The following is a 72,089-nucleotide window of genomic DNA, read 5'->3' as shown; positions in this document are numbered from 1 at the left end:
GGGAATGTTAGGTAGTTAGAATAGAAAACAGGAGTCCAAACTGGCGATGACTAAAAGACAAGGAAGGGAAAAGTCCGTGAAAATAGAACAAAGGAAGGTCTGAGGACCGGAGTGAGGACTTCAGGTGACACGCCGAGGGGGCTTTAATAACCGTCACTCCAAATCTTTGTTGTGACGAGACAGAACTGAGGAGCGTACACTCTCGTGACAAACCCAACCACGCTGAGAAACGGGTACTATTATTCTTCCCCTCACACAGATGGGGAAACTGAGGCCCAGAGAAATTAAGCAACTTGTCCAAGGTCACTCATAGAGTAAGTGGCAGAGTCCAGACCCAGATTCAGGCCAGCAGGACTGAAGTCTGCTCTTAACTGGAAGCTTCATCACCTCCTAGGTGTTGTATTTTCCTGGCTGCAGTAAGGAAAATGAGAAGGAAGAAAGGAGCAAGGAAGGAAGGAAGAAGAAGAAGGGAGGGAGGGAAGAGGGGAAAGAGGGGGGTTGTATGGGAACATTCTGAGAAATGGTTCTGCAGATACATTCCAACAGGCGAGAGATGCAGTTATACCAGATGCAGGAACAAAGCTCGAGTACCAACCAGTCCGGAAAGATGAGCCAGTGGGCACCCAAGCTCCCAAAGCATATACCGCAAACTTGGATATTTTTACCTCTGGCTTATCCCCCCACCCTCCCACCTCCCTTCCAAGTATTAGTAACACAACATTCTTCTGATAATTTTTCCTTTTAAAGGAGATACTACTCTTACTAAAAGGTCAACCAGCTAAAAATATTTTGCTCCAATTTTCCATGAGATTTTCAGCATGATTTCGTTGCCTCAAGTTTTGCCTGGGAGAAACAACTGGAATATTTTCCACCCACGGAGAGCCCTTTTCCAGGCCCTGGCGCCAAAGTTTCTCTTCTCCTTGTTCTTTCCCTGTTTTACCCCCTTTGGTCTTATCAGTAATGTTCAGAAGAACCAAAAGAAAGGGTTTGTTTTTAAAGAGTGAAACATTGCTTTGACATTTAAAGACAAAGGGCCCACATTCCTTTTTAGCAAATCCCTTTACAAAAGCAAGGACTTCCCTTGTAGCTCAGCTGGTAAACAATCCTGCTGGAGAAGGGATGGGCACCCCCTCCAGTACCCTTGGGCTTCCCTGATGGCTTAGACGTAACCTGCAATGTGGGAGACCTGGGTTCGATCCCTGGGTCTGGAAGATCCCGTGGAGAAGGAAATGGTGACCCACTCCAGTATTCTGGCCTGGAGAGCTCCACGGATAGAGGAGCCTGGCAGGCTACAATCTGTGGGGTCACAACCAGTCGAACAAGACTAAGCGACTTTCACTTCACTTAAAAAAGCAAAGGCAGGGTGCAGTTGCATGCGAGTAATTGAAATGAGAGTTTTCCTTGGGGCGGGGCCTCTGGGTGCCACGGAGCACCTAGCCGTGGACAGCTCAGCAGCTGTGCCCCAGGTAGAGAGCTTGGAGAGGTGCGGGCCCCCACAATTTGCAGGCAGAGCGTTCTCATGAAAACTTTCATAAGCTGAAATGGAGCAAAGGAGCAAGACCTAGAGACTCAGCTTGTAAACGGATGCACAAAATAAATCAATGCTATTTTTGCCTTTTGCCTTTATTCTTAAAAGCAGAAATCCTCTTCAAATTTCTTTCAGTTTGTGAAAACAGGTACGGGCATATCTCAGGGACACTGTGGGTTTGGTGTCAGACCATCACAACAAAGCAAGTCCCATGGTATTTTTCATTTCCCAGTGCATGTAAAAGTAACAATTAAAAAAAAGTAATACAAACTTTTACTGTAGTCTATGATGTGTACAATACCATTATGTCTAAAAACAACATACGAACCTTAATTTTAAAATACTTTCTTGACCATCATCTTATCCTTCAGTGAATCACAGTAGTGACAACAAAGATCACTGATCACAGATCACTATGACGAATGTAATAAAGATGAGAAAGTTTGGAATAGTGTGAGAATTAGCGAAATATGACACAGAGACACGAAGTGAGCAGATGCTGTTGGAAAAATGCTGACAATGGACTTGAGTCCCCACTGTGGTCCTCCCTGCTGGGGTCCCAAAGAGTCAGACACATACACACACTACTTCTATAGCAGTGCTTCCCTATGAACAGAGTCAGCCAAAGGCTCTTTGCCAAGCATTATGAATAATTTGTCATTCACACATTCTTTCATAAACCGAGGGCATTGACAAGGGGTTGCAGGTAGGGGGACCTGGCTGGGATGCTCTCACCAGGCAACCTGAGGCCATGGCCTCTGAGGGGAGGTGGGGTCCCAGCCGTGTCTGCAGCTAACCCTCACACTGCTGCTGCTGCTGCTGAGTCGCTTCAGTTGTGTCTGGCTCTTTGAACCCCATGGGCTGTAGCCCACCAGGCTCCTCTGTCCATGGAATGCTCCAGGCAAGAATCCTGGAGTGGGTTGCCATGCCCTCCCCCAGGGAATCTTCTCAACCCAGGGGTCAAGCCTGCGCCTCTTCTGTCCCCTGTATTGTCAGGCAGGTTCTTTACCACTGGCGCCACCTGGGAAGCCCAACCCTTGCACACGAGATGTCAGCTTCTCCTCAGATCTAGTTACACTTTGAACCTGCTACGACTTCCTAAGCAAGGAGGGTTTTTGCTTTTGGTGGATTTTTGTGTGTGTGTGTTTTTTTTTTTTTTTTTCATTTAAAAATTTTCAGTTTAAACATGAAAAGTAATCTGCCTTTTTTGGTTTCAACTTTTTGATGCTTTGAGAGTATCTTTCAGGCCCAAAGCAGGCCTCATGGGAAATTCTTAGAAGACTCAGCAACTTAGGAGACGAGGAGCAAAGAGTAGAAAGCAGAGATGCCCAGGGGAGGGTGAAGGTAGAAGATGAGTTCTGTTGATTTTTTGACGATTTCCCTCCACAACATGTCCGCCCAATAGGAGCTTTCTCTAAGCATGATACTCTCCTCAGGGCTTTTAGAATTGGGTGAAGTTCATCCCAGACATACCAGTGCTTTACAAGCAAAAAGAAAAAAAGCCACAGAGGCTGAGATAGAGGGGAAGGTGTTTGCTGGAAGTTCCAGCCCTTTCCAGGAACAGAATCAGGACGGGAACCTCCATGCCTTAACTCTCAGCTCCCAGCAGAGCTCAGCAGAGCAGAGCACTCTGACTTAGAAGCTGTTAACTTATCCAAGGACCTTTTTTTGGAGTTCTTTAGTCTATTTGTTTTGCTTTAACTTAAAAAAGATGTTATTGCAGTATAATCGATTTACCAGCGTTGCACTAGTTTCTGCTGTACAGCCAAGTGAATCAGTTATACATATACGTACATCCCCCACCTTTTTAGATTCATTTCCTATGTAGGCCATTATAGAGCATGGGAGAGTTCCCTGTGGTGTACAGCAGGCCCCTATTAGTTATTTCCTTTATATATGGTAGTCTGTATACATCAATCCCAATCTCTCAATTTATCATTCTCCTCCCCTTGCCTCCTTGGTAACCATAAGCTTGTTTACTCCATCTGTGACTTTATTTCTGCTTTGTATTAAGGTTATAGTTTTTTTTTTTTTTTTAGGTTCTACATATAAGCAATATCATATGGTATTTGTCTTTCTCTGTCTGACTTACTTCTCTTAGTATGATCATCTCTATCCATGGTCTATCCATGTTGCTAAAAATGGCATTATTTCATCCTTTTTTGCAGCTAATGTTCCACTGTATATCGGTGTACCACACCTTTTTTATCCATTCCTCTGCTGCTGGACGTTTAGGCTGTTTCCCTGTCCTGGCTGTTGTAGACCGTGCTGCGATGAGCACGGGGGGACACATGTATCTTTTCAAATTATGGCTTTTTCCAGAGATAGGCCCAGGAGTAGGACCGCTGGGTCACATGGCAGTTCTGTGTTTGGCTTTTCAAGGAACCTCCATACCATCCTTCACAGCGGCCGCACCAAGTGACTTTCCCACCCGAAGTGTAGAACAGCTCTCTTTTCTCCACACCCTCTCCAGCATTTATTGTTTGCAGACGTTTTGATGATGGCCATTCTGAGCAGTATGAAGTGACGCTTCTCTGCAGTTTTGATTTCCTTTTCTCTAATGGTTAGCTGAGCATCTTTTCACGTGCTTTTGGTCATCTGGATGCCAAGGACATTTCTAAAGATTGCAGTGTAGTTGATTTATAATATTGTGTTAGTTTCAGATGTATAACATAGTGATTCAGCTATTTTTTTCAGATAATATTCCTGTCATTGTGTAATAATAATGTATAATAATTAATAGTATACATTATTACAAGATGTTGAACACAGTGCCCTGTGCTAAACAGTAAATCTATTTTATGTACAGCCGTTTTATCTGTCAATCCCAGGGTGTTTTCATAGGTTCATCTCATTTGAATCCTGAGGTCCCGGAGACTTGTTCACACAGGGATTTTTGTATAGAAATAACCTCGCGGTTGTATTTGGGAATTTGCAAATAAGCCATTTAGCTGGCGTTTTATAGCTGCTGGGAAAGAGCTCCTGTTACTTTTCTTTCTGTGATAATGAGGGAACACAGTGAGCCAGGGAAAGCGAACGTCAGCTCACAACAGGAAACTCAGGGAACTCTCAGGGTTCCTGCACTTAAGGGCATGCCTGGTGGGGAGGCAGCCTCCCAGCACCGTGTGAGGATTGCAAATACACCCTATACCCGAGTCACCTGACTCAGCTTGTTTCATGATAATATCAGCTGGAGCCTTCTCAGTCTAAAGGTTAAATTCAAAACATGAATAAATTATACATCCAGATACATACAGTTGGCCCTCTATGTCCTCAGGCTCTGCATCCTGAGATCCAACCAACAGTGGATCAAACAAATTCCAGGAAGTTCCAGATAGCAAAACTTGAATTTGCTGCACATGGACAACTATATACCACAACTTACATAGCATTTTCATTGTATTAGGTATTGTGAGCAATCTGGAGACGATTTAAAATATACAGAAGGATGTGCATAGGTTATATGCAAATGCTGTGCCGTTTTATGGGCTTCCCTGGAAGCTCAGTGGTAAAGAACACGCCTGCCAATGCAGGAGACCTGAGCTTGATCCCTGGTTCAGGAAGATCCCCTGGAGAAGGAAATGGCAACCCACTCCAGTACTCTTGCCTGGAAAATCCCACGCACAGAGGAGCCTGGAGGGCTACAGTCCATGGGGCTGTAGTCTGGCACAACTAAACGACTGAGCAGAAGCATGCCATTTTCTATGAGGGACTTCTTTCTCAGATTTTGGTATCCATGGGAGTTCTGGAGCCAGACCCCAAGGGTCCAGGGGACAACTGTATCTAATACATGACCATATATATATGTCTTCAACTTTTTATTTGAAATAATTTCAAAGTTACAGAAAAGTTGTTAAAATAATACAAAGAACCCTTATATTGTCTCTACCCAGATAAACCTGATTTTAACATTGATCCACGTGTGCTTTATCATTCACTCTCCCTTTATATATAATTATTAATATAATGTATAAATATTAATATAATACATAATGTTAGTATTGCTGTGCTTAGTCGCTCCGTCATGTCCAACTCTTTGTAACCCCATGGGCTGTAGCCCGCCAGGCTCCTTTGTCCTTGGGATTCTTCAGGCAAGAATTACTGAAGAAATTCTTCAGGAGCCTGTTGCCATGCCCTCCCCCAGGGTATCTTCCCAACCCAGGGATCGAACCCAGGTCTTCCTCATTGCAGGCGGATTCTTTACTGTCTGAGCTACCAGGGAAGCCCAACATTAATATTAATATGAGTCAGTTACAAACATTGTTCCTCTTTACCCCTGAACATACCAGTGTTTGCCTGAGAACAAAGATATCTTCTCACATGAACACAGTATAGTTCTCACATTCAAGAAATGTAACACTAATGTGATACTGTGATCTAATCTACAGTTCATAAATTACGGCTATAAGGCATTCCAAAAGTCTTAGTGCACCTATTTAATGTTTTAATAAAACAAAGGAAAATGTTTTACTCACTGCAGATATCATTCGTGACAACCTTCCCACCAATTTACATTAAAAACAAATTATTAGCTCCATAAAATATTTACTGATCTATCTATTTCCAGCTTGTTTATCACCTAGCACTGAAAGCATCTGAATAACTCTATAAATCCGGGAAGCCCTCCTGATAATCCTGTTGGTATCAGGTTGATTGGAAAGATGTGATATATTATTACAAATGCAATTAATGGTAGGAAATTTTAAATGGTAAAATATAAGCTTTAACGTTTTAGCCAGATTTGGGCTTCTGAGGCATACAAAAATGTAAACATGGACGAGGAATGTTCTTTATGAAAATTACCCGTGTCCCTATAAGATGAGGAAATGCACAGTGAAGAGCCGCACAAGAAGCCAACAGCAAGAGTCAGTAACCCAAGTACAGAAGCCCCCGTTCCAGTGTTCATCCTTCTTAAAGGAAGGGAGAGGGCTGTTTCCCACTGGAAATATGTGTGTGTGTGTGTGTAATCATTTCATAATCATGTAACATGGAATGGCATCAATAGCACCTACTTACCCTCAGACCCACAATCTTACCTCCCTTTCTTCTATGTCATTGCAGAGATGTCTTACCAGGTCAAGGCTCCCCCAGGAACCCATCAAGCTCTCTTTCCCACCCTTCCTCCCCCAGCTTGCCCTCCTTCTCCTCTGGCTTTTTCCCCAAGGCCTGGAGCCTACTCAACTCTTGCCCAGAGAGCCAAGTCCAAGTTCCCCTTGCTTGGAGCAGGTTGAGATGGTGGGTGTTATGCCTGCGGGGGAGGCCGAACTGGGAGGTACGGGGTCAGAGACAAGGAGCCAAATGGACACGTGAGTAAAGAGCTACCACGTGAGTAGAAAGTAAGGCCTTCAGTCCAGAAGGAGAGAGCCTGGGTTGATGGGAAGAAGTTAAAATTAACTTGATAAAATCCCAATGTGCAGAGATAGGGTAAGGAGCGAAACAATACATCAAAGGACTAAATACATCTCTGGCAGGTAATAACTATTCACTAAGTATCTCACGGTATAAAATAAACTCTCACGCATACGAGTTGGCTTGAACTAATTTGCAGTGCCTTGAATCCAGGTCGTGTCCTGATAAGAGATGTTACAGAGAATTCCCATCAGGTGTTCCTTCCCTCCATTAACCAGCTTTAAAAGAATAAAGGGAGAGGCCACAAAGGGAATTTGAGTTTTCCAGTTCTAGACAAACTTGCCGGGTCCGGGTCAACAGGTTTCACCTCCCTCTGACCGTCTTCTTTGCTTGGGAGGCAGCTGGGCAGATTGGGTTTCAAGAAGTCTCACTCCCAGAGCCAGTCCAGGTGGCTGCTTCTGTCTGTTGACAGCAGACGCGAGTGCTAATGGGGAGAATGAGAGATAAGGGCCTCAACAGCAACCAAAATAACACAACAACTCAGGTTAGGAAAGAAAAATACCGGTAGCAGCAAGGTTCTCTCTGTCACGGGCAGGAAGCAGCCGACCAGGGAGCACGCCTGTCGTGTTGCTGGAAAATGCAGGTCAGAATGATCTCCACGTGCACAACTTTATGAAGCATGTCTGCAAGCCGGGATTTATTCCAAAACCACCGTCCCAGTGTAGGAGATGTAAGAGACACGGGTTCAATCCCTGGGTCAGGGAGATCCCGCGGAGGCGGGCACGGCAACCCACTCCAGTCCTCCTGCCTGGAGAATGCCCAGAGGAGCCTGGCAGGCTACAGTCCATGGGGTCGCAAAGCGTCGGACACGACCGAAGTGACTTAGTCCGCAGTACACACTGTTGAAGTCTCACAACACCCTGAGGTCGCTTCTTAAATCATTTCATACACGAGGAAACTGGGGCTCTGAGAGATTAAGAAACTTTCTCAGGCTTCTACATGGCCATAATAGGTGGGAACCGATGAAGGATTCCAACTCAGAAGCCCCTGTTCTTTCCCGCCGACACCGAGGAGGCGGACACGCGGATGCTCTACCAGCACCAACAGGGCTGCCCACTTGCGAAGCTCGCTTCCCGAGGAGAGCACCTTTCCTTCTGACACAGTCTCAGTGGTTTGCCTCTGCCTGTGGGAGAAAGTCAAGTTCACGAGCCTGGCTCAGGGCGCTGATGCCTGGCCTGTGGTTACCTTTCCGTCTCGCCTTCCAGGGGCTCCTCCTCGAGCCTCACCTGTCCGTGACTCACCTCCCACGTCCCAGTCCCCGCCTGGCTTTCCCTCGTTGTCCCGCCTGAACTGGCCCTGTCCGCCGTTTTCCTCTTCACTGCGGGCACCGCTTCTGTCTTTAGAAACACCCTTCAGGGTCCAACCTATCGCCAAGTAGTCTGTGAAGCTGCCTTGACTTTCCCAGCCCCCAGGGTCTCTTCCTTGGGGGAAATACTGAGACATTTAGCCTGCACCCCTCACTGGACACTTGTCAGATGCAACCTTGGATTTCCCAAGAAGGGTCCCACTTAATATGACCAACATTAAGCCAGGGTCATATGTAGCAAATGTTATCCAGGAAGCTTGGGCCCAGGAAACGCCTAAAGGACATGTAAGTGAGGAAGAACCTGGCAGAGGCCTGTCATACATGAAAACGCAGGGCTGGGAAGGTTCCAGAGTCCCAGGGCCGAGCAAAGGATGGGGACCTCACATCAACAGACACTGGAGGCGAGAGGAACACTGGAGATTAAAACTCAGGTACGAAAACCCTGCTTCAGACTGAGTGTAACTGAGCCAGAGATCTGCCTGGGGACACCAGGTAGAACGTCTAAAAATGCTTGGGAATGCTTTCTAGAAGCCCACAGAGTCAGCCAGCGAGATTTCCCTTACTGCGATAGACGTTTTTCAGAGAATTCATGGCAGTGAAACAAAGCCAAATAGGGTTTCCTGACTCAAAACGTTTGTCTTTAAATATGTCTGTGTGAAGGAAATGGCAGCCCACTCCAGTGTTCTTGCCTGGAGAATCCCAGGGACGGAGGAGCCTGGTGGGCTGCTGTCTATGGAGTCGCACAGAGTCGGACACGACTGAAGCGACTTAGCAGCAGCAGCAGCAAGACGGGGGCACAGGAAGTAAGTCTGATCAGACTTACTTGTCCAACTGATTCTTTTCCTCAAAAGCCCCTCCGGGTGAGGGCTCGTCAGCACATACTTAACACAGGCTGTTTACATTTAGTCTGACCCATGTTTCCTTGTGGCTTAAAAAAGAGAGAAGCTGAGGAAACTGTAAAGAGAGTGGGCCTTATTTTACCAAATTTATCAGCGTATAAAAAGCCAGCATATTTATTTGTCAGTTTTAGACAAAAGGATGAACCCAGACTGGATTAGTAACAGCCAAGATAACCATCAAATTTTTCAAGGTCTACATCATAAAACTGGAACCTCACCAAATGATCTGGTATATTTCTCAGGTTGATATTTGATATGTTCCAATATTAAAGACACTGCATGCATATTTAAGAGAAACAAATTTATCTTTAGCTAGATTGTCCTCATTTCAGTTTATGGAAAAAGCCCAGCTCTAGTGACAGAATCCTGAAGAGCTTGAAGGGCTAATTTTGTTAACTTTGGGGACCTTTCTTTCGGAAAAAAATCTTGTCCACTTGATCCATCTTAATTCTCCATCTACTCTGCGTGGAAAGAAACCCTCTGACTCTTGACCATGTCTGCCCCCTTCTGGAGATGGTGAGTGAAGACAAGGTTTATATTGGAGAAAGAAATGCTTTAAAATACAGAGATATGTGCAAAGTGGGGCTTCCCTGGTGGCTCAGTGGCAAAAAATCTGCCTGTAAGGCAGGATACGTGGGTTCAATCCCTGGGTCGGGAAGATCCCCTGGAGAAGGAAGTGGCAACCCACTCCAGTATTCTTGCCTGGGAGATCCCATGGACAGAGTACAGTCCATGGGGTCACAAAGAGTCAGACAGGACAGAGCAACTAACAACGAAACCCTAAGGCTCATCAACAACAACAAATTCTTTCAGGGTTACCTCTCAGTTGCTTATCTCTGCCTCTTGTCCTTCCATAATGTTGAGCTGGTCTTTTATTTATGGGCACTGTTGTCATCTAAATTTCTGTTCAAGCTTTTCACGGTTTCCCCAGCGCATTTTCAAACACCACAAACAGATCTCTAAGGTCTCCGGTGGACGTGCTTTTTCACTTGATCCCGATTCTGAGGTTAACCTGCACACTGTTCATTTTTTCCATCTCAGCCAACAGACCCGCTGCGGACACCCTGCAGGTCCCCACTTGCGAACATCAGACCCTGCCTCCTGTTCCGGTGATACCAAAACTACCCTTGCTTCTCTTGGTCTGTTTTGGTTTCAGAATATTCACGTTTTGCCTCGACGTGGCAACTTTCCCTGTCCAGATCATTGGTGGTGGGCATAAACCAGTTGAGGTGACACAAGGGTCTCTCAAGATCAAGAGGTTTGAACAATGAAAGGGATAATCTGCTTAGTTAAATGAAAACTTGGGAAATGATGAAATGCGGGGGCACCTCTGCTGATAACGAGCGTCTGTCGACATTGTAGTGTATACGCTGACGACTGAAGATATCTGATATAAGTAGGATATTTCTGATAGAAGAAAACAGGTTAATGCCCCAGGAAGAACTTGTGTGAACACACTGGGGTCTTTCTGCATCCTTTCTCAAAAAGTCTGAAGCCAAAGCCTTGTGGCAGGAGAGTGAGCCAGTCCTGGGTTACCCAGAAAGTGGTCAGTTTCCACCAGGATCCCTTCAGGCTCCCGAGCTGCTATGGCTACTTCAAGTCTGCTCTTGTATTGACATTTGTCCAAATAGCTGCCCAGGTCTCCTGAAAGACCTGTGATTTACCAGGTAAATGGCTTTTTTTTTTTTTTAAAGCACTTTTCTCTTTCCCCCAAATAAGAACAAACTGTGAGAGTAAAATGAGAGATGTGAAAATGATTTGGAAGCTGAATACCAACATTATTAGAAGGAGTACCTTATCAATAAGATGGGCCTGGTATCAGTTCAGTTCAGCTCAGTTCAGTCGCTCAGTCGTGTCCGACTCTTTACGACCCCATGAATCACAGCACGCCAGGCCTCCCTGACCATCACCAACTCCCAGAGTTCACTCAGACTCACGTCCATCGAGTCAGTGATGCCATCCAGCCATCTCATCCTCGGTCGTCCCCTTCTCCTCCTGCCCCCAATCCCTCCCAGCATCTGAGTCTTTTCCAATGAGTCAACTCTTCACATGAGGTGGCCAAAGTACTGGAGTTTCAGCTTTAGCATCATTCCTTCCAAAGAAATCCCAGGGCTGATCTCCTTCGGAATGGACTGGTTGGGTCTCCTTGCAGTCCAAGGGACTCTCAAGAGTCTTCTCCAACACCACAGTTCAAAAACATCAATTCTTCGGTGCTCAGCCTTCTTCACAGTCCAACTCTCACATCCATACATAGCTCCTCCAAATACTTGTTAAAAAGTACAACAGAAGTTATACTTTGTATTTGAAATGTTCATCTCTTCTCACTTACCTGGCAAAAAGTCTCCAGTTTAGGCAAGCTCCAAATACATTTATAGATGCACTAAAGCTTAAAACTGTAGCAGGTATGGCGAATGTCAAGTTCAAGGTGTCCAACTGGTCCAGGTTTTAAAATGTCCGAGAATAACAGACCTAAACTGATGGTGTCCCATTGAAAGTTGCATTTAAGGGAAGACAAAAGAAGCTAACTCATTTTTATGTTTACTACAGAAGATGTGGTCATAGATTAAGTCTAACAGGAGGCTTCCTGTGCACAAGAAGTCAGAACTAGGGAGAAGTCCCAGGTCTGATACCCTCCCACTCTGTCAACACACACAGGGCCTTCAACAGTCTGAAGTCTCTCAAAACTGGTGTTTTCTCAGCTCTACAATGTCTCCGACCCAGGTTTGATCCCTGGTCGAGGAGCTAAGACCCCACGTGCCTAGAGGCCAAAAAACCAAAGCAAAGACATAAAACAGAAGCAATATTGTAACAAATTCAATAAAGACTTTTAAAATGGCTCATATATATATATATATATATTTTAATCTTAAAACAACAACAACAAAGACATTACAAGTATCTTCTTGTAAGACATCCTAGAGTCCTACCCATGGATACTAATTCCCACTAAAAAAGAAAAAGCAAAAGGGACAGGAGCACTGTCATTTTATGAAAATCTGTGTGGTCCTCTCTCTTGTCTCTTAAGTTCTGTCCTGATTTCCTTGATGACCTGGCGTGCACGTGTGTCTCCGAGGCCACTACAGACCACGCTGTGTCCTGAGACTTGTGCTTTTCAGGTTGGACTCTCTGGAGCTGAAGAGACCAACACCATCTCTGCAGAACAACAAGCAAAGCCAAGAAGCCCGCCTGCAGCAGGATCACGGTGGTCAATGACTGCACGCAGCCGACAAGCAAGTCAAGAGCATCTTGCAGGGGTTTTATGCTGACTGCTTTGGCTTCCTTATCTTGTACATATTTGGTTTTGAGAACGCAAGGAATTTGCTAGCTGAGCAAGTTTATCCACTGTTTTCTAAGCAGGCTGTTTCCCACTGAGGTCTGTTTCTAAAAAATTCTCTCGGCAAACTTTGCTGCCAATGCAGTGCACAGTTCAGTGGGACGGTTTAAACCTGAGACAAGTCCTCTCTAAAATCCTGACGCGCACGGTATGGAAACAGACTCTGAAACGGAGGTACCTGGACTTACTATCAAAACTCACAGCAAAGTCTAGGAGGACATCAACCTTCCTTGCACACAGGATTCACTAGAGGAGGAAGCCCACGGGACAGGGTGTTTGCTGAGAGCCCCCTGCAACAGGAGATATTATCTCATTCACTGGTGAGGTAACTGAAGATCACAGAAGTGAACCAACCTGGTCAAGTTAAAATCCTAAATGGCAAAACAGGAATTCAAAACCAAGTTTTACAGTATGAGACTGGTTGTGATACACAGGTATATTCCTTTCATCCCAACAGGTTGACCAACTCTGCAATTAAAAATCACTAAAGTATAGCCTTTTAAAGACCATTATGCAATGAGCTGGAGCACGAATTTATGAAAAATAGAAAAATCAAGGTCCAGATTAATGACCTCCCAAAATCATAAAATTAATGTGATTTTCCAGTTTGTAAGTGAGCCCTGAACACTGTATCTTAACCTTCTTTGGAAAATTAGTGATAACCTGGGAAACTCTTGGTTTTTCTTATATTTCATTTCCTCACATGTATCTTTATCAGAAAAACATACATTAATATATCTCATGGAGATGAATCCAGAAGTATAGGCTGATTTAATTAGGGTTGGTTCACAGATAAGAATGGCCGAAAGCCAGGATAAAATGAAATAGAACTCTTACACCATCTAGTGATAAAACTCTCTCTTTGCAGGAAAACCAACTAACGTATTTCCATTTTACAAATCAATCCCCAGAACTCTGAGCCTGAAGAAGATTCATAAAATTGGCCAAAAGAAAAATGATAACAATGAATTGTTGTTTAGTTACTAAGTATGTCCGGCTCTTTTGCAGCTCATGGACTGTATCCAGCCAGGCTCCTCTGTCCATGGGATTCTCCAGGCAAGAATACTGGAGTGGGTTGCCATTTCCTTCTCCAGGGGATTTTCTGGACCTAGGGATCAAGCCAGCATCTCCTGCATTGACAAGTGGATTCTTTACCGCTTGAGCCATCAGGGAAGCCCCAAGAACGAAGAACATAGAAAATTAAAAGTAGATAAACAGGAATACCCTTTCTTGAGACGCGCCTCGCTACTAGAGTTCCTGGGTTTCCTCGTCCCCAGAGCGGCCCTTCAGTTGATGGCTTCCGGGTGGCCTGGGGCGAGGGCGGCGCCCGCTCGAGACCCCGTTGCCATGGCCGCAGTTCCCGAGGTGTGGCAGCAGCAGGAGGAGGACCGCAGTAAGCTGAGATCTGTGTCAGTGGACCCGAATGTTGATCCCTCGCTTCAGATTGACATGCCTGATGCACTCAGTGAGAGAGATAAAGTCAAATTTACAGTGCACACCAAGACCACACTGCCCACGTTTCAGAGCCCAGAGTTTTCTGTTACAAGGCAACATGAAGACTTTGTGTGGCTACATGACACTCTTATTGAAACTACAGACTCTGCTGGGCTTATTATCCCACCGGCGCCAACCAAGCCCGACTTCGATGGCACTCGAGAGAAGATGCAGAAGCTGGGAGAGGGTGAAGGGTCAATGACAAAAGAAGAATTTGCCAAGATGAAGCAAGAGCTAGAAGTGGAGTACCTTGCAGTCTTCAAGAAGACGGTGTCTTCGCACGAAGTCTTTCTCCAGCGGCTCTCTTCCCACCCTGTTCTCAGTAAGGACCGCAACTTGCACGTGTTCTTGGAATATGATCAAGATCTAAGTGTCAGGCGAAAAAATACTAAGATGTTTGGTGGCTTTTTAAAAAGTGTGGTGAAAAGTGCTGATGAAGTTCTTTTTTCAGGAGTTAAAGAGGTAGATGATTTTTTTGAGCAAGAGAAGACTTTCCTCATCAACTATTACAACAGGATCAAGGATTCCTGCGCAAAGGCTGACAGGATGACCAGATCTCACAAAAATGTCGCAGATGATTATATCCACACCACAGCCTGCTTGCATAGCCTGGCTTTAGAGGAGCCTACAGTCATCAAGAAGTTGAAGGTCGCTGAGCTGTTTGAAAAACTTAGGAAAGTGGAGAGTCGAGTCTCCTCAGATGAAGACTTGAAGCTGACAGAACTCCTGCGATGCTACATGCTCAATATAGAGGCTGCCAAGGATCTCTCATACCGGCGTACCAAAGCCCTCATCAACTATGAGAATTCAAATAAAGCGCTGGATAAGGCCCGGTTAAAGAGCAAAGATGTCAAGCTGGCCAAGACACACCAGCAGGAACGCTGCCAGAAGTGTGAACAACTCTCTGAATCTGCAAAAGAAGAGCTAATCAGTTTCAAACGGAAGAGAGTGGCAGCGTTCAGGAAGAATCTAACTGAAATGTCTGAACTGGAAATAAAGCATGCCAGGAAAAATGTGTCCCTCCTGCAAAGCTGCATCGACCTGTTCAACTGAGTGAAGGACTGAATGTGAAGAAAGCCACCATCACTTGCACTCAAATCATTACCACAGAAGATTGATTTGATTTACCTTGACTTCAGTTTAAAATTATGTGAATACATATTTTGATTTCTAAAGATCTTAACACTTAACCATGTTGGTTTAAAAATATTTCTATTGCATGCTCCTTGGACATAACTAATCTTGATGCAGTTAATACCTCAGTGGGTAGAATCTTAAGTACTGGGTTCTCCTCTAATTTGTAGTAATGAAGAAGGGGTGCGGAATCACGTGCCTTCTGGAGCGAGTGTAATCAGCAGGGGCCCCGCACATGTCATCTCAAGTTTCATGTGCCCGCGTCCCTGTAGTTTAGGGTAGGTACCTGTTAATGGCAGATGAGTCAGCTACTCGTTGCAGGTAACAGACATTCCATCCCTTTGTCAACTGAGTTTCCCCTTTCTTACTCACAGATCGGTAGTCACCTTCAGCTGTTTGTACTATAACAAGAGCAAGGAAAATACCATATCTTTATATATACCCTTTGCAACTCCATTTTTGTAGCTGGGATACAAATATTTGTGGGGAGAGGCTTATCTTGAGGGTATAAGAACAACTAATGTGAACCCCTCCCTTCCTGGTGGGGGCACAGTATGTGTGTGCTTGGACTTTTTATAAAGCATCCAATAAAATAATCCATGCTCTCCTAAAAATAAATAAATAAATAAAAGTAGATAAACAGGAATAATAAAATGGGACAGATTATTCTGTTAAGATTCTGCTAGAAGCTGGATATAAACTCCAGTTCTACTCCTCAAATCTGCCATAGGTCCTGTTTACCTTTTTCTTTACGCCCTAAACCTTTAGGTACTATTTTAGGAATTAGCAAATGTTCAACTTCAAAGGTGGCCCCAGGGGTAAAGAATCCGCCTACCAATGTAGGAGACGCAAGAGGTGCAGGTTCGGTCCCTGGTCAGGACGATCGCCTGGAGGAGGAAATGGCAGCCCACTCCAGCACTTTTGCCTGGAGAATCCCATGGACAGAGGAGCCTGGCGGGCTACAGTCCATGGAGTCGCAGAGAGTCGGGTACGACTGAGCATACACACAACTTTAAAACACAGATGACCTAAGTGTCCACTTGATAAGTCTGAGATATTCCTCCTCCCCAAGAACTCATTCTCCATCGGAAAACAAGCTACAGGACTTCCCTGGTGCTCCAGTGGCTAAGATCCTGCCTGCCAATGAGGGGAACACGCGCTGACCCCTGGTCCGGGAAGGTGCCACAAGCCACAGGGCAACTGAGCCCGTGCCACTACCACTGAGCAGGCCTGATGCCACTACCGCTCACACTCCGTCTGCACAAGAGAAGCCGCCGCAGTGAGAGGCCCGCGCGCCGCAATGTAGTGGCCCCGACTCATCAAAGCACCGAGGACCCGGCACAGCCAAAAATATAAACTTTTTTTAAAAAGGAAGAAAGAAAACAAGCTCCATCTAAGAATGAGGATCTTTCTTCCAGATTACTTTCCCCTCTGGTCTTGTTCTAAATGGGTGGCAACAGATACGAAATCCAATGCTTTCTTTCGATGCTCAGTGAATTATCAAGATACCCAAAGACAGATTTCCTTTTACAAAAATACTATAAAAATATTACTTCAAGAGTCCAAAAGAATAAAATCAAAAGGGAAAATTTTAATCTCAAGATTTTTATTTTAAGGACTTTTTCAGACTCATGGTCAGGAAGGAAAATATATTTAATAATTTTATAAATATGGTTGAATGAAGAAGTTACCTAGAAATAAGAAAATACATTTTAATGAAGCGATACATTAAATGTCAGTATATGAGGGGGAAAAAAAAGTTTACTTACACTTTCTTTGCACAATTTTTAAAGTTAATCAAGTTTTCACACTAGCAGTGTTTGTTAACAATTACAGTGACTGGCTTTATCGGCCCCAATCTCTTCTTAGGCTGCAGATTAGTGGAACCTAACTGGGTAAGTTGGAGAAGTCAATGGCACCCCACTCCAGTACTCTTGCCTGGAAAATCCCCACGGATGGAGGAGCCTGGTAGGCTGCAGTCCACGGGTTCACGAAAAGTTGGACACGACTGAGCGACTTCCCTTTCACTTTTCACTTTCATGCACTGGAGAAGGAAATGGCAACCCACTCCAACGTTCTTGCCTGGAGAATCCCAGGAACGGGGGAGCCTGGTGGGCTGCCGTCTATCGGGTCGCACAGTCGGACACGACTGAAGGGACTTAGCAGCAGCAGCAGCAGCAACTGGGTAACTAGTACCATGCCTTAGGAATCCCTAACAAAAATTCAGACTATGCCTAGATTTGCCAATACAAATCCTGAGGACGATTTTTCAAATCCCCGTAATGCCATCTGGTCTTTGTCTTATCTCAATACAGGGCTTCCCTGGTAGCTCAGTTGGTAAAGAATATGCCTGCAATGCAGGAGACCCCGGTTCGACCCCTGTGTCGGGAAGACCCCTGGAGCAGGGAATGGCTACCCACCCCAGTGTTCTGGCCTGGAGAATTCCATGGTCTGTATAGTCCAAGGGGCTGCAAAGAGTCGGACACAACTGAGAGACTGACCGATCTCATTATGAGCTCCCTGATACTTCGCAGAAACCAGCACAGCACGGTGGGGGGGAAATATAGGTAATAAAGTAAGAAAAGCCCACCTCAGTATTATCAGCTGTGTGACCTTGAGAAGCTGCCCACCCTCTCTGAACCTCAAATGAGTCACTCATAAAGTGAAGGATTACCTTCAGAATTCTTAGTAATCCCCTTAGCCTGAAAGGCTATGTAAGTGTTAAAGAATGCCTATTGAAAGTGAAGTTGCTCAGTCGTGTCCGACTCTTTGCAACCCCGTGGACTGTAGCCCACCAGGATGCTGTGTCCATGGGATTAGCCAGGCAAGAATACTGGAGTGGGTTGCCATTTCCTTCTCCAGGGGATCTTCCCGACCCAGGGATCAAACTTAGATCTCCTGTATCGCAGGCAGACGCTTTAACCTCTGAGCCACCAGGGAAGCCTCTAACAGACTAAGTACTCAGTAAAGGGTAGTCATTTATTAACAAAAGTGACAATGGGCTCTTTAAAACAGTGATTCTTAGAAGTAGATGCTTATGTGGCCTGGCACTGTCCTCCGTAAAACTGTGAAGTAGGCCGGGTTTGTCTCTTACATGTGATTAACTTGTCAGTGCTGTCTTCCAAATCCAGTGTAAAACTGGCCCAGAAAACCTGACCACAGGGTAAGAGGAGACACTTAGCCTTGTGTCAGGTTTGAGTCTGCAAGGAATGAGTTGAAAATGTATGTCATAAAGAGTCACACGCACCCCATAAAGCTTTTAAAGACAGGTTTATTTATATATAAGTGCATGAAATTGAATACAGAAACTTTATTAAAATACTGTATATTACAAATTGTAACCCAATAAATTCTGTGTAATGACATTTAAGTGCTGGACTCGCTTTTAACAGTTGTTCTGTGTGTATCAGTAAAGAGCTCACCCTGTATATTACAAAGAGGAGAGACACATACGGACCTCAGAAACGGTCCTGAGATTAGACAGTGTATGATGTTAATTGTGCATCTTTTCTTTAAAGCAATGAATTGGAACCTAGACCTTGTCTTTGCAGACCACCGTTCTGTAAATCAAAAATAACTTGCATATATTTATTGCTGCCCTTTGAAGAAAATGAGTGGTGAAAAATAATTTAAAAATAAAGATCAACATTTCTATGCTTACCACAATTAAACCTGATGCTTACTACAATTAAAAATTCACCGCAAAGTTTGTGTTCTCCGGGAAAGTAGACTATATACACCATGAGATTTGTACATGAGTTGGAAATAAAAAATTGCTTATATAAAATTAAAAATCAATAGTATACAATATTTACAGCTTGTTAGGTATTATAAATAAACATACTTTTTAAATAACCCTTCAAAATTAAACGGTATTATGTAAACATGCAGTACACATACTCATACAGTGTAGGTTACAGTCTTAACAGAAGGGGGAAAACCGTGTTCACATAATGCAGGTTACTTCATCACATACCCCTTTGTTCTGTGCATTATCCCTCCGAGGTCTCTTCTTCCTGTCTTTAAGTTTCACAGTACGTTAAGTATTTCTAGAGTAAAAAACAAAAAGTCCCTGATGGTAAACATATTCCTAAAAGTGACATGAAGTGTCTGCCCTTGAACTACAATACGAAGCTGACACTGTTCACGCTAGCATCTCTAGTTCACAACAAAACCAAATTTTAACATTCCACATTTAACTGTCTTGACTACATTTTCTCCCATTTCAAACTTACTTGGAAAGAGGAAAAGAAAAAAAAACACCACACATCATGATAATGTAATGAAAGCAGTTGTCATCTGTCAAGGATGAAATAACTGACTTTTTACTAAACCACAAGGAGTTAATTCAATTACATCCTTCCTCAGCTCTGAATTCCCAGCAACAGGCATACCAATCCTGAATTCTGCTAAATTCACTTTGCGAAAGTATCTTAACTTCCAAGGCACTAAGGCATCATTTAGCTTTTAAGAACTGCACTGTGGTTTACTAAATGATTCATCAGTGGTCTGAGTGTTAACACAGTTTGTAAGTAAGTTTGTAATACCTATCAGGCAAACTATATTTTTGCTATGTAAATAAGAACATTTTAGCTGATTGAGATACAGTTAATCCCCTTGTTCTAGAATGACTAGAGCCAGGAGTTAATACTTCATGGTAGAATCCTATAAATTTTAACCTAATTAAATGACTAAAATGAAAAATACTGTGGAATTGTATACTGGTCATCTAAATATGCAGAGCTCATGTGTATGTGTGTTTGGGAGACAGCCAGAACTTTTAAAATTCCTCCAGTGTAAATGCACGTGATGTCACAAACACTAAGCAAGTGTCAACAATCAGACTATCAACTCATCCAATATTGAAAGGAAATAATTTTTGATTATAAGTCAAACAGGTGCCTCTCTTTTGCCTTCTATGGAGAAAACTTTAAAATGTCCCTACCCAAAGATACTTAGTGATGATGTATAAATATGGTAAAGACAAAGGAAACTTCTCACCGCCAACAGTACTATCAAGTTACCATTCATTTATACAGGGCTACAAAAAAGTGATGAGCTTTAGAAATTACCAATATGCAATGTGTTCAGAAGAAAGAGTGTCACAGTTATGGTGATTATACGTTACAGCTCCTCTTCCTATGTATTTATGTTACACTGCTTCCCAGTTTCAGTCACACACTTAAATGCAGTCCTCAAAAGAGGACAGTCACGTCACCACTGAGCGGAGATATATATTGGTACAGGACACAATCCTAAAAAAAAAAAGAAAACACGTAGGAGGTCCATGCTCTCGACTTGCTTATAGTATTTAATTTTCAGCAAGATTACAGCTGCATAACCGTAAGGTGTTGAGAATATTAACATTCTCTTCCTAACCAGTACTTCTATCAACAAAATGTACATATGTTTAAACTATCCCATATGACATTTGTATAGAAGAGGGAGGAATTAAAAAAAAAAAAAAACAAACTGCTAAATTAGTTCTCAAAAATCAAGACAGGGTTATTATGATACCTCAACATACGTGCAATGAACGTAAAGAACGTGAAAACAAGGCCCCTGAGCTCAGGGGAGGAGATGGTTACAGCTCAGTGCACTGAGAAATTCAGGTGTTGCCAATAATCTAATAATGTATTAACCGGTTTATCTCCACATTTACGGAAAATACTGAATATATTAAGCGTTACTTTCTCTAAACAAATTCATAAATAAATTTTTAGACAACAGCTTCAGCAACCTCCTTAAAAACACTGTGTTGCCTACACTGAACAGAGATCTTTGAGTGAGTGGGGCAAACCGACCACCACACGCACAAAACTGCAGAGCGATTTCAAATGCTTTGTGCTAAGTTTAGTCTCACATATAAAGAAACACATTTTGCCAACATGCAGTAAATATACTCACACGGTGTCATCTGTAGTCTTAACAGAAGGGGAACCTGTGTTCACATAATGCAGGGTGTTTTGTCAAATGTGTCTGTTTTTGTGCATTACCCTTCCGACCTTTCTTCCCATCTTTAAACTTCCCCCTGCTATAAATATGACTACATGTTTGAAAATTTTTATCATTTTTTAATCAATTAATGTCCTTTTTATGCTGTAGAGTCTTCCTCCACAATGTTATAAAAAGGACAGGAAAAGGGAAATTGCTAGTCAATTTCAACCACTGAGATTCTCAGCCTTGAAACCATTTACCCAATCACCCAAGTGTTGCCAAACTTCTCTGCAATCTAGGTCACTAGAATTTTTTCAGTAACTTTCTACATTCTTCACATCTTAAAAACAAATAGCAACTCTTTGAAAAATTCTAAGACTTTTGGAGAGGAACGTTTGTTACAAGAGTCAAGTGGCTTGAGAATATTTCAGAAAGTCCTCAACATTTTATTTCTTGAATTATAAAATGGACATAAATTTAAAATAAAAGTATTACCTTTTAACTTAAAAACAAACAAACAAGTAGGGCTTAAGCACCTTTGCTCCAGTTCTGTTCTCCCACAGGCTGGGGTAGCAGGAGAGAGGTGGATGTGAGGGCAGGGGGGTAACCTCCCCACCCCTAAAATGGGCAGAGTAAGCTGCATGCAGTGGAGATTCAATGGGTATTACACAGGCCGGAGAAAATAAGGGGTAAGTCCTGGCCACTTCTCACTTTTCCTGCTGTAACTAGTAATACACACAGCCTGATACTGATTCCTGCTTGCCCTGGCCATTTCTATCACCACCAGCCCCCAGAAGCGCTCTTGGAAAAATATCTGCTGATTTAAAAAAAAAAAAAAAAGAGGTTGAAAGTAGGTAAAGAAAGCAACAAAAAATTTTTTTAAGTTTCCTTCTTAAAATACATGTAGGGAAAATGTAGAAATGAAAGACAATAAATGAATCTTACAAAACAATGTATTTACTTGGTATTGCAAAGTTTAATTTAAAAAATTAAAATGACTATCTATTGATCGCTTCCTATTAAATACTGTGTATTTTCTTAGTATCTACAGGGCACTGATTCCAGGACCCCCGTGGGTACCAACTTTGAGGATGCTCAAGGTCCTTACGGAAAATGGTGCAGTACTTGCATTTAACCCACACCGACCCTCCCAAATACTTTAAGTCATCTCTTGATTACTTATACTACCTTACACAATGTAAATGCTGTGTAAATGGTGTAAACACTATGAAAATGTTCTGTGAACTGTTGCCTGTTGGGGGGATTTTGCTTTTTAGAGCTTTCTGGATTTTCTTTCCAAATATTTCCATCCAAGGTTGGCTGAATCCCTGAATGTGGAACCACAGATATGAAGGGTAAACTATACATTTCCATCATAAGCAAAAGGTCAACAAGTGAGAGGTCCTGGATTCAAACCTGTGTCACTGGTGTGGATTCCAGTATTCTTGTTGCTATGCCACAGCAGTGGGATCTCAGTCTCTAAAATTCCATTTGGTGAATGAGAAAAGTCAGAACTGGGGGAGGCGGCGGGCTGGGGGAAAAGGACTTAAACTCTTAACTAGAAGCAGGATGTTCTCCCAACTGTTTTAGGATTTAAATCATCTCAGTAGCTCTTGGTGGACTCAAGCGCAGGGATCCCATTTGGGGGGCATCCTTGTGCTTACTACAGAAAATACTAGGCTCAGCACTTTGTATATATTAGATCCACCAAAAATGCTTACAAAATTGAATTAGTTGGTATGTAAGTGCCAGCCTGGGCACATTGACTTGGCAGCTCCATTCTCCCGATCTTTATTACAGGTTCTCTAAAGATGTTTTCCAAGAACATTTTTTTAAACTTGTTCTTGTTCCTTATACCACAAATAGGATATACAGGATAGCTCATTTCTTTATTTCTCACTCAAAGTACAAACAAAATCTTCACATTTGGGGAGGATGGTGGAAACACACGCTGCAAATACCAAGAAAGCACGCTGGGTCACAAACTGTAAAGCTGTTGGGTAAACACGAAGATCTAAAGGAAGAGTAATTGACTTGTGTGAACACAGTATATGGACAAAACTTAGGACTCACGTTATTCCAGACAACCAGTGGAATTGTCCAGGGGGGATTGCTGGCACCTTCTTCATTTAAAGGTTTTAAGCATCACCTGTAGCTCAGATGAGGCCCCCTAACTCTGATCTATGGACATTTCTAACCAGTGTGTTAAGTAATTAATGATTAGTTTGGGCAGACAGGAGTCTCTTTCTCGAGGAACTAATTTCACTGTCAGCCATATTTTATTAGCATTTCTTAAGATAAAGATGTATAAACTGCTGAGGCTCTCAGCCCCCTTCCCTCTTGCATTTACCACACACAAAAAAAGTTTACTGCTAAATCACACACAAATTTTAAGAATAACCCAAATATATCAATATGGGCTTTTGTTATACCACAAACAAGGATATCTAGCACTAGGAAAGTAAGAAAAACTTCCCCCAATTCAAAAATCTCAAACTTCCTCAAATCTGTTTAAAAGATCATTCAGCTGAGCAAATACATTAAATTCTCCATTACATCAAAGTGTTCACTGAACAAAAGCTTTCCAATTGGACTCTATTCATATACAGCAGCTTTACATATATGTGTGTGTGTGTGTGTATATAATAACATATATATGTGTAGATATATATCATTAAATGTTTTCTTTGCCTCTATAAGAAAACCACTGACCTTTAAAAAAAAAAAATCTCAGAAACAGCTATTAAAACATTTCATCCACTCACACTATCAGCTGCATTTCACAACATCAGAAGAGTAACAGTTGCACAAAATCCCAATGAAAGTAACTAAAAACAACGGAAGAAACCAAAAATTCCCCCCAAAGTTAAAAGCACAGGTGCAGGCATACACACACACACACAGCTCGTAATATAAAGCAACTTGGTAATGAGATAATTGCAGGGCACTCTACAAACTGATCCACCTTCTTACACTTCTACCCGAGAGCAAAAACAGGAGTTTAAATCTCTTTGGTCCATGCAGCCATACATTTAACATGTCCGAGTTATTTTCTGGCTAATTTCAGATTCTGAACCATGTGCCCCAGTTACCTTACCATGATAACTTTCTGAAAACATAAACTAATCATGTGTTAAAATAAATATTCATTTCTGTAGAATCTCAATTTCAATATATTATTGATAATTTCTCCCCAGGAATATGAACACTTTAAATTACTGATAGAATAACCAAAGTAAAGGAAGAAAGTGATTCAAATCTAATAGAAAAGGAAAAGTCAAGTTGACTTGGGAGATTTAGACCTAAATTTAAGAAAACATCAGGAATATAAAGAACATGTGAAACTAATTTCAGGCTGAACATAATAAAAATAATCCATTTTAAGATTTTCTTTAAAGATCTCTAAGAATGCATAGTTGCTTCTTGGCTTCTTTTAAAACAGATTTCCAAACCACAGTGTTATTAAAACTACCCCGCCCCAAACTGGCTTCATACTGGAAAAATACCCCCAACACATCATCGAGTTGTTGATATATTCTGCTTTTTGGTAGAGAAAAGGTGTCGTGGGTAACAAAGGTCTTAAATTTGAATGGGACCTAGTAGAAACTTACTTGTTACCAAGTTAGATTATAAAAGAGTGAGGATAGAATATGGAGATTATCTTTTGGATTGTCCATAACTTCATATTTTCTGCAATTGGCTCTTCTTTTGAATTAACATATATAATCATGGGCTTCTCTGGTGGCGCAGTGGCAAAGAATCTGCCTGCCAAAGCAGGAGATGCGGGTTCAGTCCCCAGGTCGGAAAGATCCCCTGGAGAAGGAAGAGGCTACTCACTCCAGTGTTCTTGCCTGGAGGATCCCATGGACAGAGGAGCCTGAGAGGGGCTGCAGTCTATGGGGCTGCAAAGAGTCAGACATGAATAGCAACTAAACAACAATGTATAACTGTATCTAGTATTCAAAAAAAGTCTCAGTAAGAGACAACTCACCCAGTTTCTATGCTTCCCTTACTTCTTATACTCTTAAATACAATTACATACTGCCAAAACCTCTTAAAATGTTTTATACTAATAACTTTTTCATTCTAATAAATGTCACTGTAGATGCTAGTAAATTTAAATAACAGAATAAAACAAGAGTTGAAAAACTGAAATGAATCACTTAAATATATATTCAACACTATACTGATATGCTGAGAGTAACTGCCAAATTTTAAAATTATTTACTATATTCCCCAATTTTTACTTAGAGAAATTATGATGCTACCATACTCAAAATAAGATCATTTATTATTCTTCCTATATGACTTGTTTCTTAACTTGTTCTTACAAGTGAGGCTTCTTGTTTTCACAGCCTAATTTAGGCCACTCTTTATATATATTTGATACTCCAGGATGAAAGACTGCTTACGTTTTGTCAAAAATCAAGATATATGCAACAAGTAATATAATCCCATTGAGACAGATACTAGCTGTAAAGATGTTTTCTCCATGAGATACATGGCAGAAACTTTCTTCAGAAGGATCAAGAATAGGATGTGCATTTCAGACTTTTCTTACAAAATTTATAAGAAAATTTTCAAATCAAATTTTCATGACACATAAACTACAATCAATATGTGTGATGCAAAAGGTTTTAAATTCATAGCAACAGAATGTTTATGTGTGAGGGAAACTACTAAAGAGTGTTATTTGAGTGAGTGAAAAGGATGCATCCTATAGATCGACTTTGAATCCTTAAAAGTCTAGCCGTTTTCCATTCAGTATTATTTCCCACGTAAAGTAAATAATAATAAATACCTAGTTTATATGAAAGCCCTAAATCCCAGAAACGTTCAACATTAAAAATCAGGTACTTTGTCTCATAAATGATTTGATATTCAGCACTCATACAGGATTTAGCATTACAAAACAAAATTTCTCACATCACCTGAATTCATGTCAAATATGTTCACAGCACTCATCTACAGCTACACTTGCGAATTTCACATGATCAATGTTAAAAAAAAAAAAAGTTTGGCACATGTATCACTTCTTCAAAACGTCCCTGTAACTTAACACAACACTGTTAAGAATGATGATTCAACACCAGTGTTAACCTGATTGGCAGCTAAACAAGGTGCTTTTTCTTGTAGCTTCACGCAGCAGTGCGCCTTGCCCGGGACGGAGGCACATAAGGTGCGGTGCGGTAGTGCAATCATTGAACACCAGAGGGCGATCTTCCCACACGGCCCAAGGCCTTGTGTTTCGACCTGCTCCTTCCACGTCCTTGTACGATCTCACGCCCACTCGCTAATGACGCCGTTTTCAGAGAATCTGTATGTCTGTTTCCTTATGTGAAGTAAAGACATTCTCACAGAAACCTCAGAGTGTGGCGAGGATCCTTGAGAAGGAGATGATGAGCGTCAGTACTGTCTGTCCAACACCCCACACCAGGGCTTCCAAGGGGGCCATGTTCTTCCCTGCCACTCGGTAAATGCCGGCCACGGCTGCACCTGGTGAGAGAGGGGAGACAACACGTTCACTCCCGAGGCACGCTGCACGGCTGCCACCTGAGCTCGCTTTCCCCGTGAGCCAAACAGCAAGTTACCAGGCATTCTCATTTTACAATTTTCTAGGAAAGAGTTCGGAGAAGGCAGTGGCACCCCACTCCAGTACTCTTGCTTGCCTGGAAAATCCCATGGACAGAGGAGCCTGCTAGGCTGCAGTCCACGGGTTCGCGCAAAGTCAGACACGACTGAGCGACTTTACTTTGACTTTTCACTTTCATGCATTGGAGAAGGAAATGGCAACCCACTCGTGTTCTTGCCTGGAGAATCCCAGGGACGGGGGAGCCTGGTGGGCTGCCGTCTCTGGGGTCGCACAGAGTCGGACACGACTGAAGTGACTTAGCAGCAGCAGCAGCAGCAGCAGCAGAAAAGAGTTAGGAGAAGGTGATGGCACCCCACTCCAGTACTCTTGCCTGGAAAATCCCATGGACAGAGCAGCCTGGTGGGCTGCAGTCCATGGGGGCGCTAAGAGTCGGGCACGATTGAGCAACTTCACTTTCACTTTTCACTTTCATGCATTGAAGGAAACGGCACCCCACTCCAGTGTTCTTGCCTGGAGAATCCCAGGGATGGGGGAGCCTGGTGGGCTACCGTCTATGGGGTGGCACAGAGTCGGACACGACTGAAGCGACTTAGCAGCAGCAGCAGGAAAGAATTTCCATGTGATTGGTTACCAGTTACACCTTACCATACCACATTCACCCACAAAACCGAATAACAGGCTTTTCAGTTCGACTGCAAAATACGTATTTATGGTATACACCGCTTACTTGACACAAGGTATGTTCATAAAAAAATGAATCATTCATTACTGTAATCTCTCAGCTGGGTGTTGACTCGGCCAGATCCCATCAGTATTTTTAAAAACATATGACACAATATATTGATAATTATAAATAATAATATAGAAAAACCACACAATTTAATATAATTTCTAAATTATTCAATAAAAAGTTAATATTAAAGAAATTATTTCTTTCAGTAAAATGAATTCTTACATGTCATAAATAATATCAGAATTTTGAATAATGTACTTTACAATCTACCATATAAAATGGTTTAAGTATTTGAATAAAACTGTAAAGTTATCTGGAGACTAGTATTTTGATATCTAACAAAAGTGGAAGATGAACCTGACGTCTATTCCAGGAAAATTTTTTCGATATCAAGCACTTCTGAGAATGAGAGAATCTCAGGCACCGTAGCGCCCTGAGGCTCTGGTTCAACACTTTTGTCTTATTGCTATATATATATAATGGGATCTAAGAGTCTGACTTTAAAAGTACACTCAGAAATCATAAAAGGAGGAAACATTTAAACTACGGTTACGGCATTTAACAGGTTGAAAGGGCCTTAAAACTTTCGTCTAGAAAAAACTGTCTATATATTCCTAGAATGGTCAAACAAAAGGAAAAAAGAAAAGAAATGTTATTTGAAGACACTTGAATTACAGTCATTTAAGATAGAAATCTACTCACAAAAATTAGCTAAGAATTAATTCCATAGTTCATCTAAATTTTCCAAATAAAAATTATTATTGTCCTCTATAGAAGATACAAATAGGAAAAGCAAATTATTAATTTAAGCCAAGGGCTTTCATATACATATTTTAAAGAAAGAAATTAAAATGTATAGTATATTTATAGTATGTAACTTGTCAGAAAATTTACAAATATCATCTTAAATATCATACCACTCCAGAGTATTATTACTTAATTTAAAGATGAAAAAAAGAGAGGTTCAGAGATTTTCAGTTACTAGTCCAAGAAAATACAGTTAAGTACAGAGCTGGAATTTCAATCCAGATTAGTCTGGCTATAAATCTCCAAATCATTCTATCATTTTACATTTACACCAAGTGAAAAAATAGAATAAGAAATTCAGTAACTGATAATTACATCAATATTAAATAAAATTCCTAGGAGCACCAACATTTATTCAATCAAGTAGAAAACTTCACTAGTATAATTGGTCATATCCTTGAATTTTATTTTATTTTTTTGGCTACACAATGCAGCATGCAGGAATTCAGTTCCCCAACCAGGGATCAAACTCAAACCCCCTGCAACGGAAGTGGGGAGTCTTAACCACTGGACCACCAGGGAAGCCCTATCCTCAAATTTTAGAACTGGATAACAACCTGAAAAAAATTTAAATATCTTAGGCTTCTCTGTTATCAGAAAATATGTTAAAATAAACCTGAGAAATACTGGTTTTACTTTGGATTTACCCTAGATTTCCATGACTATCTTCAATTTTAAAAACCATAATTTGGCCTCCGTTTCTCCAGCACTAAATTCCCCTGGTGGCTGAGACGGTAAAGAATCCGCCTGCAATGCAGGAGACCTGGGTTCGATCCTTGGGTTGGGAAGATCCCCCGGAGGAGGGAATGGTCACCCATTCCAGTATTCTTGCCTGGAGAAGCCCCACAGACAGAGGAGCTTGGTGGGCTACAGTCCATGGGGTCAGAAAGAGACTGAGCAACTAAAAAGAAAAAAAATTTCAAAAATGAGCCAAGAGGTGAAAAACATAAGCTCAGGCTGCCTGGGAAGTACCAAATATGTTAATTCCAACAACTTGTGCTTATATAAGGTTAGGAACATGGATTTTGGAGTTAGACTTGTGAGTTAAAATCCGAGCTCACTTATTAGTAGCTGTGTGACAATGAGCAATCACCTAACCTCTCTGTGCCTTATTCCCTCAAATGTAAAATGGGTGGGTTTGAAGAGTAATAGATAATATTTGGAAAGTATTTAGAACAGTGTCTGATCCTACTATGTACTCCAACTTTTGATTAGTAGTTGTCTCAGTAGTACATGATAAATCAATTTCCAATCAGTGATTCATCATTCAATAAGTTCAGTTCAGTTCAGTCGCTCAGTCCTGTCCGAGACTCTTTGTGACCCCATGAACCGCAGCACGCCAGGCCTCCATGTCCATAAGCAACTCCCGGAGCTTACCCAAACTCATGTCCATCGAATCAGTGATACCATCCAACCATCTCATCCTCTGTCGTCCCCTTCTCCTCCTGCCTTCAATCTTTCCCACCATCAGGGTCTTTTCCAATGAGTCAGTTCTTCACATCAGGTGGCCAAAGGATTGGAGTTTCAGCTTCAGCATCAGTCCTTCCAATGTATATTCAGGACTGATTTCCTTTAGGATAGACACGTTGGATCTCCTTGCAGTCCAAGGGAGTCTCAAGAGTCTTCAACACCACAGTTCAAAAGCATCAGTTCTTCGGTGCTCAGCTTTCTTCACAGTCCAACTCTCACATCCTACATGACCACTGGAAAAACCATAGCTTTGACTAGATGGATCTTTGTTGGTAAAGTAATGTCTTTCCTTTTTAATATGCTGTCTAGATTTGGTCATAGCTTTTCTTCCAATGAGCAAGCATCGTTTAACTTCATGGCTGCAATCACCATCTGCAGTGATTTTGGAGCCCCAAAATACAGTCTATCACTGTTTTACTGTTTTCCCATCTATTTGCCATGAAGTGATGGGACCAGATGCCATGATCTTCATTTTCTGAATGTTGACTTTTAAGCCAACATTTGCACTCTCCTTTTTCATTTTCATCAAGAGGCTCTTTAGTTCTTCTTTGCTTTCTGCCATAAGGGTAGTGTCATCTGCATATCTGAGGTGATTGATATTTCTTCCAGCAATCTTGATCCCAGCCTGTGCTTCATCCAGCTTGGCATTTCACATGATATACTCTGCATATCAGTTAAATAAGCAGGGTGACAATATACAGCCTTGACGTACTCCTTTCCCTATTTGGAACCAGTCTGTTGTTCCACGTCCAGTTCTAACTATTGCTTCCTGACCTGCATCCAGATTTCTCAAGAGGCAGGTCTGACACTCCCATCTCTTTAAGAATTTTCCACAGTTTGTTGTGATCCACAGTCAAAGGCTTTGGCATAGTCAATAAAGCAAAAGTAGATGTTTTTCTGGAACTCTCTTGCTTTTTTGATGATCCAGCAGATGCTGGCAATTTGATCTCTGGTTCCTCTGCCATTTCTAAATCCAGCTTGAACATCTGGAAGTTCATGGTTCACATACTATTGAAGTCTGGCTTGGAGAATTTTGAGCATTTCTTTACTAGCATATAAGATGAATGTTGTATGGAACAATTGATAGCCATTTGGAAGAAATAAATTTAGGTCCCTATTTCACATCACTCCCCAAAGTAAATTTCAGATGGATTAAAAAACTAGATGCTAAAAACAAACAAATAAATAAAATGAATTTCCCTTGGAAGGTTGCATTGTTCAAGGAAAAGCTTACACAACCATAAATAATCCACTTTTCTTTATACTCTTTCAAGAAACAGAGGGTAAGATCTTCAAGCCTATGATGTTAAGGGTAGAAAACCCAGTGTAAAACTCCAGTTTCCAAAATCAAGGGAGGGACACTGTAGTGTTATACAGAAAATAAAATGAACTGCCATCTTCCTCCCTGTGGATAATCAGGAACCAATGTGTAAGTCACAGCTTCCCCCTAAAAGAAGCGCTTCACAGTAGTTCCCACTGCACCGTATCATTGCACAACCCAGAGGCACTAGGCAGAGAAGACTGTCCCAGTGGAACTCTTCAGCAAAAAGATCGGAAAGAAGACAGTTTTGCGTGCCTATTAAATGATTTTGGAAACACTGCTATTAAATACTGAGCAGACAGGAAGCAGTATTTATAAAATATATGTAGATTATAAAATTAAAACCAACAGATGCCCCAGTACCATCATCCAAATGTTCACAGGAACAATACTGTTTTATGTGAGGTTCCCATGGACTCCCCTGTCACGCCCCATTTCCTCCCAAGTTTGGTTTTCATCATTCCTTTGCTTTTCTTCAGCATTACCACCTGCCTATATCCTCAGATATTACTTAATTTTTTAAATAAGCAAATTTTATATAATTTGATACTGTAAGTATTTTGGAATTTTTGGCTGTTTATGGCTCAGATGGTAATGAATCCACCTACAATGTGGGAGACCTAGGTTCAGTCCCTGGGTTGGGAAGACCCCCTGGAGGAGGGCATGGCAACTCACTCCAGTATTCTTGCCTGGAGAATCCCATGGACAGAGCCTGTAGCCTGGTGGGCTACACAGTCCATAGGGTTGCAAAGAGTTGGACACGACTGAGTGACTAAGCACAGCACATATGTCAGGAAATTATCCAGGCTGTTGTATAATATAGAGCTGTAATTCATACATTTCCACTGTTGTGCAGAATTCTTAGTATGGATATACCACAACCTATTTGTCCTTTCTAATGTGGATGACACTGTTTCTAATTCTGAACAATGACAAACCCTGCTTCTGTGAACATCCTTGTAACATGACCCCCAGCACACATGCCAGACCGACTTTCCCTACAACATGTGGGTGTGCCTGTTGCGGCACTTTCAACTTCACTAGGTAATGCCAACTTGTTTCCAAAGTATTTGAACCAATTTATATTGCAGTTACTCCATATCCTCAGGAGCAGCTGATATCTTTAAAAACACTTTTTTTTTTCTCAATCTGGGTAAGAGATGTTATCTCTGCAATTAATTTGTGTTCCCCTGATATTTAATGTCACAGAGCTTTTCCTCACATATTAAAATCTGACCATTAGGGTTTCTACTTTTACGAAATGCTTGACAAATCTTTTGTGCATTTCTCTACTGGACTGTCACTTTCTTATTCGATTCACAGGGTTTTAAAAAACATAGTTTGGATATTAATCTATTGACATTTATATAAGCTAACAAATTTCTTACCCCAACTTGTGCTTTAGTTGTCACTCTTGTTAAGGTATATTTTGCTGAACAATAGCCAGCTGAAAAAGTACAAATATTGTGATCCTTATTTTCTTGGTGAAATATATATGCAAGAATGAAGAGGGTAGAAGTGTAATAGGCTGCATGAAATAAATGAAACATATTTGGAATGGCCACTGTGAACGATGGCAGAAGGTATCAGCTAGAAATAAGTAAAGATTCCCCAAAGCATTAGGCAGCTAGAGAAGACTGGTGTAGCAAAGATGAAGTGGAGAAAACAATTGTGCTGAATTTTTTAAATGGTTTAAAACAATCAAAAGAAGAGTATTATTTCATGATACATAAAAATTATATGAAATTCAACTTTTAATGTCCATAAACAAAGTTGCATTGGCATATAGCCACAGTCATTTCTGATACTGAACTATTTTTGCATTTCCAGGATAACATTTTTTTTTTTTCAAACTTTAAACGTCTTGTTTTGTATTGGATCGGAGGGGATTAGCAATGTTGTGGTCGTTTCAGGTGAACAGTGACCAATACTTCTTCCCCAAACTCCCCTCCCATCCTGGCGGCCACAGAACATCGAGTGGAAATCCACATGCTGTACATTAGGTCCTGGTTGGTAGGATAATATTCCCGAAGCAAATGACCCTATACTGTTCCATGTTTCTGTAGTCTGCATCTTGTTTAGCAAGAAGATTACACTGATTCAGCAAACAGGCTGTGCACAGCTTTTACCCTTTCCATTTTCTGCAATAATCTGGATAAATAGGAACTGTTCCCGGAAAATCTGGTAGAACTCATCTGTAAACCTCATTTGAGACTGGACTTCTTTCAGGGAAGAGGGATCTTCAATATTTCAACTGTTTAACAATATTTATTGTATTACTCATATCTTCTATTTCTTCTTATGCCAATTTTGACAATTTATACTTAGGAATATATAGCTGTGTATAAAGCTGCTATTTTTATAATTTTTTATTCTACCTTTACTGTCAAGCCTGTAGTTATTTCTTCTATTTTATCCACATTTTATTTCTCTGTCTTAACTATTTTAGAGCTAAGGCAGCAATATATTCACTTATTATCTCTCTAGAAAATTAGTTTTTTGCTTTGTTATTAATCTTTCATAAACTTTACTTAAAAAACAGCAATTCTTTATACTAATAAAACTAAACAACATAACATGTACAACAACCATAACGTAATAAGGGTTTAGGAATTAACTTAATCAAAATGTATAACTCTCCTATTGGGAGAAAAAAAAAACTTTTAAACTCTAACAAAAGAACCAGAAAATGACCTGAACAAATGGAGATACATTACATGTTCTTGCATGGAACAATTTAATATGTCAATTCTTCCCAAATTAACGTTTTACCTTGTATTAAATCCCCACAAAAATCACAGCTATACTTCTTGAGGAATTCAGTAGACATATTCTAAAATTTATATGAAAGAATAAAGGTCCATGAATAGTTATGTGAACTTTGATAAAGAAGAAAATGAGGGACCAGCTCTACCAGATATTAAGAAAGAGTACAAAACAGGAGAGATAAAAAATGAGGCCTTGCTGAAACAACAGCTAAAAACACTAAAAAAATCAGAACAGAGTTCAGAGACAGATCCATGTACCTTGAGAACATAGTATACAACAAAAGATGGATCAATGGATGGATTTTTTTTAGGATGTGGTAAAAATTGACTTACTCTGTGGAAGGAAAAAAAAAAACAACACCTGAAATCTTACCTAATTCCAAAAATGAAGAGAGACTCTAGACCAGAAGGCAGATTATGACCTGAATGTTCAACATCTGCCTTTGCAAATAAAGTTTTATTGGAAGAAACCACGCCTATTCATTTACCGGTATCTATGACAATTGCACTCATCTCACACGCTAGCAAAGTAATGCTCAAAATTCTCCAAGCCAGGCTTCAGCAATACATGAACCGGGAACTTCCAGATGTTCAAGCTGGTTTTAGAAAAGGCAGAGGAACCAGAGATCAAATTGCCAACATCCGCTGGATCATGGAAAAAGCAAGAGAGTTCCAGAAAAACATCTATTTCTGCTTTATTGACTATGCCAAAGCCTTTGACTGTGTGGATCACAATAAACTGTGGAAAATTCTGAAAGAGATGGGAATACCAGACCACCTGACCTGCCTCTTGAGAAACCTATATGCAGGTCGGGAAGCAACAGTTAGAACTGGACATGGAACAACAGACTGGTTCCAAATAGGAAAAGGAGTACGTCAAGGTTGTATATTGTCACCCTGCTTATTTAACTTATATGCAAAGTACATCATGAGAAATGCTGGGCTGGAAGAAGCACAAGCTGGAATAAAGATTGCCGGGAGAAATATCAATCACCTCAGATATGCAGATGACACCACCCTTATGGCAGAAAGTGAAGAGGAACCAAAAAGCCTCTTGATGAAAGTGAAAGAGGAGAGTGAAAAAGTTGGCTTAAAGCTCAACATTCAGAAAACGAAGATCATGGCATCTGGTCCCATCACTTCATGGCAAATAGATGGGGAAACAGTGGAAACAGTGTCAGACTATCTTTTTGGGCTCTAAAATCACCGCAGATGGTGACTGCAGCCATGAAATTAAAAGATGCTTACTGCTTGGAAGGCCAACCTAGATAGCATATTGAAAAGCAGAGACATTGCCAACAAAGGGCTGTCTAGTTAAGGCTATGGTTTTCCCTGTGGTCATGTATGGATGTGAGAGTTGGACTTTGAAGAAAGCTGAGCGCCGAAGAATTGATGCTTTTGAACTGTGGTGCTGGAGAAGACTCTTGAGACTCCCTTGGACTGCAAGGAGATCCAACCAGTCCATTCTAAAGGAGATCAGTCTTGGGTGTTCTTTGGAAGGAATGATGCTAAAGCTGAAACGCCAGTACTCTGGCCACCTCATGCGAAGAGTTGACTCACTGGAAAAGACTCTGATGCTGGGAGGGATTGGGGGCAGGAAGAGAAGGGGATGACAGAGGATGAGATGGCTGGATGGCATCACCAACTCGATGGACGTGAGTCTGAGTGAACTCTGGGAGTTGGTGATAGACAGGGAGGCCTGGCATGCTGCGATTCATGGGGTCACAAAGAGTCGGACACAACTGAGCGACTGAACTGAACTGAACTGATGGCTGTTTTTAAGTCCTAATGGCAGAGCTGGAGAGTTGTGACAGAGACCATCTAGCCTGCAACATTTAAAACAGTTATTATCTGGCCTCTCAAGAAAATTTTTGCTCAAGTCCTGCTCTAGATAAAGACTTTACTACAAAGGTAAAACTATAAAATTAACAAAACAGAATAAATCAGAATATCTTTTGACCTTAGTGTGGGAGAGAATGTAAATAAAATTATAAATTATAAACCACAGGCAAAAAACTCTTTAAGCTGGTTACACAGAATAAGAATTTCTGCTCAATGAACAATATCATGAATGAAGGTACTGCTAAAAGACAAAGAAGTTATTTGAGAAGTACGAAACCAGCAAGACACCAATATATCTAAGAAACTTCTATCATTTAATAAGGAACAAGGATCCCAGAAGAAAAGCACAGAATTAAAAGTAGCAATTTGCAGAAAAAAAAACCCTAAATATCTAATAAGAATAGAAAGAGATGTTCAAATACATTAGTAATCAGAGAAATGGAAATCAAACCAACAAAGAGATGTCACTAATTTAGCCCTCAGACTTGCTAAAATTAGACAGCAACACAATGCCAAGCAATGGCATTATATAGAAACCCATTTCCTCCCAATTCTGGTATTAACTATCAGTACTAATTAAAATGAAAAGTCACCCTATCCTGGAAATAAAAATCTAAGAGGTAGTAAAATATAATAGCTATGTATCTATATTCAGTCAGTTATCATTTTGCTGAATGGAATATATAGCTGTGACTGTGCTAGCGCTCACAAAATGCATTTAAGAAAATAAATGCAGGTACATATTCACATTGGATAGTTTTCTTAATTCAAGTGTTTGCAGGTCAGAAAATTAGCCAGAAGAAATTTGTATGTTTTATTGTTAACCTGGATACAAGTTTTTACTCGAAATTGTGTCAGACATATTTGTGATAGTCACTCAGTCATGTCTGACTCTTTGTGACCCCGTGGACTATGTAGCCCGGGGTCTCTTCTATCCATGGAATTCTCCAGGCAAATACTGGAGTGGGCTGCCATTCCCTTCTCCAGGGGCTCCTCCCAACCCAGGGATCAAACCCCGGTCTCCTGCATTGGAGGCAAATTCTTTACAGTTTGAACCACCAAGGGAGCCCAGACATATTTGTAAGGAATTTTAAATATAACAGTTTCTAAAATCATTAGTTTGTTTTATTCTTGACTGAGTTGAAAGTAATACACACACCCATCATTAGAGATACACGGAAGTAGAATAATGTTCTCTTTCAACGTTCACAGTGACTTATACCAATAAACACACGTGTAATACACACACTATTTTTGGCTTCTGAACAAGCTGTTCCCTCGTCCTTCCGCCTCTGCTCACGGTTCCACAGTTATAGCAGCGGCCACATCAAAAACACGAGCCGTCCCGTTTCAGGTCTCCTCGTACGTCTCCACAGTGAGCAACGACTCATCTGGACTCTCCCCTTTGTGACAGTCCTTACAGCAACTCTTCCATCTCACTGCCACAGCCTATTTCAGATCCAGCCTCAAATTCAGACCCAAAATTAAAGCCTCAACTCTTTTTTTCTCCCTCTCCCCCACCCCCTCTTCCCTCCTCCTCTTTCTTCTTCCTGCTTCTATGCTTCTTCCCTCACTATGTCCATCTATCCAACCAACCAGTATTTCCTGAGTATCTGTTACATTCCGGGTGCTGTTTTATTGCTGGAGATTAAGCAGTGATGAAGACAGGCAAGGTCCCTGCTCTCTCAAAGTTTCCTTTTGGTTCTTCCTTCACATATATTTATTCTATATTCAGCCACAAAACAAATTTTCGTAGTGAACTGCTCTGCCCCTTGCCAATCCCTTTCTAAAAGATCTACTTGCTTTCCGTGGCCTGCAGAATAAAGTCCAAACTCTGGCTGACCTTCCAGGATCTTTGAGGGTCTGGCTTGTCCCAGCTGAATTTCCCATTACTCCACTCTATACACTTGGTGCTTCAGCTAAACCTGATTGCTTGTTTTAAACCCTATGGCAAAGGGAATGAAGTAGCATATGAGAAAGGTACAGGTGAATACAGCAACAACAACAACACCACCACCTAACACAAGATGACACACAAGAATAGTAAACGAAGAAAGGAAGAGGAAATAGACTGCTCACTGCTTCCCACAGCGGTGCCCAGGGCAGACCCAGAGCCCCGGGCACAGGGCTTTCTTCTCAGGCAAGGCACGCTGATCACTCCAGGGAAAGGTGACAGTGCCACAAGAGGCGGGAGGCCATGGAGCCATGGTAGGAGGAGATTTCCTCTCCTCTCTCAGCTAAGGAGGGCTTGCGCACATCCAGCGGTGTCAGGCAGCTGCCCTGGCCTCACGGAAGCAGGCCAAGTGACCAGCAACAGAAGCACTACTGTCTGCTGGTGGTGATGAGACCACGGCAGCAGACGGCAGCACCCAGGGTCGAGCAGACCCACGCGAAGGAAGCAGCTGAGGCCCCTCCAGGCTCAAAAGGACACATCAAAGTCCTGGCTTAACTAGCACCGCAGAACCTAAGGCTGGAGCTGGGGCCTCAATGCTGAGGTAAGAGGTGAAGGTCAGAGGGCATGAACCTGGGGCCTGCAGGACACACACATGAGGCAGGGAAGTAAAAAACCTCCAGACAACTGCAGGACACCATAAAGTGGCTAACAGTTCCTAGTAGGCCAGGGGAGATTCATGTCGTAACAACTCATGTTTAAGAAGGAAGTGCACGATTTTAGTCAGTCAATCTATGACAAAGGAGGCAAGAATATAAAATGGAGAAGAGACAGTCTCTTCAATAAGTGGTTCTGGGAAAATTGAGAAGCTACATATAAAAGAATGAAATTAGAACCTTCTCTAATATCACAAACGAAAATTAACTAAAAATGGATTGAAGACCTAACTGTAACACTGGATACTATAAAATGCCTAGAGGAAAACATAGGCAGGACATTCTTTGAAATAAATTGAAGCAATCTTTTTTTCGATCCATCTCCCAGAGAAATAGAAGCAAAAGCAAAAATAAACAAATGGCACCTAATTAAACTTAAAAGCTTTTTGGGTAGCAAAGGAAACACAAACAAAATGAAAAACACAACCTATGGACCAGGAGAAAATATTTGCTAATGATAGGACCAATATTTGCTAACGATTTCCAAAATATACAAGGTGCTCATAAAGCTCAATATTTAAAAAGACCCAACAACCCTATCAATAAATGGACAAAAGACCTAAATGGATATTTTTCCAAAGATGACATACAGATGGCCAATAGGCACATGAAAAGATGCTCAATATCACTAATTATTAGAGAAATGCAAATCAAAACTACAAAAAGATATTACTTCACACCAGTTAGAATGGTCATTATTACAAAGTCTATAAATAATAAATGCTTGAGAGAGTGTGGAGAAAAGGGAACCCTCCTACCCTGTTGGGAATATAAACTGGGACAGCCACTATGGAGAACAGCATGCTGCTGCTGCTGCTGCTAAGTCATGTCAGTCGTGTCTGACTCTGTGCGACCCCAGAGACGGCAGCCCACCAGGCTCCCTCGTCCCTGGGATTCTCCAGGCAAGAACACTGGAGTGGGTTGCCATTTCCTTCTCCAATGCATGAAAGTGGAAAGTGAAAGTGAAGTCGCTCAGTCATGTCTGACTCCTAGCGACCCCATGGACTGCAGCCCACCAGGCTCCTCCATCCATGGATTTGCCCGGCAAGAGTACTGGAGTAGGTCACCACTGCCTTCTCTATGGAGAACAGCATAGAGGTTCTTTAAAAAACTAAAAATACAGCTTGTGTGTGTGTGTTAATCGCTCAGCAGTGTCTGACTCCGCGACCCCATGGACTGTAGCCTGCCAGGTTCCTCTGTCCCTGGAATTCTGCAGAATTCTGGATTCTGGGGAATAATGGAATACTGGAGTGGATTGCCATTCCCTTCCCCGGGGGATCTTCCTGACCCAGGAATCGAACCCAGGTCTCCGACACTGCAGACAGATTCTTAACCACCTGAGCCACCAGGGAGGCCCCACGTGGTTCAGCAATTCTACTCCTGGTTATATAACTGGAGGAAACTCTAATTTAGAAAAGATGCATGTACATGTTCTTTTCAGCACTATCTAAAATGTTCATCGCAGCACTATCTAAAACAGCCAAGACATAGAAGCAACCTAAATGTCCATTGATAAACGAATGGATAAAGATATGGTATACATATACAGTGGAATATTATTCAGCAATTAAAGAAGAATGAAATAATACCATTTGCAGCAACATGGATGGAACCAGAGATCAGTGTACTAAGTGAAGTCAGACAGAGGAAGACAAATATCATATATCATCACTTGGATGTGGAATCTAAAATATGGTACAAATAAACTTTATTTACAAAACAGAAACAGACTCACAGACACAGACAGCAAAGTGATGCTTACCAAATCGGAAAGCAGGGGGAGCGATAAACCTGGAATTAACAGATACAAACTACTATCGAAGAAACAGGTAACAAGGACCTACTGTGTAGCACTAGGAACTACATTTAATATCGTGTAACAACCTATAAAAAAAAAAATGCCACGGACAAAGGAGCCTGGCAAGCTATAGCCCATAGGGTCGCCAAGAGTTGGACGTGACTGAGTGACTAAGCACGCACGCGTGCACACACACACACACAGAATAACCTATAATGAAAAAGCCCCCAACTGTACCTGCATATAAAATGACATTCTTAAAACAGCATCCACTTACTAGTGATCATCGCTCCAGTCACGGAGGCCAGAAATCCGATGCTGACGGCGATGACGGAGATGACTCTCCCTTGCCGATGCCTCTGCAGCATCACAAACATCAGCACTCCGGCAGCACCATGGACGAACAGAGAGGAGAAGAGGGCCCAGAGGAAGACCCAGTACCACATCTCTGAAAGGGAAGGCAAGGCGTTGAAAACTGTGCTGGAAAACGTCTTGGAAAAATCCAGTGTAACAAAGCGTGAGCACCCACGGTCTGGATGAAGGTTAAAAGCGATCATAGATACAAACATGCCCAGTACAATACTTGATACATAGTAGTACTAAATAAATTTTAACAATTATCATCATTACTACTGCTTGATGGGGAAATCAACCTCCATGACTTCACCAGGTCAAAGCCACACTCTAATTTCCTCTAAATGTCCCCATGACACAGCTATGCTCTATTATTTTCTCTCATACACCCTCTTGTTTGCAAATCTCCTGGAATAAATTATATAAGTTAATTAATTGCTGTCTGATATATAATTTTCTACACTAAGTGTCCAGACCTTAAAAAAAAAAAAAACTACCCCTTAATTCAAATAATTCCAGATATAAGTCAATGATTTTTATCTTTTACGATTTTAAGAAATTCAGGTGCTTTCCCTCTTGGCTCTCAACTTTGTATACTAAAGAATCATCAGAATTTTTTAAGTGCTTTGTCTCAGGTCATAGAGTGGTCCTAACCCAGAACTCATCAATGTGGCCTCAACTGCTTTCATACAGACACCCGACAGGCATGCCCTTCAGTCTCTCTCTAGTACCCACTCCCTTTCTTTCTGGCCACCTGCCCCTCCATCAGTGCACACGGTTCCTGCAGAGACTGCCTGTCCTCACACTGACTCCATCCCCCTGACCGTGCCTGCAGGGAGGAACATCTGGACAGGCCACTGATCCAAACTGGGTCCATCAGCCCCTTCTCCTGGGAACTCTAAACTGGGACCAAAACAGAGCACCTCAGTCTTTATCCTTCAGGCTGAACCTGAAGGGCTCAGGCTTTGTGAACAGGCATCTCATCATCACGTGATCAAACCCATGATAACAGGATAAAAGAAAAACAGAAGCATCAAAGGCGAGAGACAACCAAATCCCTTATTCCAGTGCTACATACAGCCCTGCCATGTTAACACCCTTAGATTCAATGTGATAAAATCTCCTTGTAATGCAATCCTTTTTAATTGGTCCATGTAAGGTTTCTGTTATTTATAGCTGAAAGAACTGACTCCAAAATATTTAGATGTCACCTTGAGGATCAGCCTTGGTATGCAAACATTCTGCAGTGCAAAATATCTCATCTGCTATTTGTGCTATTTGTTCACTCTCTATCAAGTGAAAAAGAAGGGCAATAAAAAAGTCATGAATAAAGAGAACAAAAATGGATTAATTGAAACTTATTTACTCAAACATCACTGGAGTACAGATATACACTGCTGGTGGGAATGTAAAACAGAGCATCAGCTATGGGAACAGCGTGGTAGTTCCTCCAAAATTAAAAAAAAAATGACCATTTGATCTGGCAATTCCATTTCTGGGTATAGATCCAAAAGAATTAAAGCAAGATCACGAACAGACAGTTGCACAACTGTGCTTACAGGAACATTATTCGCCATTGCCAAGAGGTGGAAGCAACTCAAGTGTTCATCAATGGATGAAGTAATAAACAATAAGGTTTATATATACAATGGAATATTATTCATTGGGAGAAAATTCTGTCACATGCTACAGCATGTATAAATCTTCTGGACATTATGCTAAGTAAAATAAACCAGGCATAAGAGGACAAATACTGGTAAATTCCACTTCTATGAGGTATCTAAAGTAGTCAAGCGAACAGAAACAGAAAATAGGGTGATGGGTGCCAGGGACCTGGGGCAGAGGAAACGGGGGACTTCTTGTCTTAAAATGGGTACAAGCCCGGGGGATCGTTGCAGCAATGCAGTTGTTCTGTGTTTTGACTGTGGTGGCATACACATAAACAAGTGGTAAACCTGTAAAGAACTAAATATAAACACACACAGGAGTACAGGTATAAATCTGAAAAAGGTTGGTGGATTGTATCAAGGTCAACATCCTTGATGTTACACAGTGGTTTTTCCAAGATGTTCCCGTTGGGTAACTGGGGTATAGCTGTTGGTAAGGAAGCCATCTGCAATGCAAGAGTGAAGTGAAGTCGCTCAGTTGTGTCCGACTCTTTTGACGCCATGGACTGTAGCCTATCAAGCTCCTCCCTCCATGGGATTTTCCAGGCAAGAGTGCAGGAGTGGACTGCCATTTGACCCCAGTTCAATTTCTGGGTCGGGAAGATCCACTGGAGAAGGGACAAGCTACCCACTCCAGCATTCTTGGGCTTCCCCTGTGGCTCAATTGGTAAAGAATCCGCCTGCCATGCGGGAGACCTGGGCGTGACCCCTGGGATGGGAAGATCCCTGGAGAAGGGAATGGCTAACCACTCTAGTATTCTGGCCTGGAGGATTCCATGGACTGTATAGTCCACGGGGTCGCAAACAGTCAAGACTCAACTGAGCAACTTTCACTTTCACTTTTCAACTGGGATAAAGGCCACATGGGTTCTCTCTGTATTATTTCTCACAACTGCATGGGAATCTACAATTATCTCCAAATTAAAGGTTGAATTTTTAAAAGGGAGGATATATAGCAAACAGATTTTATATATATAAAAAAAAAATCAGTTTCACCCTGCCAAATTCATAAGAATTGACACTTAGAATGGACTGACAATTTCAAGGAAGAGAAGTCTGATAAATCTCTGTGTTAAAGTACTACGCATGCTTCTCTATGGCAGAAGAGAGAGACGCTCGTGATTAAGGAAAAACAGACAAAGCTTGCCTTTCAGAGGCTTCTTTCTCAGTTTTCAGGGAAACAATGCTTTCATGCTGTCGCTCCCAAACAAATAGCTTCAATTTATAATAAATACATTAAAGACAAAAGCACTCATTTGCCCAGATGATATTTGTATTTTAAAAGATATAACTTTTCAGAGTGAATCTAACAAAGTGAGAATATAACAGAACAAAAATAGGGGGTGGGGAGGTTTTCATCAAGGGAGCTTTGAGATGAGGGAAGGCTCTGCAGCAGGCGCCTGCTCTTAATAAGAGGAGGCAGGCATCAGGCATTTGCCTTGATCCCCAAGCCTGCTTCTTACCAGACTGAGCCCCCAAAGCACTTTTCTTTGTTGTCCTTGTCATGCAGGTGGGGTGAAAAATTTCTTGACTGTATGTAACACTATGAACAGGAATTATTGGACATTATTAAGTTATGTTGTCTGCCTACTGACTATACAGCTACTGACCTCAACAATAAATTTGCCTAGTAATTAAGAAAAGTAAATTTTTAAGTCTAATGTCTTATAAAATCCCCAGATATCAAAGAACGATATAACCAAAAGGCAGAATCTCAAACAGTCCTGTAAGGATCAGGCCAGGATCACCCCTCAAGCAGACAGAGCACAAACTGCTGCTGCTGAGTCGCTGCAGTCGTGTCCAACTCTGCTCAACCCCACAGACGGCAGCCCACCAGGCTCCCCCGTCCCCAGGATTCTCCAGGCAAGAACATTTCCTTCTCCAATGCAGGAAAGGGAAAAGTGAAAGTGAAGTCACTCGGTCATGTCCGGTGTCCAACTCTTCGTGACCCCATGGACTGCAGCCCATCAAGCTCCTCTGTCCATGGGATTTTCCAGGCTGGAGTGGGGTGCCATCGCCTTCTCTGGAGCACAAACTACCCAAACTCAAATTTATTTTTATGTTTCTTCTTCTTTTTTTTAATCACACTATTTATCACAGAAAAAAAAAACCTGAATGCTGCTCAGAATATCTAGAATTAATTTAGGTTGCATGTTGTTACTACTATTTTAAATTACCTGATAGATCAATACCAACCACCCCATCAGTGAACAGGGAGGGCCTCTGAAGACCTGGATAAACAAGTCTGTCTAAGGCCTGACTCACTTCTGCAAATGCAGGACACCTGGAGAACTAACTGCAGGCCCCTAAGAGTAGAGCAAAGACAGACGCCCCAGAGAAGGAAGAGGTGCTGAGACCAGGAGAGGAGGGGGACCACCTTTTTTCCATCGGTGTGCACTGCACGGCTCACGTGAACAACCCTGAGGCCCAGTCTGCTCTTGCCACTCATGCCCCGCCTAACCTGTGCTTCCAGCAACTGAGCAACAAGGAAAGGAGGAAGCCAGAGGGAGGCTTCTGCTGGTGCTAAACAAAATACAAAACAAAAATAATCAAAAAACACTCTACAAAACAGAAGCATGCCATCCCTTCAATCAGGGCCTCGATAAAGGGAATGAAAACAGAGTTGTTTAGGTCCGTCATCTAGAGATAGTTTCAGCTGCTCTGTGGGTAATTCTTGTGAGCAGCCTGGGTTGAGAAGCAGTGGCCTCACAGAGCATCTTCTCCTTTGATGAATTCTAGAATGAAACACGTGTGTGTGTGTGTGTCTGTGTGTGTGTGTGTCTGTGTGTATCTGTGTGTGTCTGTGTGTGTATCTGTGTGTGTCTGTGTGTGTGTGTCTGTCTGTGTGTGTGTGTGTGTCTGTGTGTGTCTGTGTGTGTGTCTGTGTGTGTCTGTGTCTGTGTCTGTGTGTGTTTACCTTCAGTGGGATCAGAAGCAGGGGAGCTGTGATCTGTTTCAGCTTCAAGCAATACTAGAAATAGCCTCACTCCCAGCCTGGATCTCTCATCAGCCCTTGGTTGCCAAGTCACTAGAAATTATCTTCTGTGCTTTTGTTTTTAATCCTTGGACAAAATTATTTCTGGGAAATAATTTTCTCTAGAGTATATTTAACCAAGTAAAAACAATTCAAAGAATGGTACATATTGTATGACCCCATATTTGTTAAAAATAATAGGTACAGAGAAAAACAGAAAATAATGGCTATCTTCTAAAAATAAGAGAGGATATGCGTGATATTATTTTACTCTTCACTGGTTATGTTTTAGCAACCAGCCTGAAGTTCTATTTGTTTTACTGCAGATATACTGTCTTTTAAAAATAGCTTTTCATTCTAGAATTCATCAAAGGAGAAGATGCTCTGTGAGGCCACTGCTTCTCAACCCAGGCTGCTCACAAGAATTACCCACAGAGCAGCTGAAACTATTAGACGGGGGACCTAAACAACTCTGTTTTCACTGCCTTTATCAATCATGACATGCAATAAAGACAGAAATCACTGCTCTAGGCTAAGGTTACACATGAGGTACCTATTAAAAAAAATCCCAAAGGCATAAAAACAACAAAAACGTATCTTTCTAGACAAACACTAAATATAATCTTTAATCCTCTATAGTGGATCTAACCCTTCTAACAAAATCATACTGAACAATTCATGTACTCAACATACTCTAAGCCTTGAGGTGACTATAATACACCAGTAAGACTAAACTTGGGGGCTGCTCATAGTTTCTCTCTTCTTAACAGAAATAGTCCTCACTGTATGTTTAACTCATCTGTGTTCAAACTGAGTTGTCTCAAGCTTCCAGCAAATCAAAGGTGTGGCAACTGCTCCCCTTAGTTTCTGACATGCGATCTCTCTGTCTTGGGGATGTGTCCCACACTGGCGGCTCATTTAATTTCGGGAGATGATGCCTTCATAATCTGAGAATCACCTAGAGTAGGGATTGGCAGAGTATGATCCATGAGTCCTAACAACCACCTTACTTCGGGGCACATATTATCACAGGGACAAAAAACCAGAGGAAGAAATATCAAGAAAGATCCCAAGAGAATCTGTTACCACCTGAATTGTTAATAAACAGGACTGAACCACTGAACTGAATGATAAAACATACTGGAGATGGACGAGGGTGGGGGGTGGAGAATGGTTCATGGTTCTCAGGCCTGGCTGGTTCTCAGGCCCAACAACCTCCGGTTCGGCTCGGCTACTGCCAAGAAATACCGAGAGAAGATACTCTGGATTACAACGTGGGCTGGGGCCAGAGTGGCTTTTGTTGGGGAGGGGAGGCTGCTTATAGACCCTACAGATATAGACTTCATCACAAAGGCTGAAGGTAATAATGAGCCAATGAAAGACTTTAAACAAGGAAGTGATACAATCACATTTATCTTTTAAAACAAATTAATTATTCTGGCAGATATGGGAGAGGGACTAGATGGAGATGAGAGAATATCAGAATGTTTCAAGAATCCAAAGAGAAACTGAGGCCTGGATTTAGGCAATGGCCAGAGGGTTGAAAAGAATGTGAAATATCTGGACTGGCTGACAGTCTGGATGATGGAGGAGAGGAGATGCGATGTCTGGCTTCCCCGATTCCTGCTACAGACACAGTTGAATAGAGCACAGGCCGTCAGGTATGTAAACATGGGAAATATATTCGGTACATCTGCAGTATATTCAAATGTTGATGAGCAGCAAACAGTAAAGAAGCTAAAGGCAAGAAAATGTCAAGCAGAAAAATGTGAAGATCACCTATACATTTATATTATGGGATGTGTTTTTAAAAAAGAGTAAATCTCAAATTTTTAGTATCTCTAATCTTCCTAACTGTGTGACTTGTCAAATTTTAAATCTATGATTACTAAAACAATTTTGTTATTAGATACAAGTGTGAATCAAACTTACTATAAGGAATGTCATTGTTACCCTAACAATGAGAAGAAGATAAACTACAAAATTACAGCTTTTTTAAGCCTACCAGTCAGGTGACCCTGCAAGATAACACAGTAACATGAATTCCAAAGAGGGACCCTCCAAGGAAAGGGTCTCCTGTGGCAAAGCACAGGAGCAACAAACGGGTACCATGTGAGTGGGAAAGATCAGCTGAAATTCTAACTGAAAGTTGAAGTTCAGGTGTGTGGTTAACCTGTCAGCCTGGTGTAAGTGACACGGGAAAGCACAGGGTCCCGTAAGCTCTCTTCCTCTGGCCTCTACCGAGCACTCCCTGGAAATTCAGGATCTCAGGCAGGAGACTGACGAGAAGTTGACACCAAGTCATGAGCAGCAAGGCTGTGACCGGGGGAACGTGTGTGGGAAAATCTCTCCCAGGCAGGTCGTGGGCCTGCAGAGATGGCTAAATGCTGGCAACGCAGCACTAACACCACAACGACCCCACAGCACTGGCCCGCGCCCCACGCACAATGCGCAACACCACCTTCTAGAGAACTGGAAGCCTAACCGCTAGCAAGAAAGCTCAAACTCGGAGCGCTCCTGAGTCAGTTAAATGAACCTGAACCCCACCTGGCTAGCAGAGGAGGCCCATTTCCAGGCACAAATGTGATTCACCTCAGTCACTACCGTTATACATGTGAAGGCCTGAATTCAATAAAAAGTGTAAGACACTCTCAAATATAAGAAAAACAATTCATCATCAAAAAACTAAGTGATCAGACTCAGATGAGCAGACAGGGACTTTAACTATAACCAATATGTCAAAGACAGTCATGGAACAGGTGAACAACTCACATGAACAGATGGGGGTGGTTCAGCAGAGAGACCGAAAGTCCGAGAAAAAGTCAAATGAATATCCTCAAGAAAACAAAAATCCTCAACAAAACAAAAACCAAACAAAAACACGTGATATCAAAGATGAAGACCTCCTTCAGTGGGCTCACCAGTAAACTCGACACAGTTGAGCTAAGAATAGGTGAACTCCTCACTGCAGCACTGTTTACAAGAGTCAAGACATGGGAGCAGCCTAAGTTTCAATTCACAGATGAATGGATACAAAAGATGAAGTATATATGCACGATGGAATATTACTCACCCATAAAGAGAATGGAATAATGTTAGAGATCATCACATTCAGGAAACCAAGCCAGACAGAGAAGGACAAACGTCATATGATATTGCTTATATATGGAATCTAACAAAAAATGATACCAATGAGCTTATTTACAAAACAGAAATAGACTCATAGACATAGCAAACTTACGGTTACCAAAAGGAAAGAGAGGGAAGGATAAATTAGGAGTCTGGGATTAAAATATATACAGCACTATACACAAAACTGGTAACCAACAAGGACCTACTATATAACACAGGGATGTACTCAGTATCTTATAATACCTTATAATGGAAAAGAATCTAAAAAACAATCTATCTGTATAACTGAATCCTTTTGTGGTAAACCTGAAACTAACACAACACTGTAAATCAACTGTATTTCAATAAAAAATGTAAAAAATAAACTATCAGCGAACATAAAGGTTGACCGACAGAAATTACTCAAATTAAAATACAATGAGAAAAAGGAAGGAGGAGGAGGGAAAAGAGGAACCATACAAGAGCTATGCAACAATTCAAATGGTTTAACATACATGTAACTGGAGACCCAGATGGAGAAGGAAGAGATCATGCAGAAGAAAAATACTTAAATAGATATTGGCTGAAAAGCCAAAAAATGATGAAAGATATCAAACCACAAATCTAACACTCCCAGAGAACCCCAAGCAAGATAAGACCACCCGAAAGAAGTAAAAAAACAATAAAGCAAAAATAAACCACACAAGCATCATACTTAGATACACCACCGTAACGTGACCTAAAACCAAAGATAAAGGAAAATACTGAAGAAGACATAAGGGGAAAAAGAGAGGAAAGAGACGTATTACCAAGGGACAAAGATTAAAAAGTACCACAAGCTTCTCATCAGAAACCATCAAATCAGAAGACAAACTAGAGTAACACTTCAGAAGACTAAAAGGGAAAAAAAACTGCAAAGCCAGGACCTATATTCAAGAGAAATTGTTTTCAAAACTGAAGGTGAAATGAAGTTTTTTTCCAGAAAAAACAAAACTGGGAGAATTAACTGCCAGCATATTTGTACTACATGGCATATTAAAGGAAGCTCTTCAGACAGCAGGGTAACATGAAATGAGAACCTAACTCTCCACAAAGCCATGAGCAACAAAGAAAGTTAAAATATATTATTTTTTATTTTTAATCACTCTAATATTTTAACTTGATTTAAAAATAAGCTGCTGCGTTTGTTCACTTGAAGCCTCATTTAACGCAGGAGAAGTTAAATCTATGATAGATATTTAATAGCTGTCTGCTTCTACTTCTTAAAACAGGGCAAACACATTAGTTTGAAATTTTAATTGTGACACCTTCAAGAGCTACTTTAGAATACTGCCTCTCTCAGAGCTTATCACAATACTGTTTATTACCTACTTAAACTAAATTACCTTTTTATCGACTAATTATATAATTTTAAACTGTAAATTACAGTACTCATCATTGAACAGAAAAAAGAATATTCTTAGAAAAACAAGTTTTTAAAACAGAACATCATTTTTTATTTAAAAAATCAGTTCAAGGCTATTTAAAATAGTTTCAAAATAGCACTATCTTCCGAAAAAATGCCAATTTGCTCTTTTCATAACTGATTAGTTACATAGTTATAAATGTATAGGATCAAATGTCAAAATCTGAGTCTATTATGAATTTAGAACAATATACATTAGTTTCCATTGTTATTATTTATACACCTTTAAGCATCTTATACATCCTACCAAAAAAAAAAAGAAAATCAGTAACAATGTATTTGTTTGAGTTAGTCACTGAACTAAAAAAAACATCATTTCAGGGATTGATAAAATGTTTTACACCTTCATGATACAGTATTTCCAAGGGATATTTACAGTGAAAACTGAAATAGGAACTCTTCACATCAATGAGCATATCTTCTAATGAAACTCTCAATGTAACAAATTTCTAAAGTTAAATCTAAATAAGAGTCCAAATGAAGGACAGAGCAGAAGATATTAATGAAAGCACAATGGGGAAAACAAATAATGCACAGGCCTGGTAAGAAGAGTCACAGCTTTGACAGGATGATAGCAATGCTGAGGAAGCAGTCATGCTCCACTGAGGTTAAAAGACAAACAAAGACAGATCATCTCAGAACTGGAAGGGATCTTCAGATACTGAATCCAGAGTTTCCTAAATCAAGTTTTAAGAAAGCCCAATTCTAAAAACTAATTATTAAGTGGTGTTTAGAGCACCAAGATTTTTCTAGGTCTTAAACCTCACAGGTAAAGAATTTGCCTGCAATGAAGAAGACGTAGGTCTGATCCCTGGGTTGGGAAGATGCCCTGGAGAAGGAAATGAGAGCCCACTCCAGTATTCTTGCCTGAGAAATCCAATGGACAAAGGAGCCTGGTGGGCTACAGTCCATGGAGCAACTAAAACAAAAACAAACCTCACTCTACAAATTAGCAATATTAAAGGTCTGAAGCCCCACTTCAAAAAGAAAGCTTAATTTTAAAGATTAAAAAAACAAATTTATATGCAAATGGGTAAATGTTTTCCTTAACTCACAATAAAATCTCTCAACTTTTTTCTTATTAATATTTTTAGATCATTTTTCCTTTAACATCAACATGAAAAGTGTTGTCATTGGATTGTCTTATAAATGAGGAAACAGAGGCCTGGTTAAATATGTGGTTTTTCAAGTATAAGAGCAAATTAATAGCATTCAAGGATAAAACTCAGTTTATTGACTCATAAACTCAAGGATCCTATCACTTCTTTAGACCCTTCATTTGCATACAAAAGTCTAGCAGGATCCAATTCATTCTAGTAGGGGGCAAGTTCTGATACCTGCACATCATGTAAATATTTACATAAACATTGTTAATATTTAGTTCTCCCATATATATAAACTTCATATTAAATATAACTTCATATTAAATATAACTAAAGTGCTTAGGATTTCTTTTAAAATACCATTTAATAAGAATTTTTCTCTGTTGCTAATAGCTCATATAAATAAAACATTTTTTTTAAGGTAAATTCTAATATTACCCTCTGGGTTTTCCTGGTGGCTCAGATGGTAAAGAATCCATCTGCAATGTGGGAGACCTGAGTTCAACCTCTGGGTTGGGAAGATCCCCTGGAGGAGGGCATGACAACCCACTCCAATATTCTTGCCTGGAGAATCCCCTTGGAAAGAGGAGCCTGGCAGGCTACAGTCCATGGTGTCACAAAATGTTGGACACAACTGAGTGACTAAACACACAATATTATCCTCTAATGTTAAAAGGCAGTCACTTTTTAAAAAACTGGGTTATAGCATCCTCCTGGAAATGAGTCACTTATGTTGAAATTTTAATAAATCTTTAGCTATACTACACACTCCATATTTAGATTGCATTATATATCACAAGACAGTTAAAATATCACAAAAAAGCTTAATTTTTAAAAAGTTGGTATTCCCAATCCTTGAGCTCTGAATACTAAAATCACCTTAGAAAGTAGAGTCACTCAATTGTGTCCGACTCTTTGAGACCCCATGGACTGTAGCCTATCAAGCTCCTCCGTCCATGGGATTCTCCAGGCAAGACTACTGTAGTGGGCTGCCATTTCCTTCTCCAGGGGATCTTCCCAACCCAGGGATCGAACCTGGGTCTCCCTCATTGCAGACAGGTGCTTTACCATCTGAACCACCACGGAAGCCCCCCAAAAAATCACCTCAAGAGCTAGTTTAAAATGTACCTTCCTAGACTATGTTCTCAAGGGTCCTAATTCGAATCATAGCTGTGGACTGGGGCTGTGGACTGTGCCCTTAACCAGCCCAAAGTAACTATGACATGTAGCAAGATTTAGAAACCATGCTGGATTACAGTCATTCATGGAAGGGGATGGGACAGGGAGAGAATTTTAAAATGAAAACTGACTCACTATACATAATACCCAAAAGTAATATTATACTTTAAATTTAATCAAAACCTGGTAGTATCCTGAACCATCCTAAAAGCAGGTAACATCCTCTCCTCCATCTCCATCATTCCTTAAACACATTCTTTCTCTACTCTCTACCTCTTCTGTTGACTTCCAAGTCCCATTATTTGGTTCTCTCTGAACTCTACAAACCACCAGAGTACTATTAACCTGAAGGTTAGTTAGCATTTCTACACTATGAACTCCTTATGGATGACTGACATTTTCATTTTTGTTTATCAGTGTTTACCACAGAGACTGGCAAATCACTCAAGATCAAGAAATACCCAACAAAATTGACCCTTGAAAATGCTAGATGCCACTTTTTAGTATAAATCCCCTACAAACATTTAATGAAACAATACATTATACGGCCACTTTGATTATAGGAAGTGAAATGCATGCGAAATGTTTTGCACAGGACCTGACGTGCAGTAGGTGTTCAGTAAACAGGGCCTCATTAGAATTATTCATCTGATTCTAAGGTAAGTTCAGTGGTTCTGAATTCTCTGGGCTCTCCTCTTACCTCGGACCATTCTGAATACCAGTTTCCTACCCTGATTCCAATTCCTCTTCCCCATCTCTGCCTCATCCTTCCTCTTCTGTTTAGGATTCCTTTCTACAGGAAAAATATCTCCAGCTATTCCCAGTCCTCTTTGTGAATTATCTTACTTTTCTGGTCATTCCTTCCAATCACTAAGTAAGAAAAGAGAAATGCATTTATATTCTGATAGTTAACATTCAAGAATCAAACTCATAGCCTACATAGTCTCAAGACTTATCTGGAAATTGCTTTAGGTTTAAGAAATATCTGGACTTCGGACGTGGTATTGCCAGAAGATACAGATGCATCATTCAAAGATAATGAGGTGGGAATTAAGAAAGTAAAAACCTGAAGATGACAATTCTAAGTTTTGAAAAATGATAGTGGCTTCATTCTTGATCCAAATATATAGCTAGGTCTTCCAAATGACAAAATCCTATAGAGTAAAAGTCACTTATTAATTGGCTCGGCACCACAAAAGAATAAGGGATTGTTCATGTTTTCAGAAAAAGTGAATTTGGGGATCAGGCACAAATACTGAAAAGTAGCACACTGTCTTTAAGACTACATTTACACTGAAACATGTATATCACCATATGTGAAACAGATCACCAGTGCAAGTTCAATGCATGAGACAGGGCACTCAAGGCTGGTGCTCTGGGACAACCCTGAGGGATGGGATGGGGAGGGAGGTGGGAAGGGGGTTCAGGATCGGGGACACATGTACACCCATAGCTGATTCATGCCATTCATGTATGGCAAAAACCACTACAATACTGTAAAGCAGTTAGCCTCCAATTAAAATAAATAATTTTAAAAAACACTACAGTTTCAAACCATATCTGGAAGTGGACATTTGAGATAATTTTACCTACATAAACTCACCTGCTGTTATAGATCATTTAGGAACGGGACATTAGAATACAGGGTAACACCGAGGGACGCAAACCTGTTTGGGAGCGCCGCCAAAGAAAGGTGCTCGCTGCACGAGCCTGCGGTGCTGCTGCTGTTTAGTCATCCAGTCCTGTCCAATTCTTTGTGACCCCCTCGAACTGTAGCGCCCACCAGGCTCCTCTGTTCATTGGATCTCCTTAGCAACAATACTGGGGCGGGTTGCCCTTTCCTGCCCCAGGGGATCTTCTCGACTCAGGGATCGAAGCCCTAGTCTCCTGCTTGGCAGGCAGATTGCCACTAAGCCACGTGGGAAGCCCAGTGTGAGATGTGAACAATTACAAATATGCACAGCACATACCAAGTTGTTTTCCCTCTTTTTTTCTGATAATCCGATTAACACTAAAGTGGCTTAGCAACTACAAAGTCTAAAGGGGGACTATAATAGTGTGTATGTATACAGTGAACATAAGTACACGTATATTTTATAAACACACGTACAGATCTCTGACCTTCATTCCAGTTTGAATTCCCAGTCTCTCGGTGTTTGTATCAATAGAGGAGAGAGCACCAGCGCCCACATTTGCTGCTGACACTGAGAGGGGTGCAGCCTACCTTCACTTTTTTTCCTGGGGACCAATTATTCCTTTTCCAACACCAACTGGGCTGTGTTTATCCAGGGGTCTAAGGATCCTGCCTCTAAAAGTAAAAAAATTCTCTAAACTCTTAGCAACCAAACTTGGGTGGGAACACAAGGTGGGGAAGAAAATAAACATAAAGCAAAAGGATACATTTCACTGTAGATCATTTTTTAAAAGTCAGGTTAACCACAAAACTGAAAGAGTATATACATACTGACTCTAATTTTAAGTTGTGGCAAGGAGGAGGGCTTCAGGACGTATTCAGAGAAAGAAAAAACTACTTGAGAAGGAAGGAAACCACGTATCTCTCTACTTGAGTGAGCTGAATAAGCATATAACCTACATACAGTTAACAAACAATTTGGGAATCCTGAGAATCACACACACCGGGAAGTGACAAACACAGAAGAGAACCCTGGCAACAGTTGCTAAGTGACAAAGATGGGGTCTCTAGGGGTTAATCTCTATACGGAATCCCCATACTACTGTCTTCCTGCAAGGAGAAAAACACAGACAGAAACTGGTATAATTTCTAAAACTAGATATATAATACACATGGGTCACTAACTTTTACAGAGACTATGGCAACTTAACATTTTAGAAAGATTATTACTATTATTATCACTAGTCAATATCTTACAATGTCCAGTATCTTTTATTTCTGGAAAAAATTAGTTTCATTCACCCATTCTTGGGCTCCTTTGGGGTGAATACTTACACAGCGACTTTTACGTGCCTTAAGATTTATCATCCGTCAGACCTGCCCGAGTTAAGAACTGACGTGGAATAAAAGCAAAAGGTACAGAACTGAGAGTCAGTGAACATCGGTTCTAGTCCCGTCCCTGGTCATTAGATGACTGTTGGGTCCCAGCAGTGTGTATTTCAGTAATTCTAAAATGAAGTGACCAAACTTTATAACTTCTATCTCTAAAATGCTAATCTAGTTCTAATTTCTAGTTCCTATCACTTTTTAAACATGTATTAGTTTAGACTAGTTTCTAAAAACTGGTCTTTAGATCTAAAATCTACATCAGCTTGGTTCTACACTATGCTCCTTTCTAGATTCATTTCCAAGTTTATGATGATGACAAAAATGCCTGCTGACTTAATATGAGTCATCACAATCTGAAAAAGTAGCAGTTTTCACTTATGAGCTACCTGATCCAAACAAGGCACTCTACACTTCAATGTCTGAATCTATAAAAGGACAAACACTAACCTCTCTCAAAAGGTTGAAAAGATGAAATAAAACACATGAAAGAATGGCAATTAGCAGCAAAAATAGCATTTGTATGTATTAAAGGTATGACAATCATCTCTATAAATTGCTTAAACACCTTATGTCCTCCTTAAAAGCACATTCACTCCAACAGATGTAGCTGAAAAATAAGGCAACCAGAATGTTTTAATCATGCATCTGTGGTCAAAAAGCTCAAACACATGCATTGAGCATATACTATGTGCCAGATATAACATGCTAGGATTCCAGAATTCCATAATTACAGCAAGGACCCAATCTTCAGAAAGCTCACAGTCTCGAAGACACGAATAAAACAGAAAATGTAACTGAAAACCATGACAACAAAAGCATGTACAAGGAGCAGAAGTACCAGGATGAAGCGAGTAATTCATCTTGTTTGAGGAGGACAGAGAAGTAGCTAAAGCAGCTTGGAAAGGGAGGAGTGGTTCTGCAGGCAGAGACCAGGGCTTCAGACCCACGTAACCATTTAGAGCTATATGACGTGGGTCAACTTAATTTACCTCCCTGAGCTTCTTTGTCAATCTACCGTATTCTGATGATTAGAAGTAATTATTTGTAAAGTGCCTGATACATAGCAGGCATTCAAGAAACAGGAGTGTTATCTTGTCAGGTTTGACTACTTCTTTTTAACAGACTGAGTTCTAAATGGCACTGCAGGTAACATCTCTCAACTAATGATCAAGCTGCATATGGGATCAGGAAGGTCACCAGCATGGAGAAGGCCATAAGGAGCCACATCAGAATGTCACCACCTGCAGAGTCCGTTTTTTAGCAGTGATGCCGTTCCTAGCATGTGGTACATTCACCTGGTGGTGAAGCCTATTTCTAATCTGTTTTCTCCATTTTCCCAGAATTTTGCATACTCGAGATTGTATTTATTTCCTAGAAGAGGTTCCCATGCTCCTCAGTCCCACCTGAGTCCTGGTTTTGGATATTCAGCATATCCCATATCCTTTATAAAATGGCAAAGTCCAATGAGAAACTGATGATTATTAAGATTACATAAGGAGATAATTAGAGCTAACCGTGGGTTCAGACTACTATTGTTAACCTAATGGTTGACCTATGGGAACTGTAAGCCACTATAATGAATCAGAATCTTAAAAGTAAGTATTCCAAAATATTGTTAACTCTGGCCAGGAGGTTAAGTTACATTTACTCTATGGTTCCCAAAGTTACTTTCCTCTAAATATCCCCTGATGAGCTAAGACAGTCATTAACAGATATAAATACATATACTCAAATCCTTGTTTTTCATTTTACAACATTTGAAATATTAACAGTGGATAAATACAAGGAAAGCCCTAAGCAAGATAAAGCGATCTATCTCAAAATTCAACTGAATTATAAAATGGTTTTTATGTCAATTTAGGTTTTTCAGGACTAAAAACATGTTCCTGACCTGCAACACCCAATGCCTTTAAAGTCAGCCCTCAATTTTTCTCTATGAATATCTGAATTCCATATATGCCAGATTTTATAATATCATGTATCCTATCAAGACAGGTTATATTTATAAAATACTCGTCATCCTCTTAACCAGTTTAACATAATGCATTTTGAAATACTAATGCTCTATCAAAATTAGCTATCTTATACAAGAATTAAATGCTGAGTATGTCTGTAAGATTTTTCACTGAGAAGCAGGGACTGAGGGGTCATCAAACCGCAACTGAAATCACTTTCCTGTAAACATTTGTCTTTAGAGGGTATGTTGTAAATTCAGGGTATAAGACAAGCATTTCTATAGTAACCAAGCCAGAAGTTTCTTCACAAAGCAGAGCTACAAATTCGATTTTTAAAGTCTGAGTATTATGGCTCACTTTTACAACCAGAAATTAATGTTAATTATTATAACATTTTAAGTCCAATTCCCTCCTGATAGCCTTGACTTGCGAAGGGAAATGCACAAAATTATCTAATGTCACAGGGGCAGTATGGGCAGAGGGAAAGAGACAAAAGGAGATAGAAGAAGAAGATATACGATAAAAGCAAAAAGTGCTTAGAACGCGCTAGACTTTGGTCCAGCCCGTGACCTAATATAATCTACTTAAGGAGTCATTTACATCGCAAAAAAAAAAAATTAACAACTGAACCAAACTGATCAATGCGAGCTGGTAATTTAAGTCCTGCATTCGACTTGAGATTTGCTAGAAAGAACTAAATCAGAAAAAGATCGCAAGAGCAAGAAGCGCGTGTGTGTGCGTGTGTGTATGCAGGTGGGGAAGTGTGTGTGTGTGCGCGCGCGCGCGCGTGTGTATGTATGCAGGTGAGGGGGGGCATAAATAAAGGCTAAGTGTACTAAGACTCGGCGCTAAAGCAGTGCCGCGCGTACTACGGAGGCAGGGCGCGAGGGAGCGAGGCGGGGGTCGTGGACTGTCTGCAGCCACTCTGGAGCCCCGGGGCGGGGGGCGCTAGTGGGGCCGGAGTCGGCGCCCCCAGAACGGGCACAGACCGGGTCCCATTCCCATCCTCCACGCCGGGACCGGGGGCCGCGAGCTCCGGAGCCAGGGCGGCGCGGGGATCCCGAAGGCGAGGGGCGGTGCCGCGTCCCGCTCCCCACCGGGCGCATCAATTACCCGTGAGGTTCCTCAGCACCGTCCCGTGGGCCCAGAGGCTCAGGACCTGCTGCACCGACAGGTTGATCATGGAGGCGTCGCCCCCCTCCGCCTTCATCTTCCCCGGGGGGCGCCCGCCGCCCTCTCCTCGGGCTCCGGGGGCGGCGGCGGGTGTGCGGCTCCTCCAGGCCGCCGCCAACGCCGCCGCCGCCGGGGGAGGCTTCGGGGCGCTGGGCTGGTCGCTGCTGCCGCCGCCGGGCCTCCGCCGGGGGGCCGATCAGCGCGTCTCCCAGGCAGCCCCCTCCCCGCCGGGGAGACATTGAGGACGGCCGGCCGGCGAGGGGCGGGGGCCGGGCGCTCTCCCCGCGCGGCCCGCGAGCGAGGAGGACTCGGGGCGCTGTGGAGGCCGCGGCCTGTCAGGGGCCGCGCGGCGCGCGTGAGGAGGCCGAGGTCACGCCGCGAGGGCCGGGGTGATGGGCAGCCGGCAGGTGCAGCCCCCGACGGGGCCCAGGCATCACCGCGCGAGGACGACGAGAACCACGACGCGGACGAGCCGGCGGCGGCGGCGGCCGCGGCCCCTCCTGCCGCCCGCCTGCCCACCCTCCTGCCGCCGACACTCGAGGACCCGCCCCCTCCACCCGCGGCCGCCGGCGGGCCGCTCGTGCGCGCGCACACGGGCCCCCTCGCCACCCGCCCGCCCCGCCCTCGCCGCAGCCACCGCGCATGCTCACTCCCGCGACCCGCCACCCTCCGACAGCAGGCCGGCCCCGAAGCCCTCCTCCTCCTCCTCCCCCCCGCGCCGCCCCCTGCAACGTCTCGCGCGCGCGGGCTCGCGTGGCTAGCGGGGCCGAGCCGGCCCCGCAGTGGGGCGGGGGGAAGCGCGGCCTACGTCACTAGCGCCACCGCCGGCCCTCGCTGCTGATTGGACGCTCCTAGGGAACCGCCTCCACGCCCTCCCTCCTTCCCTCCGCCTCCCGCCCCGCCCTCCGGCCGCGGGCGCGCGCCCTGGGAGAATCCCCCGCCCCGCGGTACCCGGAGCGCTAGGCCTGGGGCTGCGGACGGGACCCAACGCTGCGGGGAGCTCAGTGTCCAGCTCCCACAGGTGGATTCAGTGACAGTTCACGTCTTTGGTTTCGAATGAAATGCTTTGAATAAAAAGGTTTGAGTACAACTTTTTTTTTTTAACTGTAAATACCTCAAAAGATTTGAAATATATGTCAGTTTGCGAGGTTTTTTTTTTTTGAGAGCATTCGATGACCTGCAAGGAGTGCAGAATATATTTGAAGGCCATTGAAACAGACCCACTTAACGATTCATCCAGTGGATTCTTCCTACAGGAAGACCCTGGGCCTCGCGTGGTTCCCCCCATCTGAAATCACCAACGGTGCCCGGGGCTGGGCAGGTTTCCCACACCTCAAGAAGCAGGCTACCTCTGTTTTTTCCGTGACAGTACTCTTTGTATGTAAATTGTAAACGTCTCTATTATTTCCACCCCCTTCCCCATCCAGGACTTAAACTAGATCTCACTTCCTATGGTTAGCTGCCTATCTTCATGTCCATGGGAGGCGGAGGAACTGTCTAAGGTTCAGCTACAACAAACTAAACTCCTCCTTCAAGTTTGAAACCATTTATTTTGAAAACTATTAAGTTTGGGTAATAAAAATATATGCACTAGGCAGCCACCCCTCCACATCCTTTTGCGAAAGAAAATCTGCCAAGGACACCAAAGCTCTTTGCTGAGCAAAACGTGGACAGGGTGAATCACCTGTAAAAGAGTGTTCTTTGGTGACTGCTTTAAAATATATATATATATGTATAGTTATGTATTTGTGTTTATGTGAAAAAAAAAAAAAAAAGTACAGCCCAAGAATGGTGAGTTAAGTTTCATCTGGGGCAGAATGAAGACTATAGCCTGGGAGACAGCCTCTCAGATAACTGTGAGGAACTGCTCTGAAGAGGTGGGGGGAGGTCACTGTATGTGACTTCCATGAAGAGGATGTTTGCACTTAAGCACACATTTTGGCAGCCAGTTGCTGCTAGTCACAAGGAGCAGATATCTCCATTAACGATTTTAGCGCTTTTCTAGATAGCTAAAGATGCAAGAAACTGGGCTCATAAAGTCTTCTGAAAGGCTCTAACTATCTGAAGACCTGTTCTGCTAGTTTTTCCTGGAGATTAGAGTGCTTCATTCCTGATCTCTTCCCTTATCTCCTTTCAGGCATCCATTGTACAGGAGACAGGGATCAAGACCATCCCCATGGAAAAGAAATGCAAAAAAGCAAAATGGCTGTCTGGGGAGGCCTTACAAATAGCTGTGAAAAGAAGAGAAGCGAAAAGCAAAGGACAAAGAGAAAGATATAAGCATCTGAATGCAGAGTTCCAAAGAATAGCAAGGACAGATAAGAAAGCCTTCCTCAGCAATCAATGCAAAGAAATAGAGGAAAACAACAGAATGGGAAAGACTAGCGATCTTTTCAAGAAAATTAGAGATACCAAGGGAACATTTCATGCAAAGATGGGCACAAAAAAGGACAGAAATGGTCTGGACCTAACAGAAGCAGAAGATATTAAGAAGAGGTGGCAAGAATACACAGAAGAACTGTACAAAAAGGATCTTCACCACCAAGATAATCATGATGGTGTGATCACTCACTTAGAGCCAGACATCCTGAAATGTGAAGTCAAGTCAGCTTTAGAAAGCATCACTACGAACAAAGCTAGTGGAGATGATGGAATTCCAGTTGAGCTATTTCAAATCCTGAAAGATGATGCTGTGAAAGTGCTGCACTCAATATGCCAGCAAATTTGGAAAACTCAGCAGTGGCCACAGGACTGGAAAAGATCAGTTTTCATTCCAATGCCAAAGAAAGGCAATGCCAAAAAATGCGCAAACTACTGCACAGTTGCACTCATCTCACATGCTAGTAAAATAATGCTCAAAATTCTCCAAGCCAGGCTTCAGCAATACGTGAACTGTGAACTTCCAGATGTTCAAGCTGGTTTTAGAAAAGGCAGAGGAACCAGAGATCAAACTGCCAACATCCGCTGGATCATGAAAAAAGCAAGAGAGTTCCAGAAAAACATCTATTTCTGCTTTATTGACTATGCCAAAGCCTTTGACTGTGTGGATTACAATAAACTGTGGAAAATTCTGAAAGAGATGGGAATACCAGACCACCTGACTTGCCTCTTGAGAAACCTGTATGCAGATCAGGAAGCAACAGTTAGAACTGGACATGGGGGACTTCCCTGGCAGTCCAGTGTTTAAGACTTCGCCTTCCAAGGCAGGGGGTGAGGGTTCGACCCCTGGCAGGGAGTTAAGATCCCACATGCCTCAGGGCCAAAAAACTAAAACACAAAACAGAAGCAATCTTGTAACAGATTCAATAAAGACTTTAAAAATGGTCCACATCAAAACAAACAAACAAACAAAAAAAAACACCTTTAAAAAAAAAAGGACTGGACATGGAACAACAGACTGGTTCCAAATAGGAAACGGAGTGCGTCAGGCTGTATGTTGTCACCCTGCTTATTTAACTTATATGCAGAGTACATCATGAGAAACGCTGGGCTAGAAGCACAAGCTGGAATCAAGATTGCCGGGAGAAATATCAATCACCTCAGATATGCAGATGACACCACCCTTATGGCAGAAAGTGAAGAGGAACCAAAAAGCCTCTTGGTGAAAGTGAAAGTGGAGAGTGAAAAAGTTGGCCTAAAGCTCAACATTCAGAAAACGAAAATCAGGGCATCTGGTCCCATCACTTCACGGCAAATAGATGGGGAAACAGTGGAAACAGTGTCAGACTTTATTTTTTGGACTCCAAAATCACTGCAGATGGTGACTGCAGCCATGAAATTAAAAGACGCTTACCTCTTGGAAGGAAAGTTATGACCAACCTAGATAGTGTATTGAAAAGCAGAGACATTACTTTGCCAACAAAGGTCCATCTTGTCAAGGCTATGGTTTTTCCAGTGGTCATGCATGGATGTGAGTGTTGGACTGTGAAGAAGGCTGAGCACCGAAGAATTGATGCTTTTGAACTGTGGTGTTGGAGAAGACTCTTGAGAGTCCCTTGGACTGCAAGGAGATCCAGCCAGTCCATTCTAAAGGAGATCAGTCTTGGGTGTTCTTTGGAAGGAATGATGTTAAACCTGAAACTCCAATACTTTGGCCACCTCATGCAAAGAGTTGACTCATTGGAAAAGACTGTGATGCTGGGAGGGATTTGGGGCAGGAGGAAAAGGGATGACAGAGGATGAGATGGCTGGATGGCATCACTGACTCGATGGACGTGAGTCTGAGTGAACTCTGGGAGTTGGTGATGGACAGGGAGGCCTGGCGTACTGGGATTCATGGGGTCGCAAAGAGTCGGACACGACTGAGCGACTGAACTGAATAGGAACTGAGCCAAAACTCATAATGTGGAGTGATTTTCTTCTGAGGACTTAGAATTAATTAGATCTTAGTTTAAGATTTTAAAATATCAGACAAAAGAGGCTTTACCATTTTAAAAAATGCACTTTATTTTGCAGATAGGGAAAACTTATTTTGCAGAGTTGACTTGACCGAGGTGACACCATTTTGCAGTCCAGTTTCTGAATTCCTTAACTCACTGTCAACTGCATTCTGTTAAGGTTCTGGGTGGGAAGATGCAAGTTACCTAATGGTTACCAATAACAGAGTTGACATTATATAATTCGTGATATTGGAGAATGTGACTACCTTCAATGTCAGGTTAATGGTAAACTTTCTAAACAGCAGCTCATCAAACTCACATCAGGAATGTTTAGCTTTCATGGAATCACTTAGGTTCTTATCATTACACACTATTGTTTAAAACATGGTAGCATGCATTTAAAATATTCAGAACCTGGGACAGTGTCTAACAAAAGGTATTCATCAAATATTTGTTGAATGAACAACTGGATAAGCTTCATAGAAAAGTTAGCATTTTTCTTGTTTCTTGTAATTTTAAAAAATGGAACCTAAGTGTTGATTTCTGGAAATGAGAAAGTAAGACACAGCAAGGAAGCCCCAAGCCGTTAATGTACTTTGATAGCCAGACAACTTTTCCCCTGCTTTTCAGTTCAATTCAATCAGCGTTTATTTGGCATCTCTTATCTGAAATAACGTTCTATGCTGAGTTATCTGTAAGATTTGAAGATCATAAGGTCACAGTGCTCTAGGTTAATACCTTGCATTTAACTTGTGTTTGCCTTGATAAAGCTCATGATACTCACTATGTTGAAAGCCTGTATCTTTAAGTAAATTGACTATTTTCCAATGGCTAGGGTTATGAAACCCAAACTGAATTAATGCAGGTGGAAGTTGTATGATTTCTTGCAGATTTTTGATATTGAATTAATGTACCAGTCAAGGAATGGCTCAGTTACATTCCTGCCAGAAATCAAGGAACACCCGCAAGTAAATCCTGGAGGTCTCCTTTAGCCCTGTGGCCTTGAATGTGAAATAGATAGCAATTCACAAAGAGTTCCTGGTTTGTTTCTCACCCACCAGTAAGGGAACACCCATAAGTCTTACCATGTTATTAATTGTCTGGAGAGGGCCCAGAAGAAAGCTTTTAAAATCAATTAGAATATAAAATGATATTGATCCTTTGAGAAAAACATTAACTACTGAGGACATCTTTTTCTCCCCTTTATCATCTTTCTTTCCTGTTGTAAGGTACGACATCATGGAGTCACATTACAGAGGCACCCTAATCTTGTCTTGCTACGCGTTTCACACCTTGAGTAGGATATGTGATATGTATTGCATGACTCTGTTTCCATTTGTCAGTAACCTTTTAGCTTTAACTCTTTGGTCTTGTAGAAATTTCTGATATGCTATGTTGTGTCTTTTATGGTGTCTGAGTTTTCTGCTTTAAAATGTCTTTTCCCTGTCTCAGATTTTATTTTATTTTTTTAAGTCTCATATCTTTTCTAAAAACTTTATGGGTGTCTTTGTTTACACCTTTGGCTCACTTGGAATTGTGTTAGTACAGATCTAATTTTGTTTTTCCAGATGGCAACTGAGTTGTCCCAAAACATTTATTGAAAAATCCATCCTTTTTCCCCTGACCTAAAATACTAGCTTTATCATGTACAAAATTTCTATATATACTTGGATTTATTTCTAGACTTTCATTTTTGTTCCATCTATCTGTTCATGTGTCGGCACCACACTATTTTTATTTTCTTTAACTCTACAGTATGCTTCAGGTTCTGCTAACATAGGTCTTTGTTTTTTACTCATTTTCAGTTTTTTTCCTGATTAATCCTGAATGTGTGTTATTCCAGAAGAACTTTAAAATCAGCTTCCTAATTCTAAAAGTATTACTGGTTCTATTTTCATTTAAATAATGTTACATTTATAAACAAATTTAGGGGATATCGAGAGATCTTAATGTTTTCTTTTACTAAGAAATTTGATTTTGAAAAGATGTGTAATATGTCTTTTTTAGCATCTATGGATATGCATGTGATTCCTTTGATTCTAAATACATGAGGATTATATTCAAATATTTTCTAACACATTTTCTTTGACTTTCTGGAGTTAATGGCACTTAGTTATGATCTCTCATTTTTTAAAATATGCTACTTAATTCCATGTCTTAATCTTTTATTAGAATTATGTCATCAATATTGTGAGTGAAATTGATCTGTGCTTTTCCCTTTCGAGCTGTGCTTAACTTAGTTTTGTGGGTTTTATTTATTTTTTGCTAATTAATGTTGTGTTGGCTTTATAAAAATATTTAGAAGCTGTCTTATTTGGATTTTTATTTTCCTTCAGCTTTTTGGTGAAATTCAACTGTAATACTGCTGTCAGTGCTTTAGGAAAGCAGCTCTTTGTCCATTTTCTTCTATGCAGTGTGTTTTCTTCTATGGCAATTGGTCCATTTAGGCATTTTTTTCTCTTCCTGATTTCTTGCTGTAATTCTTTTACTTGGCTTGTTTTCATCTGATACAATTTTAAAAAATAATTTGCAGTGTTAATCAATACCTCTTTTGTAAATCTTTTAACTTCTCCAACACATTGCTTATTTTGTGAATTCACTTGTCTTATCTTAATTATATTTGCTAATCATTCTTTATTTTTCCCAATTAACAAGCTATTCGATGTATTTATCAGTCCTCTGTGTTTCTTTATATTAATTCACTTTTTTTCTTTTATCATTATCAGTTATTCTGCTTTTCTTTGAGTTGTTTTGTTATTTTCTGTAAATTTTATGCTAGCTCCTTGATTCATTCACTTGTATTTCTTCTTGCTTCTTCTGCATTGACAGGTGGCTTCTTTACCACTGAGGCACCTGAGAAACTCTCTTCTTGTTTCTTAATGTAAGTATGTAACTTTGAATTTGCCCTGAGCACTGCTTAGGTTGTACCCTGTAGCTTTTGATGCATAATGTTCTATTAACATTTTCTATTGTTATCTTCTAGAAATTCTGCCAGTTTACCTTTTATTTCTATTTTGAAGTCATGTAAAAGAGAGATTCTTTTTATAACTTTCAACTTTCAAAGGGAGGCAGGTCTATATTTGTTAGCATTTCATATTTAATTACAGTGTAGTCAAAGACTGTTATCTATACCATTTCCAGTTTGAAGGATATACTGATGTTTTCTTTGTAGCCTAGTATATGGTTAATTTTGGTAAGTCAGTATGCAGTAAAAGAAGGTGTATTCTCTGTTTTGGGGCTTCCCTGGTGGCTCAGGCAGTAAAGAATCTGCAATGCAGAAGAACTGGACTTGATCCCTGGATGGGGAAGATCCCCTGAAGAAGGGATTAGGTATCCACTCCAGTATTCTTACCTTGAGAATTCCATGGACAGAGGAGCCTGGCAGGTTGCAGTCCATGGAATCACAAAGAGTCAGACACAACTGAAGGACTAACACTTTTACTTTTTTCACTTTTCTCTGTTTTTAGGGAATAGTGTGGTCTGCATGAGTAAGATCTAACATATTTATTACATTACTAAAGGTCATCTATAATCTGACATTTTTGTCCACTAGATCAGCTCAGTTCAGTCTAGTCACTCAGTCATGTCTGACTATTTGCGACCCCGTGGACTGCAGCACACCACGCTTCCCTGTGCATCACCAACTCCTGAAGCTTACACAAACCCATGTCCATCAAGTCGGTGATGCCATCCAACCATCTCATCCTCTGTCGTCCCCTTCTCCTCCTGCCTTCACTCTTTCCCAGCATCAGGGTCTTTTCAAACGAGTCAGTTCTTCACACCAAGTAGCCAAAGTATTGGAGTTTCAGCTTCAGCATGAGTCCTTCCAATGAATATTCAGGACTGATCTCCTTTAGGATGGACTGGTTGGATCTCCTTGCAGTCCAAGGGACTCTCAAGAGTTTTTTCCAATGCCACAGTTAAAAAGCATCAATTCTTCAGCACTCAGCTTTCTTTATAGTCCAACTGTCACATCCATACATGACCACTGGAAAAACCATAGCTTTGACTAGATAGACCTTTGTTGGCAAAGTAATGTCTCTGCTTTCCAGCATGCTCTCTATGTTGGTCATAGTTTTCCTTCCAAGCAGCAAGTGTCTTTTAATTTCATGGCTGCAGTCACCATCTGCAGTGATTTTTGGAGCCCCCCAAAATAAAGTCTCTCACTGTTTCATTCTTTCCCCATCAATTTGCCATAAAGTGATAGGACCAGATGCCATGATCTTAGATTTCTGAATGTTGAGTTTTAAGCCAAGTTTTTTACTCTCCTCTTTCATTTTCATTAAGAGGCTCTTTAGTTCTTCTTCACTTTCTGCCATAAGGGTGGTGTCATCTGCATATCTGAGATTATTGATGTTTCTCCCAGCAATCTTGATCCCAGCTTGTGCTTCATCCAGCCTGGCATTTCGCATGATGTACTCTGCATATAAGTTAAATAAGCAGGGTGACAATACAAAGCCTTTATGTACTCCTTTTCCAATTCGGAACCAGTCTGTTGTTCCATGTCCACTTTTAACTGTTGCTTCCTGACCTGCACACAAATTTCTCAGGAGGCAGGTCAGGTGGTCTAGTAGTTCCATCTCTTGAAGAATTTTTCACAGTTTGTTGTGATCCACACAGTCAAAAGCTTTGGCATAGTCAATAAAACAAAAGTAGATGTTTTTCTGGAACATTGGAGAAGGAAATGGCAACCCACTCCAGTATTCTTGCCTGGAGAATCCCAGGGACGGGGGAGCCTGATGGGCTGCCGTCTCTGAGGTCGCACAGAGGTGGACACAACTGAAGCGACTTAGCAGCAGCAGCAGCTTGCTTTTTCGATGATCCAGTGGATGTAGGCAATTTGACCTTTGGTTCCTCTGCCTTTTCTAAATCCAGCTTGAACATCTGGAAGTTCATGGTTCACATATTGTTGAAGCCTGCCTTGGAGAATTTTGAGCATAACTTTGCTAATGTGTGAGATGAATGCAATTCTGTGGTAGTTTGAGCATTCTTTGGCATTGCCTTTCTTTGGGATTGGAATGAAAGCTGACTTTTTCCAGTCCTGTGAACCTAGATCAGCCATAGGCTATACGTTAGGTATCACTAGACCATGCTGCATAACAAAGAAACTTCAAATCTCGGTTTAAAAAACAAATCTTATTTCTTGCTGGTACTGCATGAGTACTGCATCCCTACTGTGGTTCCCCTGGGATCTGCCTGGTTCAGCCCAGCCCAGCTCCACAGTCTTCTCACTCCAGATACAGGGCTGAACGAGTAGCTACTCTCTTGGTTCATACTGTCATCATGGTTCAGGGCAGGAAGTAGGGCCACCAGCGGGAAACTTGCCTTGTGTACAAAATTTAAGAGGACTTTAAAAAAAAAAACCTCAGTGATCAGGATAAATGAATTTTCTAATGCAATGTTTTAAAAAATTAAAATTAATACAAAAATCCATGATGAACAAATATAAAAATTTTTTAATAAAAACAGAATATGACTCTGCGCTTGCATGATTCTGCTTCACCCACCCCACCCTCCCCCTGGTCCTGGTAGAACAAGAGTTGCAGGGTCAAACCGTGCAAGTGCATTTAAAGTTTATGCTCAGATGGTCCCTGTCATGGGTGTGTGTGTGTGTGTGTTAGTCACTCAGTTGTGTCTGACTCTGCAACCCCATAGACTGTAGCTTGCCAGGCTCCTCTGTCCATGGCATTCTCCAGGTAAAAATACTGGAGTGGGTTGCCATTCTCCAGGGGATCTTCCCAACCCAGGGATCAAACCTGGGTCTACCGCATTGCAGGCAGATTCTTTACCGTCTAAGTGACAAGGGAAGCCCATATCACATACACTCACACTCTTTTGGACAGAGGGGGTTGTGTGGTCAAAATGAAAGTGAACAGGATAAGAGGTATTCTGCCTAAAGAAAAGAATGACAAAGGAGAGGTGGGTGGAGGCAACAGATGATTTGAACACATAACACAGTTTAGCACAGGTGGAGTGAGATCTGTCTCCTACTAGTGATGTATTTATGCCTATTTCTCTCTCTTCTTTTTTCAGTTTGGGCTTTATGAACTTTGATTCTATATTTTTGATGAATAGATATTGAAGTGTGTTGGATTTTAATTATGATTCTACTTTATAATTTAAAATGTCTTAATATGTATTATTAAGTGATGGACAGGGAAGCCTGGCATGCTGCAGTCCATGGGGTTGCAAAGAGTTGGACACAGCTGAGTGACTGAACTGAACTGAGCTGAATGTAAAGGTCAGGACTTTAGTAGAAATGTTAACTTCCTTGTTGTTTGTATTTGCCAAGTATATCTTCCATGCATGCTGAGTCATGTCCTACTTTGTGACCCCGTGGGCTATATAGCCCACCAGGCTCCTCTGTCCATGGGATTTTCCAGGCAAGAATACTAGAGTGGGCTGCCATTTCCTCCTCCAGGGAATCTTCCCGACCCAGGGATCAAACCCACGTCTCCCGTGTCTTCTGTCTTGGCAGGTGGATTCTTTACCACTGTGTCACCTGGGAAGCCCCTTTAAGTATATCTTGGTTCTTTCTTTTCAACCTTTATGAATCATTTTGTTTTAGGGATTCTCTTGCTGAATTTAACTATTTGATCCAATTTGAGATTCTTATTTTAATAGGAGAATTTAGACAATTTCTGTTTGTTGATTTAATAGGTATATGGTAGCAGTTGTATCAAAGTTGTATTATTATTTATATTTTTGTTGCTTCTTTTAAAATAGTAATTGGCATGGTTTGTTTCCTTTGCTTTTTTTTATGTGTCCCATATAATTTGAAACAGTTGGTTCTGTTTTTATTTTTCATGGTAATCTCTATCACCAACATTGCTAAACACTTCATCTGTTTACAATATTTCTATTGATCCACTCTAAGCATCCCTAATATTATATACCTTGACTTTCTCCCATCTCCTCTTTTCCATCAAATTCTTCCTCCTCTTCCCCATCAGGTTATGATATGTTTTCTACTCTTTACCCTCTAAACCCCAATGGGATGGTATCTAGAGATTGGGCCTTTGGGAGGTAATTAGGTTGTGAGGGTGGAGACTGCATGAATGGAATTAGTGCCCTTATAAGAAGAGGTACAAGGCCATGTGAGGATACGACTGGAAGGTGCCCATCTACAAACCATGAAGAAGCCCTTCAGCAAACATGGAATCTTGCTGCCACCTTGAACTTGGACTTCATAGTCTCCAAAACACTAAGAAACATTGTTATTTAAGATACCCAATCTATGACACTTTTCATAGCAGCCCTTGCTAACTAAAGTTGACTGCCATCCAGATGCCAGAGTGACACCTAGGTGGTGTGCGTGTTGGAAAGCTCCAAGAACCACTATGAAGAACTTGAACTACAACCCTCAGAAGAATGATCTGAACTTTGTGCCCTGAACTAGACCACAGGGATTGCTCACGCGGACTTTCGGACTCTGAGGGAGAGGGAGAGGGTGGGATGATTTGGGAGAATGGCATTGAAACATGTATACTATCATGTAAGAAACTAATCGCCAGTCTATGTTCGATGCAGGATACAGGATGCTTGGGGCTGGTGCACGGGGATGATCCAGAGAGATGATATGGGGTGGGAGGTGGGAAGGGGGTTCATGTTTGGGAACTCATGTACACCCATGGTGGATTCATGTCAATGTATGGCAAAACCAATACAGTATTGTAAAGTAAAATAAAGTAAAAATAAAAAATTTTTAAAGTCATTATTATCCATAAAATTTTAAACAAAATGCAGTTTTACAATATTTTAAATGCCCAGGAAATAATCTGATATTCCTGGACATATGAAAAGCCAGGAAAATTTCAGTTTTCACGGGAAAAAAGACAATCAACAGCTGTCAACTCCAAGATGACACATATGTTGTAATTATCTGACAAAGGTTTTAAAGCAACTCTTACAAAAATGCTTAAGTAAGGAATTAAAGACAATCTCAACAAAGAAATGGAAACTATAAAAAAGACTTAAGTGGAAATTTCTAAACTGAAAAACACAATAGCATTCACTGGTTGCAACAAAGATTCCACTCTGGTATGAGATGTTGATAGTGGGGAAGGCTATGGTGTTGGGGGGAAAGAAACATATAGGAACTCCATATTCAGTGCTTAATTTTGCCATGAACTTAAAACTGCTCCAAAAAGATAAAATCTATTGAAAATACATATCCTCAGAGAAAAACATGATCTGAAAGGATACATACACCCCAGTGTTCACAGCAGCACTGCTTATAGTAGCCAAAGCATAGAAGCAACCTAAATGTCAGTCGACAGAGGAATGGATAAAGAAAATGTGGTACCTATATATATACGATGCAATATTACTCAGCCATTAAAAAGAATGAAATAATTCCATTTGGAGCAATGTGGATGGACCTATCGTCATACTGAGTGAAGTCAGAGAAGGAGAAATATCATATGACATCCCTTATATGTGGAATCTAAAAAGAAATGATACAAATGAACTTACAAAACAGAAAGAGACCCACAGACTTAGAGAACTGAAGGTATTGTGGCCGGGGGAAGGATGGGGAACAAAGATAGTTAGGGAGTCTGGGATGGACATGTACACACTGCTGTATTTAAAATGGATAACCAACAGAGACCTATTGTTTAGCACATAGAATTCTGTTCAGTGTTATGTGGCAGATTGGAAGGGAGGGGTATTTGGGGGAGAATGAATACGTGTATATGCGTAGCTGAGTCCCTTTGCTGTTCACTGGAAACTATCACATTATTTATTGATAGGCTATACTCCAATACAAAATAAAAAGTTCAAAAAAATACATATCCCAAAAATATAATAACCAAAATTAAGAACTTATTGGATGAGTTCAATAGCAGAAAGTTTACAGCATATCTATCCATAAGCACACAAGATTGCCAGGAGAAATATCAACAACCTCATACAAATGTCCTTCAATAGGTGAATGGATGAATGAGTTGTACCGCAAAATATGTACAAACTATACAATCAAATACTACTCAGTAATACAAAGTAATAACAAAACTACTGGTACACTCACACAACTTGGATGAAGCTTAAAGGCATTATGTGAGTGGGGGGAAAAAGCCAGTCTCAAAAGATTGCGTATTGTCTGGTTCCAGAGCTCCATGTTTTGGTCAGAAGCCCAAAAAGGGGAGCCCCAGGAAACTGAAGACAAAACTATAGTGACTGAAAACTGATTTGTTCTTAGCAATTGGGGTGAAGGGTAGCTTTGACTAAAAGGGGATAACACAGGGAATTTGGGGAGGTGATAGAATTATTCTGTATTTTCATTGTGGTGGTGCTCACATGAATTAATAGGCATAAAATGCATTAAAATGCATAAAAATGTGTATCAACAAGTTCAATTTGAGTGCATCTTAAAATACAATTTTTTTACAAAATCAGTGAGCCACATTTTCTTCACTGAGGAGTTTCAGTTTTTTATCTATTGTCCTGGAATGGACTGTGGCTAAGAGAAGCTAACTTTCTTGTTTTCATAGGTACCTGATATTTTTGCTTGGGTGCCCATAGGATTATTTTCTTATCTGGGAAGTCCAGTAATTTTACCAGGAAGCATCGCAGATGTCTAAGACAAGAAGCAACAGTTAGAACCAGGCTTGGAACAACAGGCTGGTTCAAAATTGGGAAAGGAGTACGTCAGTTGTCAAAGGAGTACGTATACTGTCACCCTGCTTACTTAATTTATATGCAGAGCACATCACGCAAAACGCTG

The 72,089-nt window shown here is 41.4% G+C and overlaps 2 protein-coding genes across 2 annotated transcripts; one reads left to right on the top strand and one right to left on the bottom strand.

The window, feature by feature from the left end:
* Positions 1-13,815: 13,815 nt before the first annotated feature.
* LOC120869924 (sorting nexin-5-like) lies at positions 13,816-15,709 on the top strand. The gene has a single exon (XM_040249272.1). It carries the CDS (start codon positions 13,824-13,826, stop codon positions 15,021-15,023), a length of 1,200 nt encoding a protein of 399 aa, XP_040105206.1. The 5' UTR covers positions 13,816-13,823; the 3' UTR covers positions 15,024-15,709.
* A 2,649-nt stretch (positions 15,710-18,358) lies between these two features.
* TMEM170B (transmembrane protein 170B) lies at positions 18,359-58,480 on the bottom strand. The gene is made up of 3 exons (XM_040249273.1): positions 57,924-58,480; positions 40,258-40,428; positions 18,359-26,537 (listed from the first exon to the last, which is right to left on the bottom strand). Exons 1-3 carry the CDS (start codon positions 58,018-58,020, stop codon positions 26,407-26,409), a joined length of 399 nt encoding a protein of 132 aa, XP_040105207.1. The 5' UTR covers positions 58,021-58,480; the 3' UTR covers positions 18,359-26,406.
* Between the last annotated feature and the right edge of the window lie 13,609 nt (positions 58,481-72,089).

This window comes from Oryx dammah, unplaced genomic scaffold (genome assembly GCF_014754425.2).
Source record: "Oryx dammah isolate SB20612 unplaced genomic scaffold, SCBI_Odam_1.1 HiC_scaffold_11, whole genome shotgun sequence".
Classification (NCBI taxonomy): Eukaryota; Metazoa; Chordata; class Mammalia; order Artiodactyla; family Bovidae; genus Oryx; species Oryx dammah.
Note: the sequence above shows the minus strand (reverse complement) of the source record. Positions and strands in the feature narration are given on the sequence as shown.

Excerpts from the sequence above, each read along its gene's own strand:
- LOC120869924 (XM_040249272.1), top strand. The coding sequence starts at position 13,824 with ATGGCCGCAGTTCCCGAGGTGTGGCAGCAGCAGGAGGAGGACCGCAGT.
- TMEM170B (XM_040249273.1), bottom strand. The coding sequence starts at position 58,020 with ATGAAGGCGGAGGGGGGCGACGCCTCCATGATCAACCTGTCGGTGCAG. Across the intron at positions 40,429-57,923 it reads GGTGCTGAGGAACCTCACGG|AGATGTGGTACTGGGTCTTC; the intron begins GTAATTGATGCG and ends CTTCCCTTTCAG. Across the intron at positions 26,538-40,257 it reads GACTGGAGCGATGATCACTA|GTGCAGCCGTGGCCGGCATT; the intron begins GTAAGTGGATGC and ends CTCTCTCACCAG.